General features: G+C 35.1%; 2 long non-coding RNA genes across 3 annotated transcripts; both read right to left on the minus strand.

Moving 5' to 3' along the window:
* Positions 1-25,938: 25,938 nt before the first annotated feature.
* On the minus strand, positions 25,939-28,333 carry LOC143579749 (uncharacterized). Of its 2 annotated transcripts, XR_013143533.1 has the most exons (4): positions 28,237-28,333; positions 27,994-28,138; positions 27,770-27,871; positions 25,939-26,187 (listed from the first exon to the last, which is right to left on the minus strand). It is a non-coding gene; the product is annotated as an uncharacterized LOC143579749 (long non-coding RNA). The 2 variants fall into 2 exon arrangements; XR_013143522.1 differs by having other exon boundaries at positions 27,770-28,138.
* A 2,351-nt stretch (positions 28,334-30,684) lies between these two features.
* Positions 30,685-31,090, minus strand: LOC143579852 (uncharacterized). The gene is made up of 3 exons (XR_013143546.1): positions 30,997-31,090; positions 30,875-30,914; positions 30,685-30,795 (listed from the first exon to the last, which is right to left on the minus strand). It is a non-coding gene; the product is annotated as an uncharacterized LOC143579852 (long non-coding RNA).
* Between the last annotated feature and the right edge of the window lie 40,999 nt (positions 31,091-72,089).

Genomic DNA, 72,089 nt, shown 5'->3' on the forward strand with positions numbered 1-72,089 from the left:
TGGTTTTATATGGTGTGAAACATGATGATCTGAAATGACTTTTTCGTGTATCGAAGCCAATTGAGACGCTGGTAAGTTTTGTTTTGTCTATTTATTTTGTTCAAAACAAATGCTCACATATTGTACATGTAAGGAAGTGAAAGTTTGAAATTTAGCTGAAAATCGATGCCAAGTTAGTCAGGCCATGTTGAGTATTTATTCATTAGGATTTAGGTACTTCAAAGTTTTCTTTACTTTATTTATTGAGGTGATTTAACTATTAAAATTCATCTATTCTTACTTAGATGTAGTTTTGTATGCTTTTCTGCACTGTTTTTGTTTTTATGTTTTGACTTAAGTTTAGCTAATGATTTATATGTTTAGTAGGTTGTAGAACATGCCCCCGGATGTTGGCTTCAAACTTTGATTACGATAAGTCCGCAAGTTTGCTGATTTTTTGGACTAAGGGGCTGTTGTGTTAGCTAATGAATTATACGGTTATCTGGCTTTACATAGTTCAAGTATAATGGACATCTATTTACAAATAAGTTGGTAGTTTATTATTAGTGTTACTGAATTAGCAAATATGTATCTCAGATTGTTGGTAGTTATAGTGTTGTTATTGTGAATTAGCGTGCTACTAAATTATCAAATTTGTTTTGAAATTACATATCACTAAATTATCAAATTTTTTTCGAAATTACATATCGCCGCCAAGCGTTGGTCATCAAGATTCTAACATGCTCGAATAACTATGTCCACGCCACCTTGATTGTTGTAGCTTATGGTGCTAGAACCAAGTTACAGGGTTGTTTGTTTTGCAAAGTTTAGACCATTTTATAGTTTTTATACAAGTTTTAGGTGAGATAGATATTACTAGACTTTGTAAAGCATCATTAGGGAAGGTTGATACACATTGGACATTTTAAATAGAGCTTTAAGTCTCAGTACTTTTGTGTTTTCGTAACATAGTGTTGTATTTTCTTTTCCTAACGTTGCGGCGGGGTCTAAATACTAGTTATAATTATATTACAATTAGGAAGCCTGTTGTAATTAGGAAACATGACCAATTATGACCCGCTTGTCAACATTGGTCTCTCAAGTTCACCGAATGGTGACTTAGAGCCTAAAATTACGTCCGACAAACAACTTGATGCTAGATTGTCGCTATCTAGTAAAAAACAATTAAATCAAGTTCCTAATCACCTAAGCAACCTAAGGTAAGTAGGGTGTCAAACCACGAGGAGTATGTGGTCAATGTAATGTGTAACAGATTTCTAGATTAAGTAACAATTTATAGTGTTGAATGTTGATCACACAAGCAAACAAATTCTGGGTTAATATTAAGCAATCAATTAAACAACTTTCAAACAATTAATAAAGACAAATCACACCCGGGTGTCAAGTAAGAAAATATATAGTAATCTCATTGACTAACACACGACACTGGTTATCAAACAGTCCATGTCAGTGTGACTCAGCTAAGGGCAATTGTATGCTTCATCATATTCAAACTAGTCAAAACAACCCAATAAGCAATTATCATAGCAGCTGGCAAACTAATCGTTCTGATCGAAATAAAGTTAAACCGACTGAGTGCACAATAATACCAAACTTCAATACTCATAGATTAATCATAAACAATTAAAAATCATTCACTCTTATGACATGAGAAAAACTATAAAATACAATACTCTACATCCCGGGCATGATTCGAGAAGACTAGCCCATCATCGTCATCGATAGGTCTTCAATTATGATCAAGAAGGCCATTAGAATTCATCAAGATATGATTGGTAGCCCTGGAATTCACCCAAAATCTCCTAACACTTGCCGGAAGTCGTAATAATGGTTTAGGTTTGTTTAATAGAAGATATGGGTTAAAACTCGTTTTTTCTCGTCGCGATACGCGATAGACATATACCCATCTCGTCGCATACCGAGAACAAAGATAACCTCTTATTCAGATTTCTCTCATCGAGAAACCCAAAATTCATATATTATGGCTCCCGCAACTCATTTTCTAGCCTAGGATATGCTCGTTTTACTTCTGGCCGCGTGCCATTTAGTTCAGTTTTAGCATCGTCTTATGATTTCTCATCCATACTTTTTCCGAATCCTTCTAACACTTCCTAAAATTTCAAATCATGCTCCGGTCTTCCTAAGATATCATTCCATGCTCGAGATTCGTTGTGAGTTATTCATTGCTTATCGATTTATGATTAGATTCAATCTAATTAGTTTCTCGAGTTACTCTGACTATTGAATTACTGAAATTCCTAAATCATAGTTAACTTATATCCTTAAATAATGTATTCAGTCAATACTTTAGAATGTCATAAGTAATTGTAAATTGCTAAGCACGATGGCTAGTTGTGTTTAACTATTTACCTTACCTTTTGTATTCTAAACATTTTAGATGTTAACTAGATTGCAACTTGGATTCAGTCTATCGAATCCTTTTAATTTATTCATCTTGATAACTTTCAAGATATTCATACATGAGTCATATAATCCTTTGCTTCATGATCTTTGCGGATTTCTTTCGTTTATGTCCATCAATTATTTGAACTTTCAAAGTTCGGGTAACTGATTTTCTTTGAGAAGACATGCTCTTATGTCTAGTTTAATTCATCATTCTAATTATTTCATTTTTCTATAGATGATGAAGTATATTAAATGATATGGTCTCTTGTATTTCGAAAATTCTCGATATACAACTATAACAACCCTGCTAAAGCGGAAACGCCTGAGTGTGACATACAAATTGCTCAAAACACATGTGACACCATTAAGTGACAATATTACCATTAATTGATTCAAACAACAAGTACACAAGTTTAGAAGTAAAAGAAATACACATTTAGGCAATTTGTCCATTTATGTTGAATATTCTAAGTACTATTGTCATCGTCACGGAAACATCCTCTAAATAAGGTACCTGTAGCATATATATAAAATAAAGTCAACTAAATGAATAGTTGGTGAGTTCACACAAGTTTTGATATAAGTACATAAAAATCTACAATTCCATGAATAAGTGTAAATGAGCAAGTAAAGTCCTTTCCAATTGGGATTGTGCACCAATGTACTCGGATAATAGCGTAAACAAGTGTCTTTTCCGTTGGTAACAACCAACGTACTTGGATCAGGGGTCCCTATTCCACTCATAACATCGATGTCCTGAGTGCATAGGGGGCGTATGATCATACTTAATGAGGAAACCATGAGCACGTAATCTTTGAGCAAGTAAGCAAATAAACACACAAATTCATTTTGCGAATTGTAGTTTGTAAATAATGAATAAACGAAATTGTAATTTAGATAGGATATATATGCTACCCCCAAAAGTAGTAAAAGTGTAAAAAGGGGTGTGAGATACTCACCTTTGAGATTGAAGACAACTTGAAATAATAATATCCGAAAGCGCGTTTTAGGAAATTGAAACGATTGAACCTCACAAACTATAATTATAAAAGAAATACAAAATTTAAAGACTAACTATCGGGATTATAAAATTTAAATAATATTAGTTTTAGGAATTATGCATTATTTTAATATCTATGTCATTAATTTGTGGCAAATGGGGACTTGGGGATTTTTAATGAGTTTAACAAAAATGAGTAAAGTTTATATAAGTCATTTGATGTTTATTAGTTGAAGAATTATTTGTAGATGAACAATTATAACTTTATTAATATAAGAATAAATAACATTATTAATAACAATTTATGATTAAACGTTTTATTTTATTCTAGTAACATAACTAATTAATTTAAAAATTAATTAACTAAAATGTTAATTTGCATGTATTCTTTTAAAGAAATTATAATATAAGAAATTATAATATTAGTTTATGTTGAAATAAAATAAACAATAATTAATTTACTCAATTATTAATTTCAAAAAAATATGACATATGTTATATCTATTGTAAAATATTTTAAATAAAAGAAATTTTTATAAATCATCTTATTTAAAAGAAAGTTTATAAGTTTTTTATGATCAACAAATCATAAGATTTAGATAAATATATATTCATGCTTGTTCTTGCAAAATAATAAGGTTTGATCCAAGATTTAGAAAGATCATAGTGTTTATCTTGGATATCCATGATCATAATGATTTTTAAAACCAAAATATAAGATTTTTATGATAAAAGTAATATGACCATGAAGAACAACTTATGAACAAGTATGAACATTCAAGATAAATATCAAAACATTAGCTATAAAATGCATGAGATGGTAAAAACTTACTTGTTAATGCTCTTAAGCTTAAGAAAATAATGTATTGAGGTGTGAAAAAGATGGAGGATTAGTCCTCCTTTTATAGTGAATTTTTAGAGTGGTTATGTATTATAGAATTTAAGAAATTAAATCATGTTTAATATAGTTAAAACACAAATTAAAAATAGTTTAATGGGGTATTCAAAAGGTTTAACTATTTTAATAAATTTTATTGAATTAAAACATTCATTAGATTTATTAGTTAAGTAACATATGAAAAGATGATAATAATAATAATAATAAATAATAATAATAATAATAAAAGTAGTAGTAGTAGTTAAATAATAATTCTAGTAAATTACATAAGTAACATATGATAATGATAATGATAATGATAATGATAATGATAATGATAATAATAATAATAATAATAATAATAATAATAAATAATAATAATAATAAATAATAATAATAATAAAAGTAGCAGTAGTAGTTAAATAATAATTCTAGTAAATTACATGAGACATGTACATAAATATTTGATCTTGATTATGAATGTTTTAAATGTATATGTAATAGTATAAGGGTGGTGAAAAGTATAATTGCATAGAAATGATCACATAAAATACGTTAACGAAAATTAAGATTAACTAATAATATTATAAAAATATATAAATTTAAATAGAAACAAAACCGAAAATATAAAACGGGTCGGGTTTTTGGTTTTGAAAATGAACGCATGTTACAGGATTCACAACTTTTAGAAATTTCGCCCCGAAATTAAAATAAAATAAAATTTTAAAAGAAAAAAGAACTAGTACATGTAGCTGTTAAAAGTTTAAACATTTTTATATATACATATTTAAATAAAAAAAATAAATAACGCTGATCTTTGAATGAACCGAAAGACGCCACAAATAAAAAATATGACAAGGACACTTATATATAGGATGCACCAGCGGCATATCCAACATACCCTTATCATATTGTATTTGTCCCGTTTCCCAAAATCCTTCCAAGTTCCGAGTTATTTCACACAACCGAACTTATTATATTTTCCATGCGAGGACTTTGATAATTACGTGTCGATCCATAATTACCTCTATCGTCGGATGGTCCATATAACTTGCTCTGGTGTGTGATTTTAAGACATAAACATTAGATAAATAAATAAAATTCTCATATAGAACGTTGAAAATAAAAATTAATGAATTAAAAGGATAAAAAAAAATTACTAAGCACATTGATAGACCATTGATAAAAAAAAATTACAAAGCACATTGATAGCCCTGCTTGTGGTGCGCACATATGATGTATATATGTGTGAACCCTCGGGTGGGCAAAAGTGAAATTGCACTAATTTTGACGTTATTTTACTAATCTCGTGAAAATAACGTTAAAAGTGACGGACGGTTAATCAGGCATCATGTAGTGGCGTTGATAGCCGAAAGACAAGGGTACATGCACCGATCAGCCGGTGTCCCGATGATTGAGTGCTATGTGCCTTATGTCCAAGGCTTGATGCAAAACTACTATCGAGCCGGGGGTCTCACCGAAAGCAGCCTTTCTATCCTTATAGGGTAGAGGTAAGGCTGTCTACATCTTACCCTCCTCAGACCCTACCATAGCTTTGCTATTGGTGGGATATACTGAGTACGATGATGATGATGATGATGATGATTGATAGACCATTCAGGCCAAGAGCAACGCAAAAACACGAAGTCAAGTAGATAAAATCATCGTGTCTAAACCAAGTAAACGATGTTAAAAAAATGAACTAAACGAGGTAATGAAGTTAAAGAATGAAACAGTTAGAATTATGAACATCGTAACATGTAATTTGAAATAATAGGGTCGAGAATAACGTGGTAAGTAAACGTAGCATTTAACCAACGAAATATGAACATGTAAATTGATAACGCATTGGGTCCGAGAATAGATTAGATAAACGAAACTTTTAAATATCAAAAATTTTAACAAATGTAAATCTCGGAATAAATTTCAACGTTAGTTGCGGCAACATTGAGATGAATAACAATTACATCCTACAATAATGTAAGTTTATAATAAAATGAAATGAGTGAACGAAATTTTAATACATAAAAAAAATCGGTTAAGTTTGTAAAAAGAAAAATTTCCAATAGTAACCTTGATTTTATCAAGGTAAACAATTTAAATTTCGAAATCAAAATAAAGCATTTGTCTCATATTGATGATATCAAGAACAAACAAACGGTTCAAATAAAACATCGCGTGAAAACGAAGTAAACGAATAACCAAAACAATTTGTGTAAAAATAACATAACATAAACTCAGTATGTATATGGGACACAGTCCTGGTTCTAAGTAAACGAATTCCTTTGGGGAGAACCGGTCACCGATAGTCAAATGTAGAAATAAAATAAAAATACGGTTTCTATTAGGTAACTATGTACACATACATGTTCATAGTCCCAAATTCCACTTAATTGTTATGTTGATGGGAAATTGGTCATAGACCCCGAGATAACAAACGTAAACCGATTAAAAAAATGTGATTTAAGAATGATGTATAAATTTGCGTTTTGTAAAATACAAACGAATATTGATCAATAAATAATCAAAATAAACTTCGTAAACAATATTCTAAAGAAGTGGATATAAAAAAAATCACTTTGGGTAAGTTCGAAAAAAAAATACGTGAAGGAGAAGTTAAAGAAAAGAAAATGCAGCTTGCGACGCTTGTCTTCTCGAATGTCGGTTTGTGCTATGAAAGTTGACGTGCGAGTTGGTGCCATGATTTCATAGTTGAAACTCACCGGCGAAAGGGAAGGAAAGGAAGGGATATAACATATATTCTAATTTACGAAAATCGGTTGTAAATCGTGATGTTTTTAAATTTCATGGTGAAATAAAATTTATTCTATTTTATTTAGATAAAAGATTTTTTGCTATCGCTAAAACTTGCAAGTTTTAAGAAACTTTAAACGTAAAAACAAATGTTTTCTTTTGGCCAATGGCATAGGAATAAAAAAAATTGTTAGCTTACTTGACTTGTTGAATGAAAAATAGTTTCAAAATGGCTCAAAACTTGTTTGAAGCAAATATTTTACTTTAAATATTATTATACTAATAGTAGTGATGATGATACTAGCATTAATAATATTACTACTACTACTAATAAAAATATTGATAATTACCGTAACAATAATGATTATGATGACAGTGATGGTACTAATAACAATAGTAGTAGTAATATTAGTTGTGATGATAATATTAATAATTTTAATAATAATAACAATAATTATAGTAATAATAATAACAATAGAGATAATAAAATCTTTTTAAAGAAAATCCATTTGACTGAAATTTAAAAATAACTGAGGATTTTGGAATTAGGCGCGAGGTGTTAGTAAAAGAAATAAAATGTAGGAGAGTATGCAAAATAAAATATAGACGAGTTTGTTGAGTTTTGTAAAGATCTAAGTATTGAAACTGAAAAATCGTATAAGGTCGACAAAGGATGCAGGGTTAGGATATTGCATGGCGGAAACAAGTTAGGCCTTTAAAAGTATGACAGGTGTGCTAGGGTCACCACCATGATAGTAGACTTGAAGCATGAGGTCAAACATGTGATTTAGACAACTGGTTAGGTACAGGTCTTGCAGATGGGTGACTGGCGTTGAGTTTGGGTAAGTTTAGCAATAAGTGGTAATTGGATCTAGCACAAATTGAAGTATATCAACATTTCAGGGAACTAAAGTGTTGGGATTTACACATACTGTACAAAGGGTGTGTTTCAGCACGAGGCTTTTTGGATGGGTTTAGTTTGCGTTTCTAAGAATGGTGTTGGGTTTGAATTTGAATTTACTATAGGGGTGAAGGTGGGTGCGTTCAAACGTGGGGTGATCGGGATCGCGGAGGCCATTTACTTGATAACTTGGATTGTCATTTTGCGAGTGGAGTGCGAAAACTAGGAAGACGAGGAGGCATGATACGAAACGTGAAGAATTCGCGTGACTTGGGACGTAAGTATGAAAACGTCTAGTAGATACATCAATAATAACAAATAAAGTAAAGGTATCGCATGAATTTATATTTGAAATCGAAATTGGAATTCTCATAAAACGTCATGAGTTTTCATATTCTAATAAATGAATATCTCATAAATTATTAAATAATCATATGAGAAAAAAAAACTTAAACTTAACAATATATAATGAAATCAAATTGAAAATAGAGTGTGCATGAACATGACTTTTTGAATTTTCAATTTTAAAACATAAGGGTGAATGAATATAGAAATAAGGTAATCGAATTGAAATTCGACCATTCATGTATCACCATGACCTTTCGAATTTTCAATTCTAAAACGTAGTAGTAAATGATTAAAATAATATAAGGATCGAATCGAAATTCAACCATTTATGTATCACCATAACTTTTTGAACTTTCAATTCTAAAACGTAATAGTAAAATAATAAAGTAATCGTATTGAAATTCGGTTATTAACTTTCGAACTTCTAAAATTTTAAATCGTAAATGAAGGTATAAGGAAAACGAGTCACAAAAATTTTTAAACTTAACTATTCTAGTATAAAAATGTGTAATTAAGTCGAATCGAAAGCTGGGTATTCGTGTACAGACTTCCAGTTAAAACACATTGTAAAACATAGAGGAGTGCAACCATATTCTTTTCACAAAGAGAACATGGTCGCGTTTGAAAACTTATAAGTTGTGGTTCACATGGCGTTGAAAGTGGTATGCTTTGGCTTAATATAGTTCATGCTCTTTCCTAACTCTCCAAGTAAGCAACCGGGTCCCGCGTCTGATTGGGATTTATGCGCATTACTTATCCTTAGGTTTCAATAGCCTCTGTGTCAAGAGTTTCGGAAAACAGGCACGTCATCCTTCCAGTTACTACTTACCCGCCACATTGAACCATCTTTAAGAAGAAGAAATATTAAAAACGTAAAGATCAAAATTTTGATTATTGAAACTCCTTGAAATCTTTGCGTTAGGCATAAGCCTTGGACTTGTGTGTGCTTGGGTAATTGAAGTAATTGAATTATTAGTATAATAGTAACAAGTAAGTGCTTTGAACAATCAAACAGGGCACACATAATTTCTAATCATGCAACCCTAAATAAATATAAATAAGCTATAACCAACTAGAACACAACGTCTAATGTCCACGACTCTGATACCAATCTCTTACACCCCGGCTAAAGCGGAAATGCCTGAGTGTGACGTACAGATTGCTCAAAACACACGTGACACTATTAAGTGACAATATTACCATTAATTGATTCAAACAACAAGTACACAAGTTTAGAAGTAAAAGAAATACAAAGAAATACACATTTAGGCAATTTGTCCATTTATGTTGAATATTCTAAGTACTAATGTCATCGTCACGGAAACATCCTCTAAATAAGGTACCTGTAGCATATATATAAAATAAAGTCAACTAAATGAATAGTTGGTGAGTTCACACAAGTTTTGATATAAGTACATAAAAATGAATAAGTGTAAATGAGCAAGTAAAGTCCTTTCCAATTGGGATTGTGCACCAATGTACTCGGATAATAGCGCAAGCAAGTGTCTTTTCCGTTGGTAACAACCAACGTACTCGGATCAAGGGTCCCTATTCCACTCATAACATCGAGGTCCCGAGTGCATAGGGGGCATATGATCATACTTAATGAGGAAACCATGAGCACGTAATCTTTGAGCAAGTAAGCAAATAAACACACAAATTCATTTTGCGAATTGTAGTTTGTAAATAATGAATAAACGAAATTGTAATTTGGATAGGATATAAATGCTACTCCCAAAAGTAGTAAAAGTGTAAAAAGGGGTGTGAGATACTCACCTTTGAGATTGAAGACAACTTGAAATAATTACCGAAAGCGCGTTTTAGGAAATTGAAACGATTGAACCTCACAAGCTATAATTATAAAAGAAATACAAAATTTAAAGACTAACTATCGGGATTAAATTATAGCTTGTGAGGTTCAATCGTTTCAAAATGTAAAGCTATAAATTTAAATAATATTAGTTTTAGGAATTATGCATTATTTTAATATCTATGTCATTAACTTGTGGCAAATGGGGACTTGGGGATTTTTAATGAGTTTAACAAAAATGAGTAAAGTTTATATAAGTCATTTGATGTTTATTAGTTAAAGAATTATTTGTAGATGAACAATTATAACTTTATTAATATAAGAATAAATAACATTATTAATAACAATTTATGATTAAACGTTTTATTTTATTCTAGTAACATAACTAATTAATTTGCTAATTAATTAACTAAAATGTTAATTTGCATGTATTCTTTTAAAGAAATTATAAATATTAGTTTATGTTAAAATAAAATAAATAATTTACTCAATTATTAATTTAAAAAATATGAAGTATGTTATATCTATTTTAAAATATTTTAAATAAAAGAAATTTTTGTAAATCATCTTATTTAAAAGAAAGTTTAATAGTTTATGATGATCAACAAATCATAAGATTTAGATAAATATATATTCATGCTTGTTCTTGCAAAATAATAAGGTTTGATCCAAGATTTAGAAAGATCATAGTGTTATCTTGGATATCCATTATCATAATGATTCTTAAACCAAAATATAAGATTTTTATGATAAAAATAGTATGATCATGAAGAACAACTTATGAACAAGTATGAATATTCAAGATAATTATCAAAACAATAGCTATAAAATGCACGATATGGTAAAACTTACTTGTTAATGCTCTTAAGCTTAAGAAAAGAATGTATTGAGTTGTGAAAAAGATGGAGGATTAGTCCTCCTTTTATAGTGAATTTTTAGAATGGTTATGTATTATAGAATTTAAGAAATTAAATCATGTTTAATATAGTTAAAACACAAATTAAAAATAGTTTAATGGGGTATTCAAAAGGTTTAACTATTTTAATAAATTTTATTGAATTAAAACATTCATTAGATTTATTAGTTAAGTAACATATGATAATAATAATAATAATAATAATAATAATAATAATAAAAGTAGTAGTAGTTAAATAATAATTCTAGTAAATTACATAAGACATGTACATAAATATTTGATCTTTATTATGAATGTTTTAAATGTATATGTAATACTATAAGGGTGGTGAAAAGTATAATTGCATAGAAATGATCACATAAAATACGTTAACGAAAATTGAGATTAACTAATATTATATATATATATATATATATATATATATATATATATATTTATTTATTTATTTAAATAGAAACAAAACCGAAAATATAAAACAGGTCGGGTTTTTGGTTTTATAAATGAACGAATGTTACAATAACCATCTCTTTTCTTTTGAATATAAGCATTCTTGTGTAAAGACACGATCAGTATGCTAATATCTTTCTTTAAATACATTAGGGATTTAACTACCCTTTTTTTGTTACAAAACTTCTTGTTTAAAAATGAGTTTACAAGAAGTTTACAAGAGTTAACTAAAGTATTAGTTATTTCTAATGCCTTCTGATCTTGAAATTCATTTGGCATACTCTTGTCTGCTTCTATTCTTTATTGTCGGATACATCTTGTATGTTTAACAGATTTATTTTCGAATTTTCTTTCTTAGCACCACTTCCACTTGCGTTGCTTGTCTTTTTCAAGCATTCTGAACCGAAGTGCCCGTTTTCTCCAGAGCTGAAACATACCACAATTTTCTCCGACAATCGTCTTCTGAATGACTGAGTTTCTTGCAAAAGGTACATGTTACCAATAGATTCTATAACAAATTTTCATCTCTTTCAATTTTTACACACAATATTCTATAACAATTTTTTCATTCTCTTCAAAAATTTAAACAATTTTTACATGGAGAAACCAAATCCCCAACGAATTGTGTCACGAAGATGGAGCCGTGAAGAAGAAGTAATGTTAGCTAAGGCTTGGTTCTATTTTTGCGAAGACATGGACCCCATGGAGCAACGACCGTTGGTTTTTGGCTACGGTTTTGGAACTATTATGTTTCTGAGGGAGGATCAAACGATCGTAAACAACACCAAGTGTGTTCGAAATGGCGACATATGGTCGGAAAAATAACTGTCACACCCCAACTTACGGCGGAAATGCCGGGGCGTAACTGATTGCTCACGACTTTTCAAATGTTACTATCATGCAATATGGGAAATTTCAATATCTATTTAATAAATTCAAATAAATACAAATATTCATACAATATCCAAACAAAACAAAAGTGCATCAATAATCAAAAGTCATAAATAATATTTTCTCGTTAATTTTCTTCTAGCATAAAATCCGTAAGTGATCTTGTACTTCAGTTACTTCATATCAAACGATAACCTGCATATGCGTTGAAAATAAAATTGTTTTGTCAACACAAGGTTGAGTGAGCAGCACACCAGTTTAAATGTACATATAGTATATATAGGGGGGGGGGTTCCAAATCCATCACCCACCACACCCAATGGTATGGTGACACCTCACCCCAACCAAATCCATCACTTGTGATGGAATTTAGTGGGGGTGGTGATGTGGTTTGGTGTGGTGTGATGATTTTATTTATTGAGTTTATTTATTTTATATAATATATATTTGTTTATTATATATAATTTTTTATATGTATTTGTTTAAAGAGAACATACGTGAACATGTGAGTTGGTGAACTTTCCGTTTTATATTCCTACTTCATCTTTATCCATAACCAACCATTCTCTTCTCACAACTCATCAACCACTAATCTCCGGCAACCAATCTTCTCACCGGCGCCGGCGGTAACCATCAAGTCATTTGCGCCACGGCGAAGGTCAAATAATAATAATACCCACCATGCATATCTCACCCTTGCATATCACACAAGCAGCTTCCGGAGGAGGAACGACGGAGGATTGAGGCGATTGAGGAACGGCGCATGGTGGTGGTCAACTTTTTATTCCTCAACGGTCAGTTTCTCGGGGCTCACCACGTGATGGCCATCACGCGTACCCTCTCATCACGCGTAAGGGCCGGCGGCGGTGTTTGATGGTCCATCACGCACCACCTCGTCTGCCCTAAAAATAAGTAATTGCAACAAGTCATATGAGTATAACAAATCAACCAAATGAGCAAGTATAACTGAGATGTTGAGAAGCACAGGGCTATAACGACTGGCGTATGATCATACTAATTTGAGATTATGCTGGACCTCTCCGAATGCGGAAGCATATAAAGCAAGTAAACACATAAACAAGTAAGGTATATATATTATATTATTAAACATAAGTGATGGACGAAATAGTAATTTCACAATTAAAGGACGAGGACAAAAACGACATTTCACAATTGGGCATAAAAAGTAATTTGGCATGATCCCATTTCGTTCTCCAAGCATATTGTACAAGTTTTTGAAGCTTCAAAAACTTAATAACTACTATTTAATCCTTTTAGGCATGCAAAAGTTTATTTTTTCTCTTTTCAATGCTATTTAATATGAATGACCTTTAGATTACCCTACCAAAACCATCCTTCAATGTCACAGTCTGTTAGATTTCCTATTGAATTGATGGAAATGAATGCGAAACTGATTGGTTCAATTACCAAATTCGTATAAAGAGAGAGATTAGAAATCTCCCAATCATGCAGATCAAGATCAATTTCATCTATTTCAAAAATCGTAATCCTAATCGTATTACTTTCGCTTCATTGATAAACCTCTCTTAACAGGTGATTTCGATTTAGACCATTGGAACAATCTCTGCCGTCGGCGTACATATGTCCAATCTTTGGCTTGTTTATTGTATTTTAATTCCATTATACATAGAGACTTTTTGTTACAATTCAGTGTCTGTTTCCAATCCATTAACTTTTCTAATAATTAAGTTTTTATTTATCTATGCTAATTATGTTGATATAGCTAAATTAAAAATAAAGTGTACTGAAGGGTTTTTTCTTTTTTGAGTCAGACCTTTTGTTTGCATCTTACTAAATGTTTGCTCTTGCTGGAGGATCATATTAATAGTGGACTCAACTTAATGTTGGGTTATTAGGCGGCTTCAAATTGGTATGCATAATTCTTGATTTTTTATTTTTGTACTTCATTTTTGTCTGGTTTAATTGCACATATAAAAATACATGTACACACAATTATTCTTCTTTTCTCTAACACGATGTGGCAAAACGAGTTACTCTAGGTAGGTTGTGAAGAGTACAGATTCTTTTAGCACGGGTCATAATGAGTTGTTAGTCATGTCATGTTAGGTTGAACCACTTTTAGCGTCTGTATATCAACGATCTTGCATCTAAACCTTTGTTAGATTATGGCATTATCATATAATTTGTTTATTTTTTAACATGTCTTAAACAGGTCAACCTGTTTAAGACATGAATCCTGTTAAGCTCAAACCCATACCTGTTAAAACCCATGTCGTGTTAACAGGTCCGCGTCATAAATTGATAGCCCTGCCTGAAATCAATATGACTAACTCGCGCAATTAACACTTTCACCAAAATCTTAAAATCAAGAAAATGTACTTTAGCATTTGAGTTAAGTAATCAATATACCGCCTTTTACTACGTAACTTCATTCATGTCCTAAAGAGTTAAAAACCTGTTAACCTGTGTAGATTTTTAATTTTAAAAAAGTAAATAAATATACTCTCCTAAAGTCCTAAACCTAAAGGCATATTTATATACGACATCACACGTATATCCATTAGAACTTGCTACTATATTTTTAATGGTTGATGATTTGCTTCTATGGTTTTTTGTATAAGTGTGCTATGGATTTGTGGTTTTTTGTATCATATATGTTAAGAATTGTGGTTTTTTGTTTCAATATGTTATGTGTTATGTACTTTTATGTTTTTTTTGAAAATTTTTGTTTTATTACACATGTATTATTCATTGTATGTTTTAACAGGTTAACCTGTAACTAAACATTCGTGTTCGTGTTTTTAAAAAATGACACGATTCGTTATCGTATCGTGTTCGTGTTTAGTACAACTGGTCATCGTGTCTTATCGTGTCGTGTCTGAAATGTTATGACAACCCTAATTTCAGGCATCAACAGGTGGAAATGATGGCTGTTTTGCGGGTAACAACAATTGGTCAGGGTAGTTAATTGGGTTAGCCACCGGTCATTTGAAGTGGATAAATTATAAATAAGATTAATTATTGGTTTAATTTGAAAATAATCAAACTCGGTTATTATTATTTTTCATTTTAATTACGACCATATGTAGAGTTTATGCCCAAAAGCTAACGAGGACTTGTAAAGATATTTTGCTGGATACCAATATGGTTTTAATCCTTAACCTTGTTGAACTTCTTTGTTGAGGCGTCAAACAAAATCCTTAGGTTTCTTCGATGTTTGGATTGTCGTATTTAATGGTTAGGTTTGTGTTAATAAATAATAACAATAATAATAATAATAAAAATAATACTAATAGGTTTTCACACATTAGTATACTTGTAGTTCAACTTGTAAAATACTCTCTAATATGTGATTTATTTGCTGTTAAATTTTTTATCCGAAATAGAGTTTTGATGAACACGTACGTATCTTGCTATTATAATTTCATGTTCATAATTTTCAACAGGATTCAAGTTCATAATTTTCAACATGCTTTTAATGTGCTAATAATGGAGACCCATGATTTCTTATAACCTGTCATGGTGCTGTTTATACAAAAATATTCTCCGTTGCTTCATGAGTTTCATTTTGCATTGCAAGTTGACGGCTCCTTGCAACTTATGAAGGTATGTTAGTTAATATGTTCATGAATGGTAATCTCAAAGATTCTTTATCAACTTATTAACAATTTATCTCAGGAATACATGACTGAACTAGAGGTTGATCACTCACATAGTGGTATTCGTTACACATGAATTCTTTGATAATCTATGTGATAATGAGAGAACCATGATTGTTTCCAAGTCATTATAAGTTGGGATGAAACCTCAGGTAAACATTGTTGTCCTTTCTTACAATATATACCAAACTTAAGTACGTGTTTGTAATTTATGAAACTATGCTTCAATAATGCTTTATATTATAATACCATTTAAGAAATTGCTAACATATTGGCAACAAGAGCACAACAAGTCGGGAAGTCAGCAATTGTAAGAATTTCATTCACAGTTGCTGCTCAAACGCCTAGATACATTTCTTTTAATTGTATTTACAACCATTTAGCAATTGTTTTCGTTATTGTGTTGATGCAATTGTTTTGATTTGGAGTTAAACTGATGTAATTGTTTGTTATTTTTTTTAAGTTCAAGCTATAAGTTGTTAGCCTAAATTGTAAAGAAGTGGTCGAAAAGACGTGGTCGAATTGGTGTACTTTGTCGTGTACTTATCTAGACAAGGTATTATTCGAATTAACGAGCCACCCCAATGCGTTTAAGTATAAAAGTTGCATACCCGGCGCGAAGCGCGAACATATCTGCTAGTTTTTTTTTAATGTTTAGTTGAGTGATTAAACTTAAATTTATGTGTTAAGATTGTTAAAATTGGATGGGGGAAATTGAAATGGAATATTACAGATTTCACAATCTTCAACCTCAAAACAATTTAGTAAATTTATTTCTTTTTATACATTTTTTATCTTTCATATTTAATAATTATGTATGATATTTTACTGTTGCATGTAACAATCAAGTCAAGCTTTATGTATTTTATATATTGTTTAATTTGGTTATGCACAAAATATAGGGAACTTCTGCTACACCCTCGAGAGCACCTGGATAAAACCAAAGCGTATTATCTTCTACATATATTGTATTATTATTTTATTTTTTCTTCATTCCAAATATATTTACTCATATATTTCATGTACATTTAAAGGGATGGCGTGAGTTCTTTCCAGTTCTACCAAGTTCTACAAAGTTCTACATTATGAACTTGATGCAACTCGTAAGGTAATTAACGATAAATATATACAGTTATGTTTTTTTTCAGAGCTCAACCTCTGTTGGTGAGTTGTTTTTTTCAATCTTTATTTTGGCTCGTGAGTTGCTTTCCTAGGCTCTAGCGAATAATTATCTCTTTGATTTCACGCTCTGTTCCGATTAACTTTAATTTGCATAAATCAAAGATAAACTACCGTGCATGGAATCATCATTGTTGGTTAGTATCTTACATGTAATATTGGTTTTAAATAATCGCAACTATGGCCTATTGGTAAATAATAGTCTCAACTTTAAACTTGGTTGGTGGCGGTCCAAACTAGAAGGGTATTTGGAAAAAATTTTCACATACACAATTCGTGTACATGCGAGCCTAATAATGGTTAGATATAACATACTAGACATACCTTTATACGCACCATACAAACTACTAAGGGCAGTTGCTATAGCCTTCGCTTTTTGATACGAAATAATTAGACCACCAACAATTTATATTAAAAACTAAAGTAACTCTAAATGCAAAGTTACAAACCACGTTAAAATAATGTATCAATATCCCTTACTTCACCTACAATAATTACAAATATATAATCATCCAATCAATTTGTTATTGCAGATTACTCATAAAAAATAGTTTTCACAATTTTTCATTCATGAGTTAATTACACAAATTATAATGTCTTTAACAATAATATGTTATTTCTTTTAAATATTCCATCTCTATGCCATTCACTCGACTTATTCACAAACTTATAGTTGGAGTTTATATACACCTATTCCCGGATTTAAAAACTTTTAACCAAAATCAATACCTAACAAGTCATGTATCATTACTTTTTGGATTCCAATACATCTAATGCTTCATCATGTATAAAAAAATAAACAATGGAATGTAATACACATTTCGTATTAGAAATACCGTCTAACTACTCACCAATTAACACACATTCAATCATTTATGTTAATTCTAAATATAAAACCCACTAAACTATACGCATAGTCAATATATAAGTGTGCAACCCCGCACAAAAAAAATCCAACAAATCATATGCACATGCGGCAACGCGCTCGTATTGATAACACATTACACCACACCAAACACTACAAACCAATACGACAGGATAATTTACGCGAACCCACAGCAACGCGATGGCACTTCTGCTAGTAAGTTGTTAACACATAAGACAATAGTTGCAGTTTTGAGTATAAGTATATATATAAGAAATATAATTTACGCATATGTCCCCAAAACGTGAAAAATGAGTAAAAAGAGGGGAATGTGGTACTCACCTGATCGGATGAACGAAAAACAAGTGAGGATGATGAGAGCAAGGTAAACCCCTTCGGAATATACCGTCAAGGATTCCTAGTTAAATAATATAAATATGAATTAATTATAAACAATATACTCGATTTAATAAATTAATATTTTTATGTGATTTAAGTTATGATTGGGGTCGAGATGTTATTACTTGAATGATCGACTACTCTCTACGGTCATTGTTATTAATAGTCTTATTAATTATAAATTCCCAAATACTTACCCATGATATATATATAATTAAGTGTTTAAATAACTTAGATAATTAAGATATAAGATATGCTTGTAAGAATAAAAATCTAAATAAATAAATGATTAAATATACAAATTAAATAAAATATTTTAATTAAATATACGTAAAATATACTTTTAATTATTAGAAGGCATATACTAATAGAAGTGAAACGATTTAGTAGAAGTCAGATGGATATGAGTCCATGGCATGTGACAGTTGTGGATAGACATGATACTTTGCCAACATAGATAAGAATAACCACAAGTGTTACGAATGTGGAGCCGAAAGTCACACTTCAAGAAAATGCTAGAAATCAACGACAAAAGGTGGAAAGACATGCAAGGAAAGCGTAGATATGGTTTAGACTTATTGAGTCGTGACACAAATGATTAGTGAGTAATGAAGGGAAGTCCTCTGGAATGGAAAGGATAGAATGGTATTATAAAAGAAGGTCAAGACATACCGGAAAGGAAGTCGGTTAAGGTAATTGGTTACGACAGATCAGGCAGCCTGATATGCAACGGCAAACAACAATGGATTCATAGAACAACGTGAGGCTTGATTAGTCAAGAAAGAGGGAGATGTATCATCATGGACTTCATGATCAAGCTACCTTGGGCAGCTATAACTCATGAACCTTACATGCTGATGCAGAGCTGAGAATGAAAGAAGGTATTAGTGTTGACTTAAGGAGTTCTCCAACAAGTTATGCAATGGATGCGCTCAAGAATTGCAAGAAGTGTTATCTCTCAAGGAATAGACAAAGGGATTTTAAGAAGTAACCCTTAAGGAGAAACTGGGAAGGTTTCCTTTTTGGAATTAATATGTTTTGAACGTATTGCAAAGCAGTATATTTGCTAAAGGTTGTAATTGGATGGAATGGTCATTCAGTGCTAATTTAAAGGACAAGAAAGGAGATCATACTTGTGGAAGTAATATGCAATTGCAAAGTCTGGAAAAAGGAAGCGTATCATAGATGACTTCATGGACAAGCTACCTAAGAAAGCTAAAACTAATTAACATCACTCGTTGATTGTAAGACAAAGGATAAACCAGTAAGTCAGGAAGCTAAAGAAAGGATGTGAATACATGAAGTATTCCTCTTTACAAGGACTAAGCAGGTTTCGAGGACGGAACCTTTTATAAGGTGGGTAGACTTGTAACATCCCGAAATTTCTAAGAATAATATTTAATATATTATTTATTTATGGTGAAAAAGTTTACTTAAGTTAGTAGAGAAATACAATAATAAAGATGGAAGGATAAGTAGGCTAAGTAGATGGAATTAATTATGGAACAAAAATAAAATATGGGCCAAAGGTCCATGTGCTTAAGGGAGTATAAATACCCCTTAAAACCCTAATCCTTTCCATTTCCATAAATCTCCACACCATAGCCTACACATCAAAACACACACTTAACCCAATTCCCGTTTTTGAGAAAACCACCCACGAAGACACAAGATTACCGGAGATCTAGCCGTTGGATCGGTCTCAAATTTTAACTGAGTGTTCATGGTATATAAATGAAGATTTCCACTGATTAGATCTTCGATCAGAAGTCGGGAAGTCCGATATTTATCAATAAAACCATAGCAGCTCAAAAGTGAAGATTCCGGCAACTGTTCAGCTGTTCCGGCGACTGTAGCTGCAGTTTCCGGTGAAGATGAGCTGATGAGTTTGTAGATCGGGATGAGACGGTTCCGTGGCTGCTTGGATCACTCAAATCGGAGTTCGTTTGATATGGTTTTGAGCATCTCGAGTGATTTCATACAAAAACCTCAAAGGTACGTTTTTGTTAAAAAGACTTACTTTTCATGAACGGATTTACATGAAAATTTGTAGGATGATAGATCGGGTCATGATTATTGATAAATTAATGAACTTGATAATAAACGGGTTAGTTGGTTCATTTCGGGTATAACGAGTAGTGTTCGGTTTGTGAAAAGAACGGGTAAACGAAGTCGGTTTTGCATGAAACGTAATAAGATAGTAAATCGGACCCTATTATGTGATAAAGTTGCAAACTTGATGTATAAAACGGACTTAACGAAATCATGGACTTATACGGTTCATAAAATAAACCCTAGATCTAGTTTTAAACGTTTTAAGCCTAGAGGTCCAAACTTTATGCTTTTTCGGGCCAAATCTTATCTGAAATTGACCATGAGAATGTTTACGGGATTGGTTAGTACCATATCAAAGGGTTACACGTTGAAACGGAGATGGTTAAAGGGGTTAAGATCGAACCCGTAGCTGCTACTACAAGTTTGCTGAGTAAGTTCGCCACTTCAACTTCGCCTACTGTAAACTTCGCCGCATATAAGTTCGCCTGATATTTAAGTTCGTCTGATATCTAAGATCACTTATATCTAAGTTCGCTTATATATAAGTTCGCCTGATATCTAAGTTCGCTTATATCTAAGTTCGCTTATATATAAGTTCGCCTGATATCTAAGTTCGCTTATACCTAAGTTCGCTTATATCTAAGTTCGCTTATATCTCAGTTCGCTTAAATTGAGACCCGGATACATGGCGACCTGTATATGTATACATATATGTGCATACACGTGATGGTATGCATTGTAAGGACAAGGTAAAACGCTAGAATGTTAAAATAAAGGAAAACCATAAAAAAATGCTGAGCTAATACTAGGCCTTTGGGTTAGATTAGATGAGTATTGATACATATAACTTATATACAGTTAGCTGAGCTCAGTTAAAGAAGGGGATAACGATTAACAGTGAACGCAACAGGATCCAGGTGATTTTTCAGCCCCATTTCCTTGTTATGTTTTCGGGGCTCTGTGCATACTCAATGTGAATGTTAATACACTTACCTTAAATGGTATGTGTATGTCTTAATGATGAATGTGATAGTTATGTTTAAATTATAAATGTATGCTTGACAGTACGTGAATGACCTTCGGGTATTGCACGTATTGTTAAGGAAAGTATAGTGTAGTATGTATGATAAGAGTATGTGAATAAGGGAGTATGTATGACTATGATATGTATGATATTATGTAAGATATGTATGAATGTGATAACGGAGAGGATAATGAAAGGTAAGGTAAGGTTAAAGGGTTGCATACCCTAATAATATATGCGAAGGTTAAAGGCTTGCATATCCTAATAATATATGCGAAGGTTAAAGGGTTGCATACCCTAATAATATATGCGAAGGTTAAAGGGTTGCATACCCTAACAATATATGCGAAGGTTATAGGACGTAATACTCTTTAAAACGTAAGGTATGAAAAATTAAAGAAAGAAAGTACGAAGGTAAGTAAGTATATTATAAACGAAAGTATGAAAGTATGTAGTTATGAATGTGTTGTATGTTGTATGATTAACTAGAACTCACTCAGCGTAGCTGACTTTTAGTATGCACGCAGGTGAGTAGAATGAGACAGCTGGCTTGAGCAGGGGCACATGGCAGAAGAATAAAAGTCTGGTTTCTGAAGACTCAAAACGTTTTATAACTTATGTTTTTGATTCGAAAGACAGTATGTTTGATAGGACAAAGTTATGGATTAATGTGTAATGTTTTATGAATGTTTTGATATTCTGCGAATGTTTTTATTAACTCTGATATTTAGAACTATGTTTATGAGTAAATCCAACGTCCAAAGTGAGGCACCGGTAACGGGGCCTTACAAGTTGGTATCAGAGCAAAGTTCGAGAGATTTAAGCATCCTAAATGCTTAGACTCGAACAGAGAATGGGATTTAAGTAAGATAAGAAAGAAGATGCCAGTTCAAGATAGCCATGTGTCACTCAAGCAAGCTCGGTAAAGGTAAAATATATGATTAATTTCATGTATAATGTAAGAATGTGTAAGGAAGTTAACTTAATTGCTATAGAAAGAATATTTGAATGTTAGCTTAATTGCTAAAGAAAGAATGTGTGTATGCTAGCTTAATTGCTAGGGATAAGAATGTAGGTTATATGTATGTTATGATTGTGTGTGAAGTAAAAACTAGCACAAGTGAAATCACACAGGGAAATATGTAGAACCTGAGGAGTGATGTAAAGAGTTAATTACACTTGGCCACTGTCATTAACTACTTACCTTATGAATCATGTGCTAAATAATTCCTAGAGTGATAAAGTTTGTGTTTCCTTAGAGATAAGATAGATGACTGCTACAAAAGGGACGAGCGCGAAGAGGTCGTACTGGACGTTATGGTAAGACACGTGCTAACCAGACACATGTTGAAGAAGGTGTGACAAAGTAATATACGAAAGCAATAGAACTTCGACTTTAGGAAGTAATGAATAAGGATCACCCTGGGAGCTTGTAGTCAAATATTAATGGAGTTGCTAAATTGTTTCGCACTACAATGCCGACAATGTTCGTTGAAGCATCAATGGCAGCCCGAACTGGGAAGTCCAAGTGGAAGCAACATGAAAAAAACGAAGATAAGCCAACTTAGAGAGTCAAGACATGTATTATGTCTGCAATAGTTAACTCCATAAAGGAACTTGATGGGATCGTGAGTAACGAAGCGAATAATGATAAAAGCAAAGGTGATAGAGGAGGACGGGTGAATGTCAAGGCATCCTAATTGAAAAGGAATGAAAGGACGAGGCTACATAATGTAGCGAATATTAAAGAAGACACTAAGAAGAATGTAGTTGTGTACCTGATACTTTATGGAAGAGACCACTAGCGATACTTTCGTCAAAGTAGGAGAATGGTTAAGAATTGTAAGGTAGAACTAGAGGGATGTGAGTTCCTATCTACTCTTTATGATTGGCCTTAAGAGAGTTCGATGTCGTTTGGGAATGGATTTGACGTTTGAGTTTAAAGCTCGTATAGAATGTAAGAGTAAGTTGGTAAGGTTTAAGTCTCTGGATGGCGGTACAGTGATGGTTTATGGTATTAAGGAAAGTTCAAGGCTTAACGTCATTCCGATGATAAAAGCTGAAGGTTTGTCAAGGCGAGGGTGCAGTGTCCACCTGGCGTATGTTGTCAAAGCTACGGCTGACACGAAAGAAATGAAAGATGTTCATGTAGTGTGTGAATAACCAGAAGTGTTCCCGTAGGACATTCCGGGGTTAGCACTGGAACGAAAGGTAGGATTCCAGATAGACTTAATACCAGGAGCACAGCCCGTCTCGAAAGCACCTTACCTCCTGGCGCGTCCAAGATGAAAGGGTTGATATCCCAACTACAAGAACTCTCGACGAAGGTGTTCTATGCCGAGTATTTCCCTACGTGGTGTACCTGCGATGTTCATGAAGGAAAAAGATGGAAGTATGAGAATGTGTATAGATTTCTACGAGTTGAACAAGCTTACTGTGAAGAATAGATATTACCACAAATGGATAATTTGTTTGATCAAATGTAAGGTGCGAGTTGGTCCTCGCAAGTAGACCTTAGAGCAGGCTATCATCAATTGAAAGTGAAAGAGGCAGACATCCCTATGACAACATTTCAGACGCGATATGAATACTACAAGTTTCTTGTGATATCGTTGGGTAGACGAATGCTCAGGCAACATTTATGGTTATGATGAATAGGGCATGTCATCCGATATTAGGACAAATATGTCGTAATAATATATGCGAAGGTTAAAGGGGTGCATATCCTAATAATATATGCGAAGGTTAAAGGGTTGCATACCCTAACAATATATGCGAAGGTTATAGGGCGTAATGCTATTTAAAACGTAAGGTATGAAAAATTAAAGAAAGAAAGTACGAAGGTAAGTAAGTATATTATAAAAGAAAGTACGAAGGTAAGTATATTATAAATGAAAGTATGAAAGTATGTAGTTATGAATGTGTTGTATGTTGTATGATTAATTAAAACTCACCCAGAGTAGCTGACTTTTAGTATGCACGCAGGTGAGTAGAATGAGACAGCTGGCTTGAGCGGGGGCACATGGCAGAAGAATAAAAGTCTGGTTTCTGAAGACTCAAAACGTTTTATAACTTATGTTTTTGATTCGGAAAACAATATGTTTGATAGGACAAAGTTATGGATTAATGTGTAATGTTTTATGAATGTTTTGATATTCTGCGAATGTTTTAATTAACTATGATATTTAAAACTACGTTTATGATTAATCCAACGTCCAAAGTGAGGCACCGGTAACGGGGCCTTAGATATACATACATATATACATGAATGTATTTATTTAAATATAAAACAAATACAAGTAAGTTTATAACGACGTTCAAGATGACAAAACGTGAATCAAAGTGTCGGGTTTCAATAAAATAATTAGGTTTACTATTATTAAATATACTTATAATACAAACGTACATATATATATATATATATAAACAAAAGTTTTTAATGAGATTTGCCGAGAGACATAAATTCTAAGGTGACGGTTTTAATAAAAGTAACATTTATTTCATATCTAATATCTATTATAATAAGTTTATAAATTAATTTAACCATTTGCATATATATTAAATAAATAAATTAATTCTTAAGTGGTTCAACAAGTATATATATCTAATAAGACTAGTAAATGTGCCCGCGCGCTGAGGCGGGGATGCAAGAAAAATTAGGTTAGCAGGGCGTTAGTCTGTTATGTTATCGGCATTTGGTATCGCAAAATTTGTAGTGGATATAGTTTTTGAAACGTAAGATAAGAAATTTGTATAGCAACATTAACATGGCCATTGTAAGCTTGTCATTTTTTCTTTATAAACTGGCTACAACCCGAATCGGCTTTGCTCATAAACTAACTGATGTGGATTAAATTATAGGAGAGAATGGTTCTATTCACACTAAGAAAGCCATATGATCTTAAATTAAAATATAGATTTACTAATCCTGGCTAGCAATAATAATATCTAACAAGTAAGAACCCAATTTAAGAGGACTTCGTGTTATGATATGCATAGAAAGATTAAGTGCAGCAAGTCAAAATGCATCAAACATCATAACGTACAACAATTTTAAATCCCTCAATATGATCCTGTCCCCTAACTATGTAACATTCTCGGTTATGATCTCGTCCCCTCAATATGATCCCATCCCTAACAATTTTTTCATTCAGTTCGTTTATGAGCCAAAAAATTAGGTAATCTACACTACAAATCTTGCTTTGTTAATATCTGGATTCCGATGTACCATAATTCCATAATTGTTGCAGTTTCTCCACATTCAACGATAGGTCAAGCTAAAACAAAAGAATTCGCCATAGAAATGAATTTTAAAAATGTATGCATTATATATAATCAATGGAAGCACCGGTTTCTAACAACCTCGTATAAAGAAATATACAAAGAACAAGTGTACAGTATATTACAAGATTATCAACTCAGATTCTGACCCACTTCTCTCTTCGTTAGCATTTTGCTTTGCAATTTCCTTCATTTTCTCAACCCGCAAACAAATTTGTCCTAATTCATTGAAGATCATGAAATAAATAAAACAAGATTAACAGATAAATTAAGAATAAGAAAACATAATCACCATTACCTTACGCATATCAGTTTCCTTTTCAATTTCCCTAGCCCTATATTCATCATCAACTTGGTGAAATTGTTCACGTTCCTATTGTAGAATATTACAACCTAAATATGAAAAAAAAAACAATGAAAAGAGAATGCAAATCTAGGTATCACCTTCGCAGACATTTGACCGACACATTGTCGACCCGTTATGGTACAACTGTGTAATGACTCGAACACCATGGTTTTAATACGATCCTTTGTCTAACCAAACGTAAATGAAACCAAAAACCAAACTTGAACAACCAAATAAACTGAAACCAAACTGAAATGAGACTAAGATATGAAAACCGAACTGAAAGCAAAAACCAAACAATAACCAAATTGAAACAAAACTGAAATACGCAAAACCAAAAAAACCGCAACGAATAGACCTTACTGTAACAAAACCATAAAAAGTTAAACCAAAACGAAAAAAATGGAAAAAATCAAATAAAAATAATACCAAAAATTAAGATAACTAAAATCAAACCAAAACTGTGACAAACTAAACCAAATCGATGCGATACGAAACTGAAAATAATTTTTTTGTAATAAAGAGCTCGTTTAGACTTGAAACAGAAAAAAAATGCACACACCGGAGGACTTGGAAATTAGATGAGTTGGCGTCTAACAAAAAAAACAGAACTTAAATACTGGATTTTCAAACCAGTCCCCGAACGGTTTTCAATTCCAAAACGACGACAAAACCAAAAATATTATTTACCTATATTAATATGCACGCCATTAACTTTAACGTATAGATCATTACCCATACCATATTGATTCATTTTAACAATCAGTTTCAGGCCGAACCCGGTTTTTTACGAGCCTAATATATATATATATATATATATATATATATAATATATATATATATATATATACATATATTTAAATATAACCTATTTTGACCCAAACCAAATTAAACCATAAAAAGTTAAACCAAAACGAAAAAAATGGAAAAAATCAAATAAAAATAATACCAAAAATTAAGATAACTAAAACCAAACCAAAACTAAAAATATGACAAACTAAACCAAATCGATGCGATACCAAACTAAAAATAAAATTTTTGTAATAAAAGAGCTCGTTAAGACTCGAAACAGAAAAAAATGCACAAACCGGAGGACTTGGAAATTAGATTAGTTGGCGTCAACAAAAAAAATAGACCTTAAATACTGGATTTTCAAACCAGTCCCCGAACAGTTTTCAATTCCAAAACGACGACAAAATCAAAAATATTATTTACCTATATTAATATGCACGCCATTAACTTTAACGTATAGATCATTACCCATACCATATTGTTCCATTTTAACAATCAGTTTCAGGCCAAACCCGGTTTTTTACGAGCCTAATATATATATATTTAAATATAACCTATTTTGACCCAAATAAAATGCATACTTTTTTTGAAAATAACTCATTTTGACCTGAACCAGAAAGTTATATTTTTAAAATATCTGTTTTTAGTTTTGACCCAAATCAAACAAACATATTTGTAAAACTACCCATTTCGACCTGAACCAGAACCTGTTTTCACCCATACAAAACTGACACATTTTTAAAACGACCCGTTTTAATCACTAATGCACTAACACGAAAGACAAATTTAAATGGAATATAGATGCATCCAAGAGTATATAAAGTATAAACAACACACCTGCATCTCTTTCAAAAATATAAATTTCTTGTAACTCAGACTGCAATCCAAAAGTTATTGTTCTGTCTTGAATGCACACTTTGCACTTTTATATTTTGTATCCTGAAACCAAACGTAAGTGTCTAATAACAACCCGTCTAGAAGTAAACAAATAAAGCAGTCTATGTAATTAGAAGCATAAAAAATATTTACAGAACCAAAAAAAAGGCATTGTGCATATTTACCGTGTGACCATTGAACAAAGTAGCTGGTGAACAATAGAAGTAAGATTAGATTTGTTAAATGTAGAATTGGGCAAATCTTGCTTGAAGTGTTTGTTCATCAATCCACCCTTTAAAAGCCTATCAAAAACCGCCTTCGCCAAGGACACTATCGGGTCAAAAAATTGAATGAATATTAATATTGAAGTGCTATGTACATCTGAATAACTGTATGTATGACCAAAAAAAGGCATTGTGCATATTTACCGTGTGACCATTGAACAAAGTAGCTGGTGAACAACAGAAGTAAGATTAGATTTGTTCAATGTAGAATTGGGCTTTTGCAGCTTGAAGTGTTTGTTCATCAATCACCCTTTAAAAGCCTGTCAAAAACCGCCTTTTCCAAGGACACTATCGGGTCAAAAAATTGAATATTAATATTGAAGTGCTATGTACATCTGAATAACTGTATGTATGCTTCTAAAATTAACCAGTTAGGGCAGAAATTCAACTTGGCATGTGCCAAATTATGACATATGATTAAGAATATGAAAGACTACATAACCAACACAAATATAATTTTTTGAAATGAAAAGAATCAGTGTATCATGCAATTAAAATATCATCTTTATGTTAAATTTCATGTGTAGTGTATAACAAAAATCATGTTTCAAGATTGCCAAGAAAATTACTAAATGTCAAAAATAGAATGAAGGCATCTCCTTGATTGTAATTTTGAATGAGAACTGGTGTAAAGAAAAAGATGACATTTTATTTGGCTAAAACTATAAAAATACAACATGCAGATCTGACTACAGCAACATTAGTAAACTAGGGTATAGCCCGTGTTACACACGGGTGGAAAAACATGTCAATAAACATAATAAATTTAAACAACATTTTTTAAGCAACACAAAACTTCTTCAAACTTTCGGACCAAAACGTTAACCATTTACATGTTCTAGATATTAAAAGTTAAAAGTTACAATAAGTTAATGTACATCAAACAACCAAAAAAATCAACAAAAGACATAAACATGTTCTTTCATATTAAACCATCATCAACCTAAAGAGATCGTTACAAAATCATATAACAATTAAAATAAATATAAAATCATATCGGAAAACCTTACCGGAAAAAGATATTACCTTGCCGGAAAATCATATAACATTGTTGGCCATTAGAGTATAATATATAAACTTACCGGAAAACGTTGAATTTGGTACAAAAATCTTACCGGAAACTTTACCGGAAAACCGTCATAACTTCAAAATATCAATACAATCTTGAATTTTGATATACAACCTAAAGTAATCATTACAAAATCATATAACAATTAAAATAAATATAAAATCATATCGGAAAACCTTACCGGAAAAAGATATTACCTTGCCGGAAAATCATATAACATTGTTGGCCATTAGATTATAATATATAACCTTACCGGAAAACGATTAATCCCGATCTATATTACCGGAATATAGAAAATGGTGGATGGTGGAGTTAGTAAACCGAGAGAGAGAGAGAGATTAAAATGATTTGGGTGGAAAATCTTAAGGTTTAAATAAGTTTTTTGGGTGTATGATCAACATGACACATGGCAGAATATTAGAGCACATGAGAATGGAAACATGTTGACTGGATTGCACATGTGGACAGCCTAGAAGAAGGTCATGTGTCCACATTGTATTACTTTAATAGTATTTAAAGATTACCACATATGGATTAAACAATCAAGTTGAACTCAGTCCATAAAAAATTATAATTAAATCTAAGTCTCTCTTCCGATTAATTAAAGCTTGGGCTCAGACTCGTTTAGTAAACAGATCTGACTACAGCAACATTAGTAAATTACCACATATGGATTAAACAATCAAGTTGAACTCAGTCCATAAAAAATTATAATTAAATCTAAGTCTCTCTTCCGATTAATTAAAGCCCGGGCTCAGACTCGTTTAGTAAACATGCTTATATTTATGCTCGAGCTAGACTTCGTTTAAGGTTTACTCTTGCGAGCCAATCTCGAGGAGCTCACGAGTGCCGCGGGTCGGTTACACCATATGAATATTAACCTAAATCCTTACAAAGGGTAGATCGATTAGCATATGAGTCAAATTACCACAAAGATTAAAATCAAGTTGAGCTATCTAGAAAAAAAGTAATCAAATCACAGTCTTCATTCCGATTAAAAAAATTAACCTAATTAAATACCCCAAAGAGTAACAATCATCATCATCATCATCGTACTCAGTATATCTCACCAATAGCCAAGCTATGGTAGGGTATGAGGAGGGTAAGATGTAGACAGCCTTACCCCTACCCCATAGGGATAGAGAGGCTGCTTTCGATGAGACCCCCGGCTCAATAGTAGTTTTGCATCAAGCCTTGGACATAAGGCACATAGCACTCAATCATCGGGACACCGGCTGATTGGTGCATGTACCATTGTCTTTCGGCTATCAACGCCACCACATGATGCCTGATTAACCTTCTGCCACTTTTAACGTTATTTTCACGAGATTAGTAAAATAACGTTAAAATTAGTGCAATTTTACTTTTGCCCACCCGAGGGTTCACACATATATACATTATATGCGCGCACCGCAAGCAGGGCGAGCTATGGTAGGGTCTGAGGGGGGTATTAGTAAAATAACGTTAAAATTAGTGCAATTTTACTTTTAGAGTAACAATAATAATAATAATAATAATAATAATAATAATAATAATAATAATAATAATCGAACCAGGGGAGCATTGAGCGCATTTAGGAATGACAGTCTGTTGAGCACCATGGATCTCGAGCATGCATTGCCTTCAACTAATACCTACAAATTCATCAAATTTAACCACAAATTGAGTAATCAATTATATGTGTTTGACCCATTAAAAATGTAATAATATAACCTGGAACAATTCACGAGTTCCTCCATGGTTCCATAACCTCCTGAAAACACCAACGCCATCAATATTTGAATACGAATTTTATGTTCAAAAGTCATAAAATTTGAACATAATTATAAAAATACAAGGAAGTGCAATAAACGCATCAGCTTCTAGTGTCATGTCAGCTTTCCTTTTGTGTGTATCTGTCACAATGCATCATCTTCAACGATTTCACCATATATCTAGCAAGATTTGTAAAAAGTATGCTTAATTGATTTTTTTAATTGCTCATCATTTATAAATTAGAGAGAGTATAGGTACAAGAGTTTTTGAAATAACCCTGCATGTGAATAAGCAACAAAAAGTTCACTATATAGATACTGAAATTCACCAAATTAGAAACCAACAGGCATCAGTTTGAAAATTGAAAGCATAAAAATGCTTACCCTAGCTGTTATCAAATGATTTCGACACGAATATATGTAATCAGAATAAATTTTCATGTGGCTTGAGACAATTAAATCAATCAAAAACATAAATATTTGCTGAGATTAGGGAATTAAGAAGCAGATAATCGATTAGGGCGACATGTTGTTGAAACTATATGAACCAAATCGAAAACAACTACTGTGAAGAAGCGGGGATTCAATCAGGAGGTCTTTAAATTGCCCAATTGAATGTACGATGATGTTACAGTTAAAACCCATCATTAATTAGGGGACGTGAAAAGACGATTATACGGAGAGGGGGATAAATCAATTGAACGAGACGCTTACCGGAGAGATTAATGAGGTATTTAATTGAAGTCGAGGGTTGTATTGATGTGGCCGGCCGTGACGATGGTCCGAGTTGGAAGCCGGAGGTTAGGGAATTTAATATTACGGCTTGGGAATTTGAAAAGTTATCCGTATGTATTATAGTGTAATATATCATCATCATCGTACTCAGTATATCCCACCAATAGCAATGCTATGGTCGGGTCTGAGGAGGGTAAGATATAGACAGTCTTACCTCTATCCCATAGGGATAGAGAGGCTGCTTCCGGTGAGACCCCCGGCTTGATAGTAGTTTTGCATCAAGCCTAGGACATAAGGCACATAGCACTCAATCATCGGGACACCGGCTGATCGGTGCATGTGCCCTTGTCATTCGACTATCAACGCCACCACATGATGCCTGATTAACCTTCCGCCACTTTTAACGTTATTTTCACGAGATTAGTAAAATAACGTCAAAATTAGTGCAATTTTACTTTTGCCCACCCGAGGGTTCACACATATATGCATTATATGCGCGCACCGCAAGCAGGGCGTTATTATAGTGTAATATAGATTCGGGAAAAACACAAGTAACATTGTCAGTTTGACAAAATATAAAGTATTTATGATTTTATAACATTTATAGTATTAATTATTGATTAAATATTATTAGATAACAATTGATTAAACAAAAATCAAAACAAAAGGGCTTGGCCGAGACTCGAACCCGCGCCAGAGGCTGGATCTACGAGGACTACGCACATAGGCCACGCCATCTGCACTAGCTTGACATTTGAGTAATAAATGAAAACTGTTTATTACAACTCGAAACGGCCAATGCCCTAAACTGATATGAACCCTAATTTCAAAATCGATAAATCCGCGATATGAATGTACAATTACTGTTAGGGCTATTATAATACAGATTAATAAGACCTTGATTCATGAATTGATTACCTCCCATTATGATGAATTGCGGGTGGACGGCTAGAAGGAACCCGCGGCCAGCGAATGATCTAAAACAGGTCTTGGACGTGAAGATAGTACAATTAAACAGGAGGCTTACGTTCGCCGAGATCCAGAGGAGGTGTTGATATAATGCTAAATATATATGTTTCCCTCGTTTATTTTATTTAATATTTTAATTGTTTTTGTTCGTTTTTAGTCAAGATTTGTATACTACTAACGTTTTTGTGTGTCGTAGGTTCCGGGATTTCATCTTGATTAAAAAGGGCGAAAAGCGAGCTAAAACGAGCCGAAACGGAGATCCGGAACGCGTCAGAAAGGGTCAGAACAGAGAACCGGTCAGACCAGGCGGGTCAAACCGGCCCCCATGGAAAAGCACGCTGCGTTGCGCGGAGGGGTACCTTATTTCCCGTCGCACGGCGCCTAGGGGTTGTTGATGGGTTTTTTAATTCGTTTTTGCTTAATGTTGGGCCTTGTTTTGGGTATTTAAACACCTTTAACTTAAACCTGACATAACCTGAAAGCCACCAGCCGATTTTGGAGAGTTCTTGGAGCTATTTTACGAGTCTTGTGGTGATTTTGAAGGCAAGAGGACATCCGGTGAAGAGCTACACGTTTACGTTTGAAGTTTTACGGGTTTTATCATCCTTGATTCTTCGATTCTTTATATTTTCACCATGTTTTCATTATTATTTGTTTTGTTTGATTTAGACTTTAAGATGCTAGGCTAAATTCCATAAACTACCTAGGTCGTGATGAACCATTGTTCGGTTTGATTTTGTTTGGTTTTCGTTTCGTTATGGATTTTATGTTTTAAGTAAACTGTTGAGTTTGATTTAATTGATGCGTATGATTGCTTGGTTTTGTTTACTTGAATTTATTGTTTCACATTGCCCTTGTTGATTGTTTCATAGGATAAGGTTTTGTTAGGTCATTTACTGTGTGTTCTTGGCTAGTATGTGATTAATATGCATTAAAATCATAGAAACAATAAAATCAAGTAAATATATAAAAGTGAACTGCCAGCCTAGAAAGCTGTAAGGTGGTAGGTTGTTGATAGATATTTGCTTTTCGGGATTGCTAGATTTAGTCTTCGTAAGGAGTCCATCTAGGTTTGATTGTCAGCTTAGTCTATTAAATTAATTGAGCCTGCTTTGCTATCTTTGAATTCCGCGCTGTAAGGTAGGTTTTCATCATAAAAGATACTTAGACATAAGCAATTAAACAACCGTAAGGAAGTTTAATATAAAACTGGTGAGTCTTAAAACTTGTTAGAAATCCATAGGCGTCTTCTTGAAGTTCAAGGGTCCTGTTCGGGTTTTCTGTCAAGGGTCTATTTTATGATCCCAGTTCCATAACGTGAGTTTTCCATTTAATTAATAACCGTAACTTTGGGGATTCTGGCCTGGGTAGTTATCTTCATCATCTGATTTAATCTAAGCGTTTAATTGTTTTTATTAGTTTAAAAATTAATTAGGTTAAGTTTTTATATTAATTAATTAAGTAGTAATGATTATGTTTTATTATTATTATAATAATTAGGGTTAGGTTTTAATATTTTATTATTAGTTTTATTATTAGTTAATTAAAGTAATTATTAGTTAATTATTATTATTAAGTTTAATTATTAGTTTAAAAACCCCCTCAAACAGTATTATTAAATAGTCGTGTCTTGTAGTTGAGTCTAATATGCTAGTTTTGTAATTTAAAGAGTCTCGTGGGTTCGATATCCGGAATTACTTAGCTGTACTAGAGTCGACCGGTTCACTTGCCGGTTAGTAGTTTTAGTTAAGTTAAGAGTCTAGAATTATTACTTAATGTCTAGATTAGCGTAATTTTAGTTAATAATATTATAACTACTTTTAGCACATCAAGTTTTTTGGCGCCGTTGCCGGGGACTCTTGGAAATTGCGTTGTTAGCTTTGATTAGACTTGCTTGCTATATACGTGCTATTTGTGTTTGTTTTTGTTTTGAGTCGTAGGAGTCTATTTGTCCGTGTCTTTTATTTCTTTTGAGTCGTAAATATGTGTGAGATTTGTGGCGGACCCCATTTTACGCTTATATGTCCACAATATGTGGGGTGTTTGGCACATCATTATGCTAACCCTTTTGTGCAACCGGTGTAAAATTTTTCACAGGGACCTTTTCCGTATTATTTTGATAATCCGTATCAGCAACCTCAGCAAAACCAGGAGCAGTGCTATGATCAATTTTCTTGAGGATGTAGCTGCTATGGGTAAGATAGAAAAGATGTTGGTCCAATACATGGCTACAGATACCCAAAAGATGTTCGTTGAGCATGATACCATCTTCAAAAATCACCAGGATATTATTACAGATCTCCAACGTCAAGTAGAAGAAATTTCTAAGATACTGGATGAAGAAGATGAAATGGAGAGGTTGAGATCCTTGGAATATGTTGAGCAGTCAGATGAGGAAATCATTCAAGTAACGGAGACAAAAGTGGATGTTGAAGTCCCACCTCCGGTTTCACATGTTATTATTGATTTTTGGAGTGACTCTGATGATGAGATAAACGAAGAAGAGTGGGCTGCTTATCAGATGTCGTTAATGAAGAAAGAAGAGATAGAGGATGAAATGGATTTGGTAGATTCACTTGAGCTAATGTTTGGTGTTGAGGATATGGTTAAGGTTGATAATGAGCTTAACGAGGAAGATGAATTCCTGAATCTAGAGTTGTATGGATTGTCGGATTATGACGGGGGAGACATATTGGACGTTAATGAGGATGTTGCGTTTTTCGAGGCCCTACTTGTAGAGGACAGTGTAGATGAGGATGTGGTGTTAGAGGAAGAACACTATTGCCGGCCCGTGGACTGTGTTTTGAATGCTTATCGGGAATTAAAACCACGAGAGAAGGTCGAGGATGAGAAATTAACTGAAAACCGAACTTGTGTATATTTTAGGAGATGGTCTACGGGAGTGAAAAAGCCATTAAATGTCAAACACGACCAGTCTTCTCGATACTTACAACGCATTCGACTCTTGCCAGGTAAGTTTAAATATAGGTGGTCTGACCCGTTACTGATTTTTAATTCTAAATTAATATTTGGCGGTTCCATCATTGATATATTACTGTTTGATAAATTCCGGGTGGAACTAAACTGGTTAAATAGGGTCCAGATCAAGGAGAAACCTCCTGATTAAGTTCAAGTGTGGGGAGGTTTCGCTGAGTTTGTATATTTAATCGAGTCACTAACGTAGTTTTTGTAGTTCTTCTTTGTTTTTGCGTTTTTAAGTTTTGCTAGTTTGAAGATTGTATGAGCTAGAGAGACGATCCCCAAGGAAGAATATAATGAAACAAACAAGTGTGGGGATGGAGTTGCAGTGGAGCCATATACTTTGTATGTATTTATTTGCTCGTGATTATTCAAGTTTTATATATTTTGTGGGTTGTTGAAGTACTTTAATTGCATAATATCTATCAGTTTGATAAGATACATCTTTAGATAAGTTTGTTTTGTTTTACCGCTTATGTTCGTGTGTGTGAGAAGGAGTTACCATTTGCTGAGCACGTTCGTAGTTGGAGGACATTCATGGAAGAAGACTTTGGCATCATGTTTCATGCGCATATTACCAGCTAAGTCTTCTCCATTATCTAACTTATTAATTTTTCATTTTGTTTTTATTTTTAGATTTTTAGTTTTTTTTTGTAGTCCGACTTTATTATAGTTTTATTTTTATTTTATGTCGTCCTTATCCTTGCATTGAGGACAATGCAAAATTTTAGTGTGGGGATAGGATATTTGAGTCATAGTTTAAATTGAGTTTTTGTTTGAAAAATAAAAAAAATTGAAAAAATGCTTTAAAAATGTCCCTTGAATCTAGTTTTTTGCGTTAAAGTGGGAGATGATGATATTTATCGGAAATTGGTTTTTCAAACTACTAATAATATGAGATAAATAAAAGAAAACGCACTTAACTTGGGATGTGTCGGTAGGCTCAGCCTTGAAAATGAAAGGGCAATTTGATAAAATGGGTCGGAAATCTCTTGTGGGTAAAACATTTTGTCCGTGAAAAATAAGTAATGAAAGGTCGGGCCATACTCAAGCCTCAATTCTTGGTATGAAAAGTGGAGATATTATAAAGTTTAAAAAGTTTTAAAAAATTGAATATGTTATCATATGATGCTTGAGTATGTTTAACGTTAGAGTATGCCATGTAGCCTGTGATATAAATCTTAAACTGCTAGCTTTAGTGTTTTACACATCATTGGCGTATGGTTTTATAACCTTAAATCTTGTATTGATGGGATGTCCCGGGTCTGGAGACCATGGGTCTGTATGCAGTATGTTCATCTGGGTATTCACAATTCCAAATGGGGTTGTGAATATTTAAAATAAAGCTAAAAAAGAGCAAACCCGCAGTTTTCTGCCACTTAAGTCTTTAAACATGATCACAAAAAGTACAAAAGTACAAGTGCACTACAGACTTGATCATCCACGCTGTTAGCCATGTGGGGTCCCCTTGCTTGCGTCTCATTACCATTAAGAAACGGACCACAAGGGACACGCCACATGTAAGCCCTATAGATGAAATTTTGCATACTCACCTATGATAATGGTTCGGTGTATTGCTTGATAACGGGGGTATGTCATGTTTTGGGGAACACTAGCTATAAATTAATTGAACCTTAATCATATCTAATGGTTGCTTGGTAGACTTTGATGCTTAAATTTAGATGGATAAACAATACCCTTGATCGTCTTAACTATTCAGAAAAAATTGAGCAACAAAAAAGTTTTAAATCTTCTAATTTTGAGGTTTAAGTCAAATTGGGGTGGTCTGGTCCGGTAAAAGCTGAAAATAAGCGGGTCTTAATTGTGTAAACCACTGAGAACTATTATTGTCGGATCATATTTGTCTCGGTAAAGATTAAGGCATGGGTTTAAGTGGACAACAATATCGGTGATCGCGGTTTTTGCGTTTTTCTGATCTTTAAAAATTAACCTATATGTTTGTTAGACTGTAATATTCCGATTCTGATCCAACTGCATCAAACTTTTTCAGGGACGAAAAAAAGAATAAGTGTGGGGATATTTGATATAATGCTAAATATATATGTTTCCCTTGTTTATTTTACTCAATATTTTAATTGTTTTTGTTCGTTTTTAGTCAATATTTGTATACTAGTAACGTTTTTGTGTGTCGTAGGTTCCGGGATTTCATCTTGATTAAAAGGGGCGAAAAACGAGCTAAAACGAGCCGAAACGGAGATCCGGAACGCGTCAGAAAGGGTCAGAATAGAGAACTGGTCAGACCGACCCCATGGAAAATGTCACACCCCCATCTTAGGCCTAGGAGTGCGACCCAATAGTTGGTATCGTATTTGTAATTAAATCAGAGTTGCGTTAATTTGCGGAAGACTTATAAAACTTTAAGGATCAAAATATAACTTTTATATATACAATTAAAAGACAGGATTGTAAAACACCCGTTTAGAGTTGTTAACTAAAGATTACTTGTTTATGTTTACAAACCACCATATTAAGTTTATACAAAATAAATCCGAGCCATCGGATATCATAGTACTTCGTCATTCCAAGCTCTAACTTTGTTCACCTACAAAATGTAAGAAAATACGCATGCAATGAATGCTGGTGAACACGCTGACGCAAAATAACTTCTTTTACTTTATTACCCCTAGAGACTACGCCTGCCTCAGCCCAACGTGGCTTAGGAATAACAAAGTCAAATAACATATTATAAACTAGAGACTCTACTCTAGGTCACCTTAGCAAACACCGCAGCGTTCGACTTAGTTAAGTGCCCGTAAATATACACATAAGGTCGTACTCCCTGCAGGAGAGCGTCCTACGACCAAGGGTGGTGCGATGTGCCCATTCACCGCATAATACCACCTATGTATGGATCCAGACATATGTATACCACAGCCTGAGGGCTAGGTTCATACCCATAGTTATAACGGTTTTAGGAACACATAGTTCCTTGTAAACAATTTCATATAACAAGTTTGGCTTATTTGAAAAACAAGTTTAAAAGTTTGGGGGGCATATTCACCTTATCTCTTTAGGATCGGCTTCACTCACCATCCAAGGGTCTTTCCTTTCTTTATCTCGCACCTATAGTACGAGTATAAATATTTGTTAGTCGGATACACGATCCGGCTTAAAACCTTTAGTCTATACTCAATCCTCGATGAACCTTTAGTTCATTTTCTTTTACTTGAAAACCTTTAGTTTAAAAGTAAATTATAAACCTTTAGTTTATAATAAAAACTCGACGTTTCTTCTTCTCTAACAAACATAATCTTTTTCTTTTATTATTTAAGAATACTCTTTATTCATTAAATAATATTTTCATAACAAAGAATATATATACATATATACTTACACACATATATATGTAATCACAATATTCAACATTCATTCTTTTATTCATTTCTTTGTTATGTTTTCTTTCTTTTCTTTTATCGAGGTATCGAGTATAACCTCGACTTAGGGCTTAAGCCTTTAATATGATATTGAATTATATTGAATTCATTATTACGCCTAACCTTAGTGGCGTATAGAAACCCTAGGGACTCGAGCAGCACTCCAGCGCCGCTTCTTTTCTCGAACAAGTCAACGAAAGCCAATCTTCAACACACGTTGACACGTACTTTGAGAACAAACACCATCTTGGTCAAATGTGGGTGGAGGGTGGCACGCACTTCGAGGAAACGTTATACACAAACGACATATCGGAACACGTTTTACGAGATGGATCGTTAATATGATTGTTGGGATCTAGAGAGATGTTAGAGAGAAGTGAGAGCTGAGTTGTGGATGTGCGAAATGAACACCCCATGGCTGCTATTTATAGACGAATTTTCAGATCCCATCGCGGTACGCGATGGGTCCCCGAGCAGACCTATCGCGTACCGCGATATAGGTCTACTGACGAACTGCGTAGACCTGCCACGTGTTGACACGTGGCAGGCGCCGCTCCATGTGGCGACACGTGGCAGCAGGTGGTGCCACCGTGTGCCATGTGGCACACGTGTCACGTTGTGTTAGAAGCTCCAACGCGGTACGCGATGGGCTTCTCTTTTTGTCCATCGTGTAGCGCAATTGAAAAAGAAATCAGATTTTTCATTTTTAACCCTCAAGTTTGAATTTTGGCAATTTTAGTCCCTTAACTTTGGAAATTTGATACTTTGAACTCGAAATTTTCACGTTGTTACATCCTCCCCACCTTTAAACAAATCTCGTCCTCGAGATTGTTTTACAAGAATAGTTGGGGATATTTCTTTCTCATTTCCGATTCGAGTTCCCAAGTATATTCGGGCCCTCTACGCGAGTCCGATTTTACTTTCACAATTTTCAACGTTCGTCTTTTTAATTTCTTTGTTTTCGAATCTTCAATTTGTATTGGACGTTCTACGAATTTTAAATTCTCATTTATTTCTACGTCTTTTAATGGCATAGCCAAAGATTCATCGGTCAAGCATTTACGCAGATTCGAAACATGGAATACATCGTGTATCCCTTGCATTTCCTCGGACAGTCGCAAACGGTATGCAACAGTGCCGAATCGTTCAAGTACCTTAAAATGTCCAACGAATCGAGGACTCAATTTTCCTTTCTTACCGAAGCGAACAACGCCTTTCCAAGGCGAGACTTACAATAACACTTTGTCACCAACATTAAACTCTAATGGCTTACGACAGACATCAGCGTAACTCTTTCAGCGATCACGTGCTGTCTTAAGTCGTTCTCGGATTCGGAGAATCTTGTCGGTGGTTTCTTGGACTATCTCGGGTCCAGATAATTGATTGTCTCTGGTTTCAGACCAACACACGGGCGTTCTACACTTTCTTCCATACAACGCCTCAAATGGTGCGGTTTGAATACTTGCGTGATAGCTATTATTGTACGAAAATTACATTAGGGGTAAGTGGTCGTCCCAACTTCCACCTAAGTCGATCACATAAGCGCGGAGCATATCTTCCAACGTTTTTAAAGTCCTTTCGCTTTGCCCATCGGTTTGTGGATGATAAGCGGTGCTAAGGTTCAACTTCGTACCAAGAGCTTGTTGGAAGCTTTTCCAGAATTGAGACGTAAAACGACTGTCTCGATCAGATATTATAGATAGCGGGTACTCCAAGCAAAGCGACGATGGTGTTTACATAGATACGCGCTAATCTATCCATTGAGTACGATTCATTGATAGGAATGAAGTGAGCAGATTTGGTTAATTTATCGACGATCACCCAAATTGCATTATGTTGTCGGGTCGTTTTCGGGAGTTTAGTAATGAAATCCATAGTGATTAACTCCCACTTCCAAATGGGAAGTTCAGGTTGCTGAAGCAATCCCGAAGGCTTTTGGTGTTCAGCCTTGACTTTTAAACACGTTAAACATTTCGCAACATGCGAAGTGACATCCTTTTTCATTCCATTCCACCAATAATTTGCTTTAAGATTATGATACATCTTGTCGCTTCCGGGATGCATCATGTACTTAGATTTGTGAGCTTCGTTCAAAATTTTCTCATGCAAGCCTCCAACGATTGGTACCCAAATCTTATTACCGAGTCTAAGGATACCATCATCACCTTTGACTAACGAGTCAATGGTGCCATTACGTTTTTCGTCGGAGATTTGGTTTTCATTGATCGCTTGAGTTTGCGGGGATTTGATTTGTTCAAAAAGATCAATTTGAAGTTCTAGACGTAACGCTCGAACTCTTTTGGGCTTTGAGTTGTCGAGAGGCGTAAGAAATTACTTTCTTACGTTGCATTAGTACGCATCCCAAACCCAAGTGTGATGCGTCGCTAAAAACAACAAAATCCTCAGTACCTTCTGGCAAAGCCAGTATAGGTGCTTGGGTGAGTTTTTGTTTAAGTTCATCGAACGCCTCTTGTTGCTTCGTTCCCCATTCATACTTGATGTTCTTACGAGTTAATGAAGTTAGGGGAACGGCGATACGAGAAAAGTTTTTGATGAATCTACGGTAATAGCCGGCCAAACCTAAGAAACTTCGGATTTCGGTTGGCGACTTCGGGACCTCCGACTTAGAGATAACTTCAATCTTAGCGGGGTCCACTTGAATACCGTTAACGTTGATGATGTGACCAAGAAATTGCACCTCGTGCAACCAGAACTCGCATTTCGAGAACTTGGTGTACAACTTCTCGGTTCTAAGAATTTCAAGCAACGTTCGAAGATAAATTTCATGATCGGCCTTGGACTTAGAATAAATAAGTATGTCGTCGATGAAGACGATAAAAAACTTATCCAAGTACGGCTTACAAATACGATTCATCATATCCATGAATGCAGCCGGCGCATTAGTAAGTCCAAATGGCATAACAGTGAACTCATAACGGACGTATCTTTTTCGAAACGCGGTCTTTGGAATATCTTTGGATTGAACTTTGAGTTGGTGATAGCCGGAACGAAGATCGATTTTTGAAAAGAAGCTAGCACCTTGAAGTTGGTCGAAAATGTCATCGATACGAGGGAGTGGATAATGATTTTTTATTGTGACTTTGTTCAACGCACGATAATCAATACACATTCGCATGGAACCATCCTTCTTCTTGACGAATAGAATTGGCGCTCCCCAAGGTGACGAACTCGGTAGAATGAAACCTTTCTCTAATAACTCATCGAGTTGTTTCTTTAACTCCTTCATCTCGGTTTGCGCTAAGCGATACGGAGCTTTGGCGATCGGAGCAGTACCGGGAATAAGATCGATCCTAAACTCTACTTCACGATCGGGAGGGATTCCAGGAAGTTCATCAGGGAAAACGTCAGAAAAGTCAGAAACGATAGGAACGTCTTTGATTTCTTTTGGCTTAGACTCTTCAGTGACGTAGGCCATTTATGCGAGGCATCCTTGATTCAAACATTTGTTAGCCCTAATCATGGAAATTATGCTAACTTGGCCAGCGTCTTTGTCCCCTTCAATTCGAATCGTTCGTTTATCGGGGGCTTGAAGCTCAACGGTTTTGCTATTGAAGATGGTACGGGCATGGTTATCGGATAAGCAATCCATACCAAGTAAAATATCAAAACCAGCCAGACTCATGGGTAATAAACAAATAGGTAATATATAACCAGCTAGAAGTATTTTTCCGTTTTCAAGGGCTTCGGAGATCTTATCGATTTCGCCACTAGCAGTCTCGACGCTTAGAGTTTTATCTAATTTTGTTAATGGTTCGTTTAATTGACTACATAAACTATAATCTATAAAACTTAAATTGGCACCCGAATCAAACAAAACTCTAGCATAGGTGTCGTTGACTAGAAACGTACCGGTTATGGTTTTCGGCATGTCAGCAGCCTTCTTTGTGTCGAGTATGAAAACTCGAGCGTTTCCTTTCTTGTCTTTGCCACTTCCACCCGCACCACCAGCAGCGGGTTTGTTCTTTGGGCACTCGAAACTCAAATGGCCCATCTCCTTGCAATTGAAACAAGTCATCTTTTTCTTCCAACAGTTAGCAGTGTCATGTCCCATACGATTACTAGATTCACAAACATTAGGAGACGGGGCGAAATTGCATCGGCCCTTATGGTACCTCCTACATGTCTTGCATGGCATTGAGTTGTTTCGGTTTACGCCTTTGCTTCTAAAGTTGGAACCTCCTCCAGTCTTTCCTTGAGCAGTTGTTGGTGTCACCTTTTTATCCTCTTCCTTGTTGCGGACTAGGCCGTCCATCAAATAACCAGCCAACTCCATCGCAGAGTCAGCAGTTTGAGGCAGGTGAGACCTCACCATGTCGTGGATTTCCCGTGGTAGTCCCCATATATATCTTGTGACTTTGCTGGATTCAGGGTTAAGCAGCTGGGGAACAAGGCGACAATACTCAAGAAACTTAGTATTGTACTCTCGGAGGTTTGTCCCTACAACCTTATGATTAAGGAATTTCATTTGGATTTGATCGGTTTCATGCATGGGACAAAACTTTCCCATCACCATGGTCTTAAACTCATCCCATATCAGGCCGTACATCACGTCTCTTCCTTTACTCATCAATAACGCATTCCACCACTCATGCGTCTCTCCCTTAAACATCAGGGCAGAGTATTGGATCTTTTCTTCCTCAGAACACTTACTTGTGATAACAATTGTTTCCATCTCATCGAGCCACCTCACTGTTGTGATGGCTCCTTTATCACCATGGAATTCTTTCGGCCCATAGTACTTAAAATGTTTAAAAGAACAACCACTTATCTTGAGTTTCTTGAACTCACGTCTAACTCCACCGTCGGTGTTAGACTCGTGAACACTACCCTCATCATGAGAGGGTTTTGGACGGGATTTCACGGATTTCAAAGGATGAACAGAAGGGTTAACAGATCGGGAATGTTTGGATTGTCTAGATTGAGATCTAAACTCAGACTCTTCTCTAATAGCTTTCTTAATCATCATTTGAATTTTATTCATGTATTTTTTGGGAATTTCTTCCTCTCGCTCGTTCTCGTTCTCGGAGTTCTTTCCTTTATCTTTCATTTCTTTCTCTTTTCAAGCGTTTTCATTGTTGTTACTTTGTTCAAACATATTTCTTTTCTTTTTCAATTAAGTCTGAAATTTTAACATTTCTTTTATTAAACACACATTTTATTTATTATACAGTTATATATATCCCAAGGATATATATATTTCATATTACACATACTTATATATATATCGTTCCAACGATATATATATAACTTGTCCTATCATTACATGAGAATGTTTCAAACGTTCTTTATTTATATACATAACATACAAGACTATTTTACACACAGAGCTTCACATCGTATTCCACCATCTTCAGTTCTTCAAGTACTTATTCACAACCTTCGTTAGTTTATTGCACTTACGAAGGAGTGTTTCTCCAACCTTCTTCTTTTTCTTTTCTTCCTCGTCTACCTTCTTCCTCCAATCATCGGTTTCGTGTAAAGCACGATCCAAATGCTCTTCATACGATTGCGGGACTATGTTGGGGTATCCATAATGTGGAGGTGGGTCACGGTAACCCAGTGTCACCATCTCGTAGTGATTCCTCGGTTCTGGATATGGAATATAGTCCATGTCAGATGAAAGGTAGAGGTAGGTCTTGGCAGCTTGGTTATGCTCTCGGATCTCATCAGCTTGCTCTTTGATTGATGGAATCTTTCCTTGGAATGGTGGGAAGCTTGACGAAATTCGAATCCTAAGTTTCTCGAGGTATTGTACATATGGATCCACAGAACCATAGCTTGCGTTTTGGGAAGTGAGTGATCCTTTCATTGGGATTGACATCTCATTTGGGTTATTAGGATGCTCTTATTCCAGTTCTTCCTCAGTTTCTTCCTCAGGTTCCTCTTCTTCTTCAGGATCCTCCTCTTCTTCGGGTTCCTCTTCTTCCGATTCATCTTCCTCCATGATTTGTGTGTGTTCAATGTTTATTGGAGACATCTGGAAACTCTCAAAAGGAATCTTTCCTTGGAATGGTGGGAAGCTTGACGAAGTTCGAATCCTAAGTTTCTCGAGGTATTGTACATATGGATCCACATAACCATAGCTTGCGTTTTGGGAAGTGAGTGATCCTTTCATTGGGCTTGACATCTCATTTGGGTTATTAGGATGCTCTTCTTCCAGTTCTTCCTCAGTTTGTTCCTCAAGTTCCTCTTCTTCTTCAGGATCCTCCTCTTCTTCGGGATCCTCCTCTTCTTCGGGTTCCTCTTCTTCCGATTCATCTTCCTCCATGATTTGTGTGTGTTCAATGTTTATTGGAGACATCTGGAAACTCTCAGAAGGCATCATTATCCTCATCTATGGTTTGCAGGATGGCCCTTCATTATTGTTTGGTTGAGAACTGACTTCATTAAAAGTGGAGCTTCCGTTATACCATCGGCATGGATCGGAGTGGCATTTCATCCAGTCAGAGGATGGGGATCTTGGTTCCTCCTTGATAGGTATGTTGGAGAGGAATGCATAGGACGGATGAGGACCGATTCGGTAGATATCCAGTTGGGTAGCCTTGTGGTATCTCCGAGGGTTGGTATGTTGGGATCTCTAATGGGTGGTACGTCGGTACTTCGGATGGATTATACATCGATATTGTAGGTGGATGGTAACTTGAGTACCTCGGTGGTTCCATACTTGGTTTTGGTGGACTTTCGGGAACGTCTATTGGGTAGTGTCTAGTTTCGGGATAGTACATGGGTTTGGTCAGGTCATGTTCCACATATTGATCAAAGTATGCTTCATAGTATCCATTACTCATGTTGTCTTCGGGGTAAAGTTCGGCGATTCCGGCTTCCTTCGCCTTGCGTACAAATTCTTCGATATGAGCTTTGAATGACATCTAATATTATGGGTGGTTTAGAATGTAGAGTGGGAAAGAAAGGTTACCAGCCTATCTTATCCCTAAAACACATAAACAATTATTTCCTATACTTGGATCGAAGCTTGGGTATTGTTTTATGATACCCAATTCGCTAAGATCGATGGCTCTGATACCAACCTGTCACACCCCCATCTTTGGCCTAGGAGTGCGACCCAATAGTTGGTATCGTATTTGTAATTAAATCAGAGTTGCGTTAATTTGCGAAAGACTTATAAAACTTTAAGGATCAAAAGATAACTTTTATATATACAATCAAAAGACGGGATTGTAAAATACCCGTTTAGAGTTGTTAACAAAAGATTACTTGTTTATGTTTACAAACCACCATATTAAGTTTATACAAAATAAATCTGAGCCATCGGATATCATAGTACTTCGTCATTCCAAGCTCTAACTTTGTTCACCTGCAAAATGTAAGAAAATACGTCAGCAACGAACGCTGGTGAAAACGCTGACGCAGAATAACTTCTTTTACTTTATTACCCTTCAAGACTACGCCTGCCTCGGCCCAACGTGGCTTAGGAATAACAAAGTCAAATAACACATTATAAACTAGAGCCTCTACTCTAGGTCACCTCAGCAAACACCGCAGCGTTCGACTTAGTTAAGTACCCGTATATATACACATAGGGTCGTACTCCCTGCAGGAGAGCGTCCTACGACCAAGGGTGGTGCGATGTGCCCATTCACCGCATAATACAACCTATGTAAGGATCCAGACATACGTATACCACAGCCTAAGGGCTAGGTTCATACCCATAGTTATAACAGTTTTAGGAACACATAGTTCCTTGTAAACAATTTCATATAACAAGTTTGACTTATTTGAAAAACAAGTTAAAAGTTTGGGGGCGTATTCACCTTATCTCTTTAGGATAGGCTTCACTCACCATCCAAGGGTCTTTCCCTTCTTTATCTCACACCTATAGTACGAGTATAAATATTTGTTAGTCGGATACACGATCCGGCTTAAGACCTTTAGTCTTAACTCAATCCTCGATGAACCTTTAGTTCATTTTCTTTTACTTGAAAACCTTTAGTTTAAAAGTAAATTATAAACCTTTAGTTTATAATAAAAACCCGATGTTTCTTCTTCTCTAAGAAACGTAATCTTTTTCTTTTATTATTTTAGAATGCTCTTTATTCATTAAATAATATTTTCATAACAAAGAATATATATACATATATACTTACACACATATATATGTAATCACAATATTCAACATTCATTCTTTTATTCATTTCTTTGTTATGTTTTCTTTCTTTTCTTTTATCGAGGTATCGAGTATAACCTCGACTTAGGGCTTAAGCCTTTAACATGATATTGAATTATATTGAATTCATTATTACGCCTAACCTTAGTGGCGTATAGAAACCCCAGGGACTCGAGCAGCACTCCGGCGCCGCTTCTTTTCTCGAACAAGTCAACGAAAGCCAATCTTCAACACACGTTGGCACGTACTTTGAGAACAAACACCATCTTGGTTAAATGTGGTGGAGGGTGGCACGCACTTCGAGGAAACGTTATACACAAATGACAGATCGGAACACGTTTTACGAGACAGATCATTAATATGATTGTCGGGATCTAGAGAAATGTTAGAGAGAAGTGAGAGCTGAGTTGTGGATGTGTGAAATGAACACCCCATGGCAGCTATTTATAGACGAATTTTCGGATCCCATCGCGGTACGCAATGGGTCCCTGAGCAGACCTATCGCGTACCGCGATATAGGTCTGCTGACACACTGCGTAGACCTGCCACGTGTTGACACGTGGCAGGCGCCGCTCCACGTGGTGACACGTGGCAGCAAGTGGTGCCACCGTGTGCCACGTGGCACACATGTCACGTTGTTTCAGAGGCTCCATTGCGGTACGTGGCACACATGTCATGTTGTTTCAGAGGCTCCATTGCGGTACGCGATGGGCTTCTCCTTTTATCCTTCGTGTAGAGCGATGGGACAAGAAATCAGATTTTTCATTTTTAACCCTCAAGTTAGGATTTTGGCAATTTTAGTCCCTAGACTTTGGAAAGTTGATACTTTGAACTCGAAATTTTCACGTTGTTACAGAAAAGCACGCCGCGCCGCGCGGAGGGATACCCTATTTCCTGTCGCGCGGCGCCTAGGGGTTGCTGATGGGTTTTTTAATTCGTTTTTGCTTAATGTTGGGCCTTGTTTTAGGTATTTTACTTAAAGCCACCAGCCGATTTTGGAGAGTTATTGGAGCTATTTTACGAGTCTTGTGGTGATTTTGAAGGCAAGAGGACAGCCGGTGAAGAGCTACACGTTTACGTTTGAAGTTTTACGGGTTTTATCATCCTTGATTCTTCGTTTCTTTAGATTTTCACCATGTTTTCATTATTATTTGTTTTGTTTGATTTAGACTTTAAGATGCTAGGATAAATTCCATAAACTACCTAAGTCGTGATGAACCATTGTTCGGTTTGATTTTGTTTGGTTTTTGTTTCGTTATGGATTTTATGTTTTAAGTAAACTGTTGAGTTTGATTTAATTGATGCGTTTGGTTGCCTGGTTTTGTTTACTTGAATTTATTGTTTCACATTGCCCTTGTTGATTGTTTCATAGGATAAGGTTTTGTTAGGTCATTTACTGTGTGTTCTTGGCTAGTATGTGATTAATATGCATTAAAATCATAGAAACAATAAAATCAAGTAAATAGATAAAAGTGAACTGCCAGCCTAGAAAGTTGTAAGGTGATAGGTTGTTGATAGATATTTGCTTTTCGGGATTGCTAGATTTAGTCTTCGTAAGGAGTCCGTCTAGGTTTGATTGTCAGCTTAGTCTATTAAATTATTTAAGTCTGCTTTGCTATCTTTGAATTCCGTGCTGTAAGGTAGGTTTTCATCATAATAGATACTTAGACATAAGCAATTAAACAACCGTAAGGAAGTTTAAAATAAAACTGGTGAGTCTTAAAACTTGTTAGAAATCCATAGGCGTCTTCTTGAAGTTCAAGGGTCTTGTTCGGGTTTTCTGTCAAGGGTCTATTTTATGATCCCAGTTCCATAACGTGAGTTTTCCATTTAATTAATAACCGTAACTTTGGGGATTCTAGCCTGGGTAGTTATCTTCATCATCTGAGTTAATCTAAGTGTTTAATTGTTTTTATTAGTTTAAAAATTAATTAGGTTAAGTTTTTATATTAATTAATTAAGTAGTAATGATTATGTTTTATTATAATTATAATAATTAAGGTTAGGTTTTAATATTTTATTATTAGTTAATTAAAGTAATTATTAGTTAATTATTATTAAGTTTAATTATTAGTTTAAAAACCCACTCAAACATTATTATTAAATAGTCGTGTCTTGTAGTTGAGTCTAATATGATAGTTTCGTAATTTAAAGAGTCTCGTGGGTTCGATATCCGGACTTACTTATCTGTACTAGAATTGACCGGTTCACTTGCCGGTTAGTAGTTTTAGTTAAGTTAAGAGTCTAGAATTATTACTTAATGTCTAGATTAGCGTAATTTTAGTTAATAATATTATAACTACTTTTAGCACATCAGGTGTATAAACGTTTTATTGAATTATTTACAAGTCTAGATAGTATATCACAAGTTTAGAAAGACGGTTGGGTTAAATTCATATACGAGATTGTTTGTTGATCTATTTCTACAATTAGAGTGTCGGTGTGAGTTCGTAATAAACATATATACGATTTGGTAAAATAAATTTTGATTATGGTGCGAAGATTAAGGATCAAGTAACGTTAACGGGTCACGGGCTTGGTTCAGAAACGGGTATGGATTGGGGAATGGGTCTTGAGTTATAATAGAATATAATAATAATAACAGAAATTGCAAAATGGGTCCTTGAGCTTAAGAGGTGGAAAAAAATGATATAACTATAGTTTAGGGTTGAAAATGTATTTAGTTTAAAGTTATTTTTGATAAAACAAATAAATATAATAAATAATAAAAATAAATTATTATTAACTCGATGAACGTGAAAATTTTAAATGATTTAAATTTTCCTAACATATAAACGGGTCGGGTATATAAATTTGGAAAAACCGAGTTATTACAATAACGCTCGCGATAACGACACATTTGAATTCATAACAAAAGTAAATAACAAATGGAATTGGGAATAGTATATTTATATATGTTTAATTTAATAAAATGACGTTTAATTATTATGTGTTTTGTATGCATTTTTATCTATTTTTAAGTTTTTAAAGTATAATTTTTTAGTTTTTTAAATTATAAATAAAATTCTTTAGGGTATTTTGGGTGCAACATTGCCAACCCTTAGGGTAGTCCATGGTAGTTGTTGGTAGAAATGATGTGACGGTACATGATTGGTCAGTGTCAATGATAGTTTCCATACCCTTAGGTAACCACTCCCTCTACCCTAAGGACTTGCCAACCATTTCAGTTCTTTGACTCTAAAGTAACAATAAAGTAACAAGAACCTTGTACGTGTTGTGGATGTATGTCAGCATAGGAAAGGGCTGTGAACCTTATACGTGCTGGTTTTGTAGCATAGGGGAGGACTGCGAACCTCGTACGTGCTATGAGTTAGGTTGCAACATAGGGAAGGACTGCGAACCTTGTACGTGTTGTGGATGTATGTCAGCATAGGAAAGGGCTGTGAACCTTATACGTGCTGGTTTTGTAGCATAGGGGAGGACTGCGAACCTCGTACGTGCTATGAGTTAGGTTGCAACATAGGGAAGGACTGCGAACCTTGTACGTGTTGTGGATGTATAATGGTATAGGGAAGGACTGCGAACCTTGTACGTACCATAAATGGTGAACATAGGTAAGGACTGCGAACCTTGTACGTGTTCACGACCTTGAGTACAGGTATAGACGGTGAACTATGAACGTACTCTCGGTAGACTGAGGTTAGTGATTGTAGATATGTATGTATGTATGGTAGCAAGTATGTATGTAGAACAGAAGGGTAACTAGTGAAGTATGGATACGTATCTACGGATATGTATGTATGTGTATGTATTGTATGGCGTTCGATTAACTAGAACTCACTCAGCGTAGCTGACTTTTAGTATGCACGCAGGTGAGCCGATTACAGAGCTAGCAAGAGGATGACGCATGGCATGGATTGAACGGCTGGCATCTGAAGAAAGAAGTAAAAATGTTTTGAATATAAAGTTTTGTGTTATGGTATCAAAGAAAAGATTTAATGCTTTGTAACAAATGATTGATGTTTTATGTTCCGCGAAAAGTTTTTAATAAACTCTGATTTGAAGGACAGTGTTTATGAGTAAATCCGACGTTAAAGTAGGGCTACCGGGTTCGGGGCCTTACAAGTTGGTATCAGAGCAAAGTTCGAGAGATTTAAGCATCCTACATGCTTAGACTCGAACAGAGTATGGAATTTAAGTAAGAAAGGAAAGAAGATGCCAGTTCAAGAATGCCATGTGTCGCTCAAGCAGGATCAGTAAAGGTAAATGGTATGATTAAATGATATATGTTAATGAGAAAGAAAAGATATGTGAACGTCAGGGATAGGAATAATTGATTGTTTGATTTGACAAACTGCTTAAGTAGAACCAGCACAAATAGACTCATAAAGGGAAGTGTATAGGACACGGAAAGTAACGTGATCAGCTAATCACAACTGGCCACTGTTATTACCTGTTAGCCTTACTATCCTGGTACTAGATAGTTCCTTGAGTGAGGATGTTTGTGTTGTCCCTGTTAGAATACTGATGGCTGGAGCTGGAGAATTTGTGGGAACCGGGGGTCGCACTGGACGTCGTGGCAGGCCTCGTCTTGTCCGGTAACCCTCGGTAGAAGAAGCTTCCCACACCGAAGATGAAGGAAGCGCCGCTGGAGGAGACCAGAACAACAACGAAGAAGTTCAACTTAGCCCTGCAGTTCAAGCAGCCATTGTTCAAGCTGTAGTTGCTGCTGTGAAGAACCTGAATCCCGAAGGATCTGCTGGAAGTCGTGAACGAACTGCTGAAGGGGCGGGTGGTGATGGTAGGAAGGATGGGGAAGGTGAAAGAGGGGCCTCGAGTGGGGATAAGTCTGTGAAAGTCGATGATAGGAGAAGAGGACAAGGTGGGTGCAGCTATAAGTCCTTCAAAGGATGCGACCCGCCAAAGCTGACTGGTTTGGGAGACGCAATCGCTACTCTCCAATGGATAACCGCTATGGACAAGGTTATCCGCATTAGCGAATGCCGTCCCGACCAAGCTGTGGGTTATGCTACTCAGTCATTTGAGGAAGAAGCTATGTATTGGTGGGAAGGTGTGGAGCAGAGAAAGACTAGGGATGAGATCAAGGCGTTGAAATGGGACGATCTGAAGGAGTTGGTGATGAAAAAGTTCTGCGCAGATGCCGAGGTTGAAAGGACGGAGATGAAGTTCTTGAATTTAAAGGCCGGTATGATGACGCATCGTGAGTATACTACTGAATTCAACCGACTATCTAGGTTGGTGCCTGATATGGTTGACACTGAGGTCAAAAGAATCAAATGTTATGTGAGGGGATTGCCACAAAAAGTCCGCATGTTGGTCAGGGCAAATAAACCTGCTACTTTTGACTCTGCTGTTGAACTTGCAGAGGTGGTTTATGCTGACCTGGCTGAGGACGATGTGGTGGTGGGGGAAAAGAAGGAGAAGAAATGGGCTACCTCTGCTAAGCGGTCTGGCGAGATGGTGACAACAACTGATGAGAGGAAGGCCAAGGTTGGGAACAAGGATGCGTGACGTGTGGGCGAGTACACCCGGGGGAATGCAGGATTGGGACAGACAGGTGCTATCGGTGCGGAAAGGGTGGGCATTACTCTCGAGACTGCCCTGATCGTCCAAAGTGCTTCAAATGCGGAAAAACTGACCACATGGCTAGGGATTGCAAGGAATCAGGGGCGGGAGGTGCGAAAGGTTAAAGACTTGGGAAAACTGCGGAGAGGAACACCTGATGAAGGAATAATTGCTCATGCAATGGTTTTATTAAATTACAATTGCTTAAGAACTTGTTTTGTGTTAAGGTTTAAAACTTATGTTTATCAGTGACGTGTTATATATTGAGTTTGGTTATGAATGATTATTATGTTATGATGAAATGTTGTTTTAGACAATAGTGTTAAAAGTACTAATCGAAACCCTTAGAAGGATGAGACGAGTCTTGGTACATCGAGGGTCTCATGGACAAGCTACCTTAAATAGCTAAAACACATGACCACCATTCGATGGCTGCAAAGTCGGGAGTAAGAAGGATAACTCAGAAGGCGAAGGCGATTCAATAAAGTGTGTAAATATAAGAAGTTTTCCTTTTATAGGGAATAGGTTAGGTTTCGGGGACGAAACCTCTTTAAGGAGGGAAGACTTGTAACATCCCGAAATTTCAAGATAATATTAATTATATTACTTAATAATAGAGGGAAAGTTTACTCGGGTTATCGGGATATAAATAGAGTAGGATTTGTTATGGGTTATGGACTTGGGTTATGAACGAAGGAAGGAGAGTCCATGGGCTTAAGCCCATGATCCCTAATATAAATACCCTTAACCACCATTTCTCACATATTCCATACACACACTCAAAACACACACATTCTAACCGATCAAGATTCGAAGCCGAGACCCGAGATTTTGTTGATAGATCTGAGTTGGTAAGGTAAGAACAAATCCAACAAAGCTAATATTACTGAAAATGGTTAGGATTGGATGGGTTAACCGGACCCGAAACCCAAACTGCCCAAATCAGACCCCTAAAACGTCGATTTTAGGCCGATTTGATGGTTGGGATTTGTAGGCGCCGATCATACGATTCCGTGGGTACCAAAATCGAGTTATTTGGCTAAGAAACGAAGGATTTATGGGCAAATAGATCTGCAGCGCGATAACTTCGCCTGCAAGAATAAGTTCGCCTGATGAACTTCGCCTTCAAGCGATGAACTTCGCCTTCAAGCGATGAACTTCGCCTGCAAGCTAAGTTCGCCTAAGGTTTAACTTCGCCTGAAGCCAAGTTCGCCTAAGGTTTAACTTCGCCTGAAGCCAAGTTCGCCTAAGGTTTAACTTCGCCTGAAGCCAAGTTCGTCTAAGGTTTAACTTCGCCTGAAGCCAAGTTCGCCTAAGGTTTAACTTCGCCTGAAGCCAAGTTCGCCTAAGGTTTAACTTCGCCTAAAGTTAAGTTCGCTTAGAAAATAAATTAAAAACCTAATGGAAAATGTGTTAAGACAGTTAATGGAAATAAAATTTTTCCAAGCTGACCTGGCAGCTCGACCCCAGCCAGGGGCTCTGCCCCTTGGACCCCGCTAGGGGCTGCCGCCCCTAGACCCCGCTGCCAGGGGCGCTGCCCCCGGACCCCCGTTCGTTGTGGGTAGTAATTAAGACTAGAAAGATGTTATAAGTAGTGATAGTTAAATTGATATGTATACTTGTTATACAGTCAGCCGTGCACAACTGAAGAAAGGGATTACGATCAACGGAGAACGTAACCGTGTTCAGGTGAGTTTCTAGCCCCATTCCTTGTTATGTTTTCGGGGCTGTGTGCATACTCGATGTGTTGTTAATACATTTATCCTAAGTGATAAGTGTATGTCATATGTGATATGTGTGATAGATATGAATGATTGCTTGTCGGTACGCGAACGATCTTCGGATATTGCGAGTACTGTCAGGTTAAAAATAAAGGTACGAACATTATATATCAAAGATGTATGAATATTTCAAATGAACACTTGTCGGGGCGTGAACGATCTTCGGATATTGCACGTATCGACAAGGGGTATGGTTAAATGAATGATGTAAAGAACGCCTGGAGTGTTCTTATGTTCTAATGTAATTATCGTATATGTGAAGTATGTGTATATAGGTACACGATTGGCATGTGAGTTCTATGTTCGACATGGTAAGTTAGGATGGCAAATCCCTCTAGCTTCTGTCGGACATAGACTCGGCAGGTGATGGCGTAGTTAAGGACTGCGAGCCTTATACGTGATGTAGATGATAGATGTAAATGTAGATAGGTGTCAGCATAGGAAAGGGCTGTGAACCTTATACGTGTTGGTTTTGTAGCATAGGGGAGGACTGCGAACCTCGTACGTGCTATGAGTTAGGTTGCAACATAGGGAAGGACTGCGAACCTTGTACGTGTTGTGGATGTATGTCAGCATAGGAAAGGGGGGCTGTGAACCTTATACGTGCTGGTTTTGTAGCATAGGGGAGGACTGCGAACCTCGTACGTGCTATGAGTTAGGTTGCAACATAGGGAAGGACTGCGAACCTTGTACGTGTTGTGGATGTATAATGGTATAGGGAAGGACTGCGAACCTTGTACGTACCATAAATGGTGAACATAGGTAAGGACTGCGAACCTTGTACGTGTTCACGACCTTGAGTACAGGTATAGACGGTGAACTATGAACGTACTCTCGGTAGACTGAGGTTAGTGATTGTAGATATGTATGTATGTATGGTAGCAAGTATGTATGTAGAACAGAAGGGTAACTAGTGAAGTATGGATACGTATCTACGGATATGTATGTATGTGTATGTATTGTATGGCGTTCGATTAACTAGAACTCACTCAGCGTAGCTGACTTTTAGTATGCACGCAGGTGAGCCGATTACAGAGCTAGCAAGAGGATGACGCATGGCATGGATTGAACGGCTGGCATCTGAAGAAAGAAGTAAAAATGTTTTGAATATAAAGTTTTGTGTTATGGTATCAAAGAAAAGATTTAATGCTTTGTAACAAATGATTGATGTTTTATGTTCCGCGAAAAGTTTTTAATAAACTCTGATTTGAAGGACAGTGTTTATGAGTAAATCCGACGTTAAAGTAGGGCTACCGGGTTCGGGGCCTTACAAGTTGGTATCAGAGCAAAGTTCGAGAGATTTAAGCATCCTACATGCTTAGACTCGAACAGAGTATGGAATTTAAGTAAGAAAGGAAAGAAGATGCCAGTTCAAGAATGCCATGTGTCGCTCAAGCAGGATCAGTAAAGGTAAATGGTATGATTAAATGATATATGTTAATGAGAAAGAAAAGATATGTGAACGTCAGGGATAGGAATAATTGATTGTTTGATTTGACAAACTGCTTAAGTAGAACCAGCACAAATAGACTCATAAAGGGAAGTGTATAGGACACGGAAAGTAACGTGATCAGCTAATCACAACTGGCCACTGTTATTACCTGTTAGCCTTACTATCCTGGTACTAGATAGTTCCTTGAGTGAGGATGTTTGTGTTGTCCCTGTTAGAATACTGATGGCTGGAGCTGGAGAATTTGTGGGAACCGGGGGTCGCACTGGACGTCGTGGCAGGCCTCGTCTTGTCCGGTAACCCTCGGTAGAAGAAGCTTCCCACACCGAAGATGAAGGAAGCGCCGCTGGAGGAGACCAGAACAACAACGAAGAAGTTCAACTTAGCCCTGCAGTTCAAGCAGCCATTGTTCAAGCTGTAGTTGCTGCTGTGAAGAACCTGAATCCCGAAGGATCTGCTGGAAGTCGTGAACGAACTGCTGAAGGGGCGGGTGGTGATGGTAGGAAGGATGGGGAAGGTGAAAGAGGGGCCTCGAGTGGGGATAAGTCTGTGAAAGTCGATGATAGGAGAAGAGGACAAGGTGGGTGCAGCTATAAGTCCTTCAAAGGATGCGACCCGCCAAAGCTGACTGGTTTGGGAGACGCAATCGCTACTCTCCAATGGATAACCGCTATGGACAAGGTTATCCGCATTAGCGAATGCCGTCCCGACCAAGCTGTGGGTTATGCTACTCAGTCATTTGAGGAAGAAGCTATGTATTGGTGGGAAGGTGTGGAGCAGAGAAAGACTAGGGATGAGATCAAGGCGTTGAAATGGGACGATCTGAAGGAGTTGGTGATGAAAAAGTTCTGCGCAGATGCCGAGGTTGAAAGGACGGAGATGAAGTTCTTGAATTTAAAGGCCGGTATGATGACGCATCGTGAGTATACTACTGAATTCAACCGACTATCTAGGTTGGTGCCTGATATGGTTGACACTGAGGTCAAAAGAATCAAATGTTATGTGAGGGGATTGCCACAAAAAGTCCGCATGTTGGTCAGGGCAAATAAACCTGCTACTTTTGACTCTGCTGTTGAACTTGCAGAGGTGGTTTATGCTGACCTGGCTGAGGACGATGTGGTGGTGGGGGAAAAGAAGGAGAAGAAATGGGCTACCTCTGCTAAGCGGTCTGGCGAGATGGTGACAACAACTGATGAGAGGAAGGCCAAGGTTGGGAACAAGGATGCGTGACGTGTGGGCGAGTACACCCGGGGGAATGCAGGATTGGGACAGACAGGTGCTATCGGTGCGGAAAGGGTGGGCATTACTCTCGAGACTGCCCTGATCGTCCAAAGTGCTTCAAATGCGGAAAAACTGACCACATGGCTAGGGATTGCAAGGAATCAGGGGCGGGAGGTGCGAAAGGTTAAAGACTTGGGAAAACTGCGGAGAGGAACACCTGATGAAGGAATAATTGCTCATGCAATGGTTTTATTAAATTACAATTGCTTAAGAACTTGTTTTGTGTTAAGGTTTAAAACTTATGTTTATCAGTGACGTGTTATATATTGAGTTTGGTTATGAATGATTATTATGTTATGATGAAATGTTGTTTTAGACAATAGTGTTAAAAGTACTAATCGAAACCCTTAGAAGGATGAGACGAGTCTTGGTACATCGAGGGTCTCATGGACAAGCTACCTTAAATAGCTAAAACACATGACCACCATTCGATGGCTGCAAAGTCGGGAGTAAGAAGGATAACTCAGAAGGCGAAGGCGATTCAATAAAGTGTGTAAATATAAGAAGTTTTCCTTTTATAGGGAATAGGTTAGGTTTCGGGGACGAAACCTCTTTAAGGAGGGAAGACTTGTAACATCCCGAAATTTCAAGATAATATTAATTATATTACTTAATAATAGAGGGAAAGTTTACTCGGGTTATCGGGATATAAATAGAGTAGGATTTGTTATGGGTTATGGACTTGGGTTATGAACGAAGGAAGGAGAGTCCATGGGCTTAAGCCCATGATCCCTAATATAAATACCCTTAACCACCATTTCTCACATATTCCATACACACACTCAAAACACACACATTCTAACCGATCAAGATTCGAAGCCGAGACCCGAGATTTTGTTGATAGATCTGAGTTGGTAAGGTAAGAACAAATCCAACAAAGCTAATATTACTGAAAATGGTTAGGATTGGATGGGTTAACCGGACCCGAAACCCAAACTGCCCAAATCGGACCCCTAAAACGTCGATTTTAGGCCGATTTGATGGTTGGGATTTGTAGGCGCCGATCATACGATTCCGTGGGTACCAAAATCGAGTTATTTGGCTAAGAAACGAAGGATTTATGGGCAAATAGATCTGCAGCGCGATAACTTCGCCTGCAAGAATAAGTTCGCCTGATGAACTTCGCCTTCAAGCGATGAACTTCGCCTTCAAGCGATGAACTTCGCCTGCAAGCTAAGTTCGCCTAAGGTTTAACTTCGCCTGAAGCCAAGTTCGCCTAAGGTTTAACTTCGCCTGAAGCCAAGTTCGCCTAAGGTTTAACTTCGCCTGAAGCCAAGTTCGTCTAAGGTTTAACTTCGCCTGAAGCCAAGTTCGCCTAAGGTTTAACTTCGCCTGAAGCCAAGTTCGCCTAAGGTTTAACTTCGCCTAAAGTTAAGTTCGCTTAGAAAATAAATTAAAAACCTAATGGAAAATGTGTTAAGACAGTTAATGGAAATAAAATTTTTCCAAGCTGACCTGGCAGCTCGACCCCAGCCAGGGGCTCTGCCCCTTGGACCCCGCTAGGGGCTGCCGCCCCTAGACCCCGCTGCCAGGGGCGCTGCCCCCGGACCCCCGTTCGTTGTGGGTAGTAATTAAGACTTGAAAGATGTTATAAGTAGTGATAGTTAAATTGATATGTATACTTGTTATACAGTCAGCCGTGCACAACTGAAGAAAGGGATTACGATCAACGGAGAACGTAACCGTGTTCAGGTGAGTTTCTAGCCCCATTCCTTGTTATGTTTTCGGGGCTGTGTGCATACTCGATGTGTTGTTAATACATTTATCCTAAGTGATAAGTGTATGTCATATGTGATATGTGTGATAGATATGAATGATTGCTTGTCGGTACGCGAACGATCTTCGGATATTGCGAGTACTGTCAGGTTAAAAATAAAGGTACGAACATTATATATCAAAGATGTATGAATATTTCAAATGAACACTTGTCGGGGCGTGAACGATCTTCGGATATTGCACGTATCGACAAGGGGTATGGTTAAATGAATGATGTAAAGAACGCCTGGAGTGTTCTTATGTTCTAATGTAATTATCGTATATGTGAAGTATGTGTATATAGGTACACGATTGGCATGTGAGTTCTATGTTCGACATGGTAAGTTAGGATGGCAAATCCCTCTAGCTTCTGTCGGACATAGACTCGGCAGGTGATGGCGTAGTTAAGGACTGCGAGCCTTATACGTGATGTAGATGATAGATGTAAATGTAGATAGGTGTCAGCATAGGAAAGGGCTGTGAACCTTATACGTGTTGGTTTTGTAGCATAGGGGAGGACTGCGAACCTCGTACGTGCTATGAGTTAGGTTGCAACATAGGGAAGGACTGCGAACCTTGTACGTGTTGTGGATGTATGTCAGCATAGGAAAGGGGGGCTGTGAACCTTATACGTGCTGGTTTTGTAGCATAGGGGAGGACTGCGAACCTCGTACGTGCTATGAGTTAGGTTGCAACATAGGGAAGGACTGCGAACCTTGTACGTGTTGTGGATGTATAATGGTATAGGGAAGGACTGCGAACCTTGTACGTACCATAAATGGTGAACATAGGTAAGGACTGCGAACCTTGTACGTGTTCACGACCTTGAGTACAGGTATAGACGGTGAACTATGAACGTACTCTCGGTAGACTGAGGTTAGTGATTGTAGATATGTATGTATGTATGGTAGCAAGTATGTATGTAGAACAGAAGGGTAACTAGTGAAGTATGGATACGTATCTACGGATATGTATGTATGTGTATGTATTGTATGGCGTTCGATTAACTAGAACTCACTCAGCGTAGCTGACTTTTAGTATGCACGCAGGTGAGCCGATTACAGAGCTAGCAAGAGGATGACGCATGGCATGGATTGAACGGCTGGCATCTGAAGAAAGAAGGAAAAATGTTTTGAATATAAAGTTTTGTGTTATGGTATCAAAGAAAAGATTTAATGCTTTGTAACAAATGATTGATGTTTTATGTTCCGCGAAAAGTTTTTAATAAACTCTGATTTGAAGGACAGTGTTTATGAGTAAATCCGACGTTAAAGTAGGGCTACCGGGTTCGGGGCCTTACAATTGTGGTTGAACCATAGTTATTAAAAGCGTGTACTTAAGCGCATTTAAAGCGTCAGGCGCATTAATTGCGACTAGCATGCAGCAGATATTTAATGCGCAGTCTTATTTTCCCAAACCTCCCCGTGCGTATTAAATTCTCTTTAATAATTTATTCTATTCTCTATGAGTCCCCTAACACTCCACTATTTATGGGGTTCCATAATCAATATTATATCACACAAAATCATCAAGAAACTAAGAATTAATGGTTAGTTTTGTTCTTATTTCCCTATTTTCGGATTTCTTTCTTTACTATGCATTTTTTGTTCTTTGTTTCTTATAATCGTATGATAACTTTAATATTGTTTCAGCAAATGGCTTCTTCTCAGTTTAATGTTGCAACCTCCCAACTTTAATATTGGTTTTTCTATGTTTTGGTTTTTCATTTTTCTAATTATTATGATGTACTTGGTACTACTTCATGTTTTTAATTTTGGTTTTTGGTTTTTGGTTGTTATATAAACTACTAGGTTATTAACCCGTGTACGACACGGGTGGAAATATTTAAATTTTTGAACAAAAACATGTCATTTAAAAGGACAACATAAGTTTTTATATGTTATTCGAGACGACAAGATACTTTAAGTTGTAAATAATATTGGTAAGAAAACCAATGATTGTGAAATACCAAGATAAACCCAAACAACATTCAAATTACAACCTTTGAAAACATCATCAAAAGTTAAAAATGTAAAATTCATAAGCTACTAAAAGATTTCCTTGGAAACCATATTTACTTTATGTGTAACTTGTCTTCCTTGTTTAATATAAGAATTTTAACACCGCTCTTCGCTCTTGATAAAGCTACATAGAGTTGTCAATGTGTAAACACCGAGTCTGTGAGATATATGTTAACTCTAGCTAGAGATTGATCTTGACTTTTGTTAATGGTCATTCCAAAACATAATACAACTGGAAAAAACTATATTCTCTTCAATTTAAACGGAATTTTCTTATCTGAAGGTGTTAGACCATAACGAATTATATAAGTGCGATAAGTAGTATTAGTACCTGAAATATAAATAAAAAAATTAGTAAATTTTTATGAATAAATAAATTTTTATGAATATAGTAAAAAAATTAGTAAATTTTTATGAATATTAGTAAAAAAAATATACATAAATCCAAAGCTATGGTTCATTTTTATGAATAAAAAAATTAGTAAATTTCCAAAAAAAAAAAATATTTAGTATAGTTGTATTGTAATAAATAATTTCGACATAATTATAAAAATTTTAAAATTAAATTGGTTAATTAGTCAACTTCCAAAACATAAGAAAAGTTTTATTATTTTTGAAATAATAAAAAACTGTTTATTGTAAACATTAATTTTGACATTTAGGCATAATTAAAAAAATGGTCAAATATAAGAAAATGAAAAGGTTTGTTGAGGTTGAAGAGTATAGAAAGATTTAAAAGTTGTTGCTAATTGGTTAAATTCTGTATTAAATCAGGTTTAAATGTGTTATGAATATTAAGAAAAAATTAAGATAAAAACGTCAAAAAGTGCTAAACTAAAACTAAAAAAACATTTAAAATAACCTCTTAGTGAATAAGAATTAAAGTGTCTGGCTTTGGGATCATTGATACCATGTGTCTTTGCTCATTCTTTAATCTACAGACAATCATCAAAATTTTAAAAAACAAAATGTTATTTGCTTCACTTATAACTACATATCCTTTCTTAACCTCATAAATTATAGAACATACTTCTTGTTCAATAACTTTCAAAAATTTTTATAACCTTAATTAAAAGTTTAAAATATGGATTTATATGATTGTATAAAAAAGAAAATACATATAAGGCGCTGTTACCGGTAGCCCTACTTTGGTGTTGGATTTACTCATAAACGCAGTTCTAAATATCAGAGTTAATTAAAACATTCGCGGAACATTAAAACTTCAACCATAATATGTTACATAACCTTCAAATCTTGTCTTATAAAACATTCATAGTCAATTAAATAAAACATAGTCTTTAAAACATCACAACATTTCTTCGAGATGCTAGTATCTTCGATTCCATGCCATGTGTCTTCAATCACGCGAGCTGCCTCAACCTATTTGCCTGCGTGCATACTAAAAGTCAGCTACGCTGAGTGAGTTCTAGTTAATCACATAACTTACTTTACATACACATATACGTTCCCGAAGGCACGCATTACATACTTAACCTGTCCATCAATCTTTCATACACATTCCTAACTAACCTTACGTTATAAAGAGCATTCGCCCTACATACCTCGGATATTATTAGGGTCTGGTACCCTCCATCCTCGGATACTATTAGGGTCCGGTACCCGTCATCCTCGGATATTATTAGGGTCCGGTACCCTTCATCCTCGGATATTATTAGGGTCCGGTACCCTTTCTTCCTTACCTCCTTAACATACTTTCTATATACATAATCGTAAGTTTCGCACATACATACATCATTCATTCTTTATCTTACAACATACATATAACATCAATCATTTCCTGGCAGTACACGCAATTCCGAAGATCGTTCATGTACCGGCAAGAAACCATTCATACATTTCACATATTACATATATGGCATACACTTATCACTTAGTATAAGTGTATTAGCTAATCACATCGAGTATGCACACAGTCCCGAAAACATAACAAGGAAATGGTGCTAGAATAAAACCCTTATGACGAACCAGTCCTCCTAATGAATTAAACCTTATAGCGAACTGGTCATCAGACGAATTGGACTTCACGAACTGAAGCTAGTTCATCAATCTTTCCTTAACGAATTAGTACATGAATCAAAGCTAGTTCGTTAGACTTCCTTATACGAATTAGCTAAAGAATCACCCTCTGATTCGCTAAGTTCCCATAGCGAACTAGGGTTAGGTCAGGGAATGTCAGAACATTCCCTGACACCCTCCTTAACCTCGTACCTACTTTTCCGGCGCCTTCGACGGAAAAACGAGATCCGGCTCGTTTTTCCACCGTTTTTCACCGTTTTTCGTCCCGTTCGATCCAGATCTGAGCTAGGATGAACCCTAAGCTCATCTTAGGTTCGGTTTATACCCGATTCTACCCGGATCTCATAACTTAACGGTTTAACGGTGTCGGCTCGTCGTTTCGTGAGTAAATCTAACGGGTTTAAGTTCATAAACATCATACTATTATTACCTCAGGTCGGTGCTCGTTTCCTTGGTGATTTCGGCTTAAGAGAAAAGAGAGAACTAGAGGGAAGCTTAAGTGTGTGTTTTGGGTGGTGTATGGAATATGTGTGAAATGAATGATTAATGGATGATTAAAGGTTTATATATTTTGGGATCTTGGGATCAAGCCCATGGACTCTACTTCTTTCTTTTATACCCAAAGTCCATAACCCATATCCATTTAACTCAACACTAGCCCAACTCATTTCTATTTATCTAAACCGATAACGACCCACAGTAAAATAGACGAAATTTATATTATTATTATGATCAAAAGTAGGATGTTACAATACATTAACTGATAATTAATTTTTGTTTACCTTAATAAAAACATGAAAATTATAGAAATTTCAATAGAAACAATAATACATTAATTAATAATTGATTTTTGGTTTGTAACATTCTAAATATTCTATTAATAAATAAAGAAAGTTGCGTTAAATTTGTCGTGTGATAAATAATATTAACTAGCATCTAATAAGGAAAAGATAATGGACTTGGACTAATTAAGATGGATAAAAGGGAATGGGCCCTAGGTCCATGGGCTTTAAGGGATATAAATACCCCTTAAACCATCCTAAAACCCTAATCTTCATTCCATCTTTCCATATTTGCCTACATACTCAAACACACACACACACACCTACACCATCTTTACGGCCGAGAGTGGCGAGAGAGATTTGAGACCAAACGGACGTTAGCTTGTATTAGATCATTATTACACGATCTATATACAAGATCTAGGGTTCATAAACAAGTTAAGTGAGATCCAAACGAGCACTAAAGGTATGTTCTTGACCCTATAAAGTTAACGTTTTTTTATAAGTATTTAGTCTTGAAACGTGAAACGATGATAGATTGGGTGTAAATGGAACATAAAGCTGTAACCTTGATGTTAAAACGAACCTAATGAACCCATAATATGAACGGCTCGTGTAAGATAAACCTTAGAACTAATATTGAACGTTTTGAACTTAAAGGTCCAAACTTTATGCGTTTTCGGGCCAGATCTTATCCAAAAACGACCATATGATTGATCGCTAGTTGGTTAAATATCATATCCAAAGATTTCACGTTGAATGGAGATGATTTTTGGGGATTTAGGGACGAACAGCGGCGGCTGCTGAATAACTTCGCCAACAAGCCAACTTCGCCTGCAAGCAAGTTCGCCTGATTAAGTTCACATCATGCTAAGTTCGCTTTTGAATATGTTCGCTTGTAGTTAACATCGCTTAATGCTAAGTTCGCTTGTATATAACTTCGCTTGTATACAAGTTCGCTTACAATTAAGTTCGCGAAAGTTAAGTTCGGTAACGAATCGGGTAGCGAATCAGACTTAATTCGTTATGAGGAATGAGCTAACGAATTAGGAAATGAATTAAAATCTTAGTGAAAAAATGAGTTCGCGAAAGTTAAGTTCGGTAACGAATCAGCTCGACCCCAGCCAGGGGCTCTGCCCCTTGGACCCTGCCAGGGGCTGCCGCCCCTAGAACCCCGCTGCCAGGGGCGCTGCCCCCGGACCCTCGTTCGTTTTGGGTAATAACTAAGACTAGAAAGATGATACGAGTAGTGATAGTTAATTGATACGTGTAATTATTATACAGCCAGCCGTGCACAACTGAAGAAAGGGATTACCATCAACGGTGAACGTAACCGACTTCAGGTGAGTTTCTAGCCCCATTTCCTTGTCACGTTTTCGGGGTTGTGTGCATACTCGATGTGAATGTTAATACACTTACCTTAAATGGTAAGTGTATGTCTTATTGACGATTGTGATAGTTATGTATGTATGCTTGACGGTACGTGAACGACCTTTGGGTATTGCACGTATTGTTAAGGTAAGTATAGTATAGTATGTATGAAATGCGTATGTGAATAAGGGAGTATGTACGATTATGTTGTGTATGGTATTAATTGTACGGATATGATAATGAAATGTAAGGTAAGGTTAAAGGGTTGCATACCCTAATAATATATGCGAAGGATAAAGGGTTGCATACCCTAATAATATATGCGAAGGAGGGTTGCATACCCTAATAATATATGCGAAGGTTAAAGGGTTGCATACCCTAATAATATATGCGAAGGTTATAGGGCGTAATGCTCTTTAAAACGTAAAGTAAGTATATGATAAACGAAAGTATGAAAGTACGTAGTTTTGAATGTATTGTATGTTATGTGATTAACTAGAACTCAGTCAGCGTAACTGACTTTTAGTATGCACGCAGGTGAGTAGAATGAGGCAGCTCGCTTGAGAGGGACACGTGGCATTGAATAAGAGGCTGGCATCGCAAGACCAAAGACGTTTATTAGTTTATGCCTTAAAGACAATATGTTATTTAAGACGAATTATGGATTGATGTGTAATGTTTTATGAAAGTTTTATTTTCCGCGAATGTTTTTATTAACTCTGATTATTAGAACTATGTGAATGAGTAAATCCAACATCCAAATGTGAGGCACCGGTAACGGGGCCTTACATGGTTAGCGTAATTAAAACACGTATTATAAGAATCTTTATAAAAACGTAAATACATTGATTAATTAATAATAATTTATTGGTTACCTTAATTAAAATGCGGTAATTAAAAAAATTAAAATGAAGAAATATTTGTTAACTTAAATGCGCGTTTGAACTACAATCATTTTACTCGGAACTCACATTTTCCCGAACATATTTTTGATATGTGACCCGAGTCTGTTTTGACAAACATTTTTAAACAACACTACAATATAATCATTCAAAGTTTCCATATCCTTTAAAATTGCTTACTTTGGCAATGCTAATATAACATGTGAATTACATATGACATTGATGCATTTGAAAACCTTATGTTCTTCAAAATAGTTGGTTGCAACCTGATAAATTATATCTCATATTACGTGAGTACTAATATCATATTGTGTTAAACATTACAGAAATAATATTACATATTAAACATAATTCATAATGTATGATTAAATGTGACTTTTATTATTCCATAGTTCAAATAACTTGTTATAAAAAACATTAATAGGCAATCAATTATATTTAAAACTGTTTTGAATTCGAATTTGAAAATCATGTATATTTTAAAAACTTTTTTGAATTCGAACTCGAATTTAAAACTGATTTTGATAATTCCTACAACAATCGATGATATAAATTTAAGTAAACATAATAAATAAATCAATATGAAAAGATGTTATTAAGCTTAGTACCAAATGTTATGAAACTGGATCTCTTAATCTCTTGAAAATAAAAAAGTCAACACATTTAACTGTTTATATATGTAATAATTAAAGGTTTTAATTATAATTAATTCATAAACAGTGATTTTGCATAATTAGGGTATATTGAATGATATGTAATTTTGGTAATTGAATGTGATTTTAATACGGTCATTCAAATGATTTTAAATTTTGAGATATTTGATGAAATTAGAAAAGTTAATCTCACCAATTTTATTATAGGAAGTAATTAATTTTGATAAATGACTATCATAATGTAAATTAAGAAAAGTTAGAAAACTATTAAATGATTTAATTATATTCGGAAAGAGACTTTGAATATAATTTAAATTTGGAAAAAAGTAAACTTTAAAATAAAAAGTTATTATCTAGTCATCAAAGTAACATTAATTATTAAGTTAAAATTTGAATTTGAAATGAAAATATCTTCGAAAATAGTGAATCAACATTATATTCATTTTGTTTTCATAATAATAATTAACAATAACAAAGCATATAAAGAATAATCAACTATATTTCATTTCCGAATTATATAATAATCAACTGAATTACATAAATGTGAAAATAAATAAATACATGAATACTAACAGAAATATACATCAATATTAAACAAAATAAAAGACATCTTATCAAACAATCTTCAATCCATGAATTAGCTATATCAAGTTGGGGACAATAACCTGAAATGATAAAATTAAATATTAATATTAATATCACATAATAAATAAATTATAGAAGATTTGAATCATGTGAAAAAATGTGAAAAAATGTAAAATTGATGTTAATATTTGCAACCGGAAAATTTGAATCACGTTACCGGAACGAAATAGTGAAGATCTCCATTGAATCTTCGATTTTGATATATAACCTAAAGAGATTATAAAAAAATCATCACTACAACAAAAAAGGCTTTTTAGTACGCACAAAAGCGTCCTAAAATGCTATTTTATAGGACCTTTCATTTAATAGGACCAACGAGAAAAGCGTTTCATGTAAAGGGGTCGTAATAAGTCTCGAAACTCAAAAAGCGTCCTGATATCCCAAATAAGATTATGAAACCAATTTTACGGTCGCATAATATATCCATTAAAAACCCAAAAAGTGTCCCAATAAAAACATATTAGAACACTTTTACAATGTTTTAACATGTGCTTACCTACTTTTAATATTTTGATACACATACAACTGTCCTTAAAAATTTATTTATAGGACCCTTATGATGCAACATTATAGGTACTTTAGTACAAAGAAAAGGGTCCTCGTAAACCAAATAAGATTATGAAACCAATTTTATGGTAGCATAATATATCCATTAACAACTCAAAAAGTGTCCCAATAAAAACCTATTAGGACACTTTTACAATGTTCTGACATATGCTTATCTAATTGTAAACTTTTAATACACATACAAGCATCCTTACAAATTAATTTATAGGACCCTTATGATAGAATACTATAGTACCAAGAAAAGGGTCCTAAAATCCCAAATAAGATTATAAAACTAAATTTTATGATCGCATAATATATATATATGAACAACTTAAATAGCGTCCTGAAAAAACATATTATGACTCTTTTACAATGTTCCAACGTTTCATAGGATAAAATTCGAAGTCCTAACAAATCATATTATACAACACTTTTTTAAACGTCCACACACAATTTGATGATACGATTATGGACATCTAAATAATGGTTTTTATTAAACAATAAAAAAACCATCAACATATACAATCCTAATAGTTATTGTGTATAACATCAACTATTGAAAGAAATAAAACTTCATTATATTAAATAAGCTAATTCATAACAAAAACACTAAACATAAATAAGCTAGTTAAAACATTATCCAACATAAACTCTTGTAACATTCAACAAAGAAATTAAAAGCAATAAAAGAAACAAGCACCATAAAACTCCGAGTCATTTTGCGTCCTCAATCCTTACGGACTACCTACAAATAAGCCATCCATGTATAAGCAATAAGTTCCATCAACATATACAATCCTAAATAATGGTTTTTATTAAACAATAAAAAAACCATCAACATATACAATCCTAATAGTTATTGTGTATAACATCAACTATTGAAAGAAATAAAACTTCATTATATTAAATAAGCTAATTCATAACAAAAACACTAAACATAAATAAGCTAGTTAAAACATTATCCAACATAAACTCTTGTAACATTCAACAAAGAAATTAAAAGCAATAAAAGAAACAAGCACCATAAAACTCCGAGTCATTTTGCGTCCTCAATCCTTACGGACTACCTACAAATAAGCCATCCATGTATAAGCAATAAGTTCCATGGTATTAAAATTATTCGTATCACAAGTTTAACAAATACGTTCCGAGATGAATGGACAAGGCCATGTGATGGATGCACCAAGAACGCATAGAAAATATATGTATATGCATATATAATCATATTACTTACAATAGCATTTGCCAATAACTGAAGGATCTCGTCCATTTCAACATACAATCTCGCATTTTTTTCAATTTTCTCCAACATAACCTTGCTCACTCAAACATTTTTCCTCCACCTACTGTTACACCTGCAATGATATTAAATTCACTGATCATTCTTAAGAACATACAAATGTTCAATGTTTTATGCAAAATTAAAAAAGCTTCTTGTACATAAAGAATTTACTAGTTTGTAAAGGTATATAACCAGTTTATAAGTTAGCCATTTTGTTTGGTGTTAAGCCCGATATAAATTATATAACACTCTACGTTTCTGTTCCGGTTTTATACGGCCGGCATCCGGTATAAACCGCAAACCAAACTGTTAGTCACAGTTTGTAGTTTTTAACAAACCAGTGAAACCCATGAGCTCGCCCCATAAAACCCGTTTCAAAACCCAGACTAACCCATGTGTAATAGGTCTGGTTCCAAGTTCGAGTCCGATTTCGGGTTGTACCCGGTGCACACTTTAATTGGGGCGAAAAGAAGACTAAACTTTGTTTTTTTTTATTCTAAATGAGAAACCTTATTACTTAACCCAGATTGAAAGGAGCTGCTGGAACACAACATACAGGTCGATAATGTTGTTGGTCCCGTCCAACCGACGTTTTATCTTCCCCCTGCAATGCTTCACCATAAGTCCATATCAAATTCCATGTTTCTTAACAAGTTTCTTATATGATTCCTAATATGAGAACATTAAAAATGTGTACGTTATATAAATATAAGCAGTAAAAAAACATACATTTACAAAGTAATGAGATTTACATAAGCTTCACGCGCCCTTGTGTCGACCCAATTCACACAGTACTCTGAATAATGTCTTCCACATCATCGGCTTCTCCAAAAATCAACATCTGCTAAGTCGCATCCAAAACAATAGGTTCAAATGCATTATGTGGTTTTTACTTTTTAGCATTCTATTGATGCCAAAACAAACTCCCTAGATATTAAAGTAATACTCCCCTCAAATAAACTAAATTGATGCCAAATATGGATTGAATTAACTTTCAAACGGCAGTTTATAAGAGAAAATATAAAACAGTAATAAACTAAAAAGTCTAAAATCAAGCATAACTACATAAAGTAATAACTAAAAATTCTATATGAAATCGAAAACCGCTCCAAACAAAAATTGTTCATCTACTATAGAATAAAGGTTTAATAGAAAAATAAACAATAAATTGATAAAGAATAAGAGAAATTACCTTCGAGTAGGGCTGTATTAAGGAGAGAACATCGTTGCTGGGTGGGGGAACAATAGTTTTTGAGAGAAGAATGAGCGGGGGTTTTCACTTTGATCCTCAAAATGATAAATGACTCCAATTGTATAAAACAAAAATGCAAGTCACGTAGGGGAAAAACCATTTTTTTTTAATTTAAGTTCATACTCTGCCTAAGACACCGGAGGGGCCGGACTCAAAATGTATAAAGAATTTTAAAAAACGGATGGGGTCGGGCTCAAATTTTCGGCCGAAAACGGCTAAACTTAGCATTTTGAGTTTGTATTTTGAAACTAACTTTTTGATTATTCTGTCTTAGCATTTCTTTTTGAATGGCGACATTATATTAACAAAGACGAACTAGCAACTATTAACATTAAATTTAATATATCCAAAAATAGTTAAAAGTAACTTTTTCCTTTGTACTATGATGATCAATTAGGATATTATAGGGAGTGATTAGTGTTAATATGAGTTAATGATGGCCAATTACCATCAATATTGTTACTCGGGTCGATTAACATTAATATGACCATATGTGGTGTTGATACTGCTTAACGCCCTCCTTCACATCAATGTAGAGATCCCCAACAAGGATATGGGTGTTGCTTGTACACCACTCCTTCCTAACAAAAACCCGACGTGACAGACACCTCAACCCTTTTGGGCAGCGATACGGTTTCCATACTCCCAATATAATTGTCAAATACCGGTACATGTGACTCATTAATTAGTCGCTATAAAATAGTGTAAATTATAAGAGTCAGTAATCATGATCATAAATTGATGTATAACCAAAATGCGTATATGATATCTATAATTATTTTACCTTATTATACATATAGGGGAAAGATTCGGTATAAATAAAATTAACATACTAAATATACAAATAACTTGTGAAATTACAATTTTAATTAGATTAATTAGTTATAAAAAATAATATGGTGTATTAATAATTGCTCTAGTTATTTATACGATTTTCATAATAAAAGTGATTTGTATTTGATCCATACACTATGCATATAACACTTCTAATTTATTAATTACTAGAAAAGTGCCCGCGCGATACAGCGGGAAATACAGGCCTTAATAATCACGTAAGAGATTTTTAGGTGCTCATCACTCCATTTGAAACCGTGGATTAAGAATTCTTATTTTAAACTCAATTTAGTAGCGAAGTACAAATGAAACCGAAATCTAACCATTGCTAATGGTTTGTTTTTGTTGGGTTTTAATTTTCAACGGTTTGGTTTCAGTTTTCGATGACAAAAAACGGCTTGGCTCATGGCTTAGTTTAAAACCATCAAAACCGGACCACAAACGTCTATACGTAAGATGCTTATTTTTTTTAACTAAAAACAAACTATGACAATATCATACACAAATTAAAGAAAATTAAATGCTCGTTTTTATGGTGCAATGCTTTTTAAAAAATATTAATGTATGAAAAGTAATGATCGTTTAAAAATCGTAGAGGAATTTGGGTTAAAAGTGAAATTATAAATAATATATAGTTAAAAGATGGGGAATCAAAGTTGTAACTATTCTTTAAATTTCCAAATGTTGATTAAAGTTGATGGGGCATGGTTGTAAATAATTTGAAGAAATACGAAAGAAACGTTAAATTTAGTGTTAGAATGTCCACTATGCCCCTATTTAAGGTTGCACTGTGTGTTTGAAAAATTGT

The sequence above is a fragment of the Bidens hawaiensis genome, unplaced genomic scaffold, assembly GCF_021521415.1.
Source record: "Bidens hawaiensis isolate Kalapana, Puna unplaced genomic scaffold, B.hawaiensis_p1.1 tig00000142_1, whole genome shotgun sequence".
Classification (NCBI taxonomy): Eukaryota; Viridiplantae; Streptophyta; class Magnoliopsida; order Asterales; family Asteraceae; genus Bidens; species Bidens hawaiensis.